The sequence below is a fragment of the Arachis hypogaea genome, chromosome 14 (assembly GCF_003086295.3).
Source record: "Arachis hypogaea cultivar Tifrunner chromosome 14, arahy.Tifrunner.gnm2.J5K5, whole genome shotgun sequence".
In the NCBI taxonomy this organism is placed as follows: Eukaryota; Viridiplantae; Streptophyta; class Magnoliopsida; order Fabales; family Fabaceae; genus Arachis; species Arachis hypogaea.
This window is the reverse complement of record NC_092049.1, coordinates 91,512,915-91,585,003: the sequence shown is the minus strand read 5'-3', so window position 1 is coordinate 91,585,003 and position 72,089 is coordinate 91,512,915. Positions and strand designations below refer to the sequence as shown.

General features: G+C 35.7%; 1 protein-coding gene, 1 long non-coding RNA gene and 2 other non-coding genes across 11 annotated transcripts; all 4 read right to left on the bottom strand.

Annotated features, from left to right (window-relative positions):
• Positions 1 to 19,223: 19,223 nt before the first annotated feature.
• LOC112743494 (uncharacterized) lies at positions 19,224 to 30,742 on the bottom strand. 8 transcript variants are annotated; one of them, XM_072214219.1, is made up of 17 exons: positions 30,353 to 30,728; positions 28,881 to 29,552; positions 26,791 to 27,200; positions 25,827 to 25,959; positions 25,633 to 25,741; positions 25,400 to 25,496; positions 23,165 to 24,117; positions 22,697 to 22,822; positions 22,333 to 22,405; positions 21,982 to 22,027; positions 21,786 to 21,858; positions 21,286 to 21,351; positions 20,729 to 20,806; positions 20,471 to 20,643; positions 20,243 to 20,289; positions 19,881 to 20,118; positions 19,224 to 19,804 (listed from the first exon to the last, which is right to left on the bottom strand). In XM_072214219.1, the coding sequence occupies exons 6-17, from the start codon at positions 25,478 to 25,480 to the stop codon at positions 19,446 to 19,448; spliced, it is 2,313 nt and encodes a 770-aa protein (XP_072070320.1). In that variant the 5' UTR covers positions 25,481 to 25,496; positions 25,633 to 25,741; positions 25,827 to 25,959; positions 26,791 to 27,200; positions 28,881 to 29,552; positions 30,353 to 30,728; the 3' UTR covers positions 19,224 to 19,445. The 8 variants fall into 8 exon arrangements, with proteins under 8 accessions (XP_072070320.1, XP_072070316.1, XP_072070319.1 ...); XM_072214215.1 differs by having other exon boundaries at positions 25,642 to 25,694; XM_072214218.1 differs by having other exon boundaries at positions 25,642 to 25,741; positions 30,353 to 30,649.
• An 8,359-nt stretch (positions 30,743 to 39,101) lies between these two features.
• Positions 39,102 to 39,209, bottom strand: LOC112746282 (small nucleolar RNA R71). Its single transcript, XR_003174174.1, has one exon. It is a non-coding gene; the product is annotated as a small nucleolar RNA R71 (small nucleolar RNA).
• A 13,679-nt stretch (positions 39,210 to 52,888) lies between these two features.
• Positions 52,889 to 52,996, bottom strand: LOC112746434 (small nucleolar RNA R71). The gene has a single exon (XR_003174319.1). It is a non-coding gene; the product is annotated as a small nucleolar RNA R71 (small nucleolar RNA).
• A 10,872-nt stretch (positions 52,997 to 63,868) lies between these two features.
• LOC112743492 (uncharacterized) lies at positions 63,869 to 67,549 on the bottom strand. Its single transcript, XR_003171965.3, has 3 exons — positions 66,782 to 67,549; positions 65,046 to 65,151; positions 63,869 to 64,124 (listed from the first exon to the last, which is right to left on the bottom strand). It is a non-coding gene; the product is annotated as an uncharacterized lncRNA (long non-coding RNA).
• Positions 67,550 to 72,089: the final 4,540 nt, after the last annotated feature.

Below are 72,089 nucleotides of genomic sequence, written 5' to 3'. Positions count from 1 at the left end.
CAATGACCATATGGTGAAGCTCTGGTAACCACAAACGGTCTTGACCACTGGGATTTCAGCTTCCCAGGAAGGAGTTTGAGCCTTGAATTATACAGAAGCACTCTCTGGCCTGGCTCAAATACTCTGATAGCAATCTTCTTGTCATGCCATAACTTGGTTCTTTCCTTATAGAGCTTGGCATTCTCATAGGCTGAATATCTGAATTCATCAAGCTCATTCAACTAAAGCATCCTCTTAATTCCAGCAGCCTGAGCATCAAGGTTCAGATACCTGATTACCCAGTAAGCTTTATGCTCTAGCTCCACTGGTAAGTGATAGGCTTTGCTGTAGACCAACTGAGAGGGGGACATGCCAATAGGAGTCTTGTAGGCTGTCCGGTAAGCCCATAGAGCATCATCAAGCTTCCTAGATCAGTCCTTTCTTGAAACACTGACGGTCTTCTCTAGAATCCTCTTGAGTTCCCTATTGGAAACCTCAACCTGTCCACTTGTCTGAGGATGATAGGGGTTGCCACTTTATGACGGACTCCATATCTCTGCAGAAGTAAGTCCAGCTATCTGTTACAGAAGTGACTTCCACCATCACTAATGAGTGTCCTTGGGACACCAAACCGGCTGAAAATATATCTTTGAAGAAAGCTCATTACCACTTTGGCATCATTAGTGGGCAGCGCCACAGCTTCCACCCACTTGGACACATAATCAACTGCCACTAGAATATAGTTGTTCGAATGTGAGGGTGGAAAAGGTCCCATGAAATTAATACCCCATACATCAAACAACTCAACCTCAAGAATCCCCTGCTGTGGCATCTCATGGTTGGTAGGGAGATTTTGAGCTCTTTCACACCTGTCACAGTGCTTCACAAATTCTCTTGCATCTCTGAAGAGAGTTGGCTAGTAAAACCCGCTCTGAAGGACTTTTGTAGCTGTCCTTTCACCACCAAAGTGGCCTCCATAATCAGAACCATGACAGTGCCAGAGAATTTGCTGTGTTTCTTCATCTGGAACACATTTCTAAATTATACCATCTGAACATCATTTAAAAAGGTACGGTTCCTCCCAAATGTAGTATTTTGTATCAGTCAATAACTTCTTTACTTGTTGCCTACTGTACTCCTTTGGAATAAAATCCATGGCCTTGTAATTTGCAATATCTACAAACCATGGAGCCTGCTGAATGAGGAACAATTGCTCATCCGAAAATGTCTCAGTCACAGCTGTGGGTGGTTGTACTCCTTTTTCAGGCTCAATTCTGGAAAGATGGTCAGCTACTTGATTTTCTGACCCTTTCTTGTTCTTTATCTCAATGTCAAACTCCTGGAGGAGCAACACCCATCTGATTAATCTTGGTTTAGAGTCCTGTTTGGTTAGAAGGTACTTCAAAGCAGCATGCTCAGTATAAACAATAACCTTAGAACCAATTAAATAGGACCTAAACTTATCAACAGCATACACAATAGCTAATAATTCTTTTTCTGTAGTTGTGTAATTTTTTTAGCATCAATTAACACACGGCTAGCATAGTAAATGACATGTACAAGCTTGCCATGCCTCTGTCCTAAAACAGCTCCTATAGCAAAATCAATAGTATCACACATCAATTCAAATGGTAAATCCCAGTTAGGAGGAGCTATAATAGGAGCAGAGGTAAGGTTTTCTTTCAGAGTTTCAAAAGCATGCAGGCATTCAGCATCAAACACAAAGGGAACATCAACAACCAATAGGTTTCTTAGTGGCTTAGCAATTTTTGAAAAATCCTTTATAAATCTTCTATAAAATCCTGCATGACCTAAGAAACTCCTGACTGCCTTAACATTAGCTGGTGGTGGTAATTTTTCAATTACCTCCACCTTTGCTCTATCAACCTCAATCCCTTTACTTAAAATCCGGTGTCCAAGAACAATACCCTCTGTAACCATAAAATGACATTTTTCCAAATTTAAAACAAGGATTGATTCTTAACACCGTTTCAAGACCAGAGATAAATGCTTAAGGCATGAATCAAAAGAATTACCAAAAACAAAAAGTCATCCATAAATACCTCAATAAACTTTTCAACCATATCAGAAGAAATTGAAAGCATACACCTCTGAAAAGTTGCTGGAGCATTACAAAGTCCGAATGGCATTCTCCTGTAAGCAAATACTCCAAAAGGGCATGTGAATGGTGACTTCTCTTGGTCTTGAGGGTCCACTGCAATTTGATTATATCCAGAATATCCATCTAGAAAATAATAAAAAGCATGACCAGCTAACCTCTCAAGTATCTGATCAATGAAAGGTAGGAAGAAGTGATCCTTCCTTGTAGCAGTGTTGAGCCTCCTATAGTCTATACACATTCTCCATCCTGTGACTGTTCTTGTAGGAATAAGCTCATTCTTTACATTCTTGACCACTATCATCCCTCCCTTCTTGGGAACTACCTGCACAGGACTTACCCAAGGACTATCAGAAATAGGTAAATAATACATGCTTCCCATAATTTCATTACCTCTTTTTGGACCACCTCTTTCATTGTTGGATTGAGTCTCCTTTGTGGTTGCACAACTAGTTTAGTATCATCTTCAAGAAGGATCTTGTGCATACACTTGGTTGGACAAATCCCCTTCAAATTACTAAAGGTCTACCCAAGAGCTGTTTTATGGCTCCTGAGCACTAAAATAAGCGCCTCTTCCTCTTCAGGCTTCAAGGAAGAGCTAATAATCACTGGATAGGAATTATTTTCACCCAAGAACACATATTTCAGAGAAGGGGGCAAAGGTTTGAGCTCAAGCTTGGGGACTTCCTCCTCCTTTATTGGCGTGTTCATCAGCTTCTTTTGGGGTGGGAAATTATCAACTTTAACTAATTCATACTCCGAAATAGGATCCAGAATGTCATCAAGTACCTCAGCTTCCAGTACCTTTTGAATAAGTGGTTCAACAACATCAATTCTCATACACACTTCAGAATCATTAGGGTGCTTCAGAGCTTCAAAAACATTAAGGACCACCTGTTCTTCATTGACCCTCAGGGTGAATATCAGAGCTCTACCTATAGCTAAAAAGGGTCTACCAAGAATAATAGAGGATTTTGCATCCTCTTCCATGTCTAAAATAACAAAATCAGCAGAAAAAATAAATGGTCCTACTTTCACAAGTAAATCCTCAACAACACCCACAGGTAATTTAATAGAAAGATCAGCAAGTTGAAGAGAAATACAAGTGGGTTTTACCTCCTCAATTTGAAGCTTTTTCATCACTGAAAGTGGCATGAGATTGATGCTAGCTCCAAGATCACATAATGCTCTCTGAATGGTGACATCTCCAATGGTGCAAGGAATCACAAAGCTCCCTGGATCTTGCATCTTCTCAGGAATGTTATGTTAAATAATGGCACTGCATTCCTTGGTTAACACCACTGTTTCTTGTTCCTTCTAATTCCTCTTGTTAGTCAACAATTCTTTCATAAATTTAGCATAGAGATGCATTTGCTCAAGAGCCTCTGCAAAAGAAATGTTGATCTGTAGCTTCTTGAAGACTTCTAAAAATTTAGAAAATTGCTTGTCTTTGGAAGCCTTCTGAAGCCTCTGAGGATATGGCAATTTTAGCTTGTATTCAGGAGCCTTTGGCAATGTAGGATATGTATCAAGAGAGTCTGGGAATGGGTTGTCTACATGCTTTGGAGGTGTGTGCTCTACTTCTTCCTTCTTCTCCTCTGAAGCTTCTTTTTTAACTAGCTCCTCATTGACCTTGGTCTCAGAACCAGCCACTTTACCACTTCTCAATTGAATAGCCTTGCAATCTTCTCTTGGATTCGCCACTGTTTCACCAGAAAATGTATTTGAAGACCTCTCAGGTATTTGCTTGCTCAATTGGCCCATTTGCACCTCTAAGTTCCTAATAGAAGCTCTGGTTTCCTGCATAAAATTCTTCATCATCTCCCAATTAGGGTCTTGTTGGGGTTAAAAATTTTCCTGCTGAGGTGATTTTTGTTGATGAGACTGAAATTGGCGGTTATTATGATTATTCTGTTGGAAACCGTCTTGAGAATTATTGTTAAAATTCTGAGATCTCTGAGGTTGGTCTCTCCACCCAAAATTTGGGTGATTTCTCCATCCTTGATTGTAGGTTTTAGAGTATGGATCATTGTTGGGATTTCTAGGACCACTCCCCATGTAATTGACCTGTTCAGAAAAGGATTGAGCATAATCATAGTTATCATTTTGCACAAAATTACCTGTCATGTCATAAGGGACTTCTTGAGGTGCATTCTGAGTGTTGACAGCCGAAATTTGCATTCCACTCAGTTGTTGAGTAATTAGATTTATTTGCTGAGACATAAGCTTGTTCTGAGCAACAAGAGCATTAACAGCTTCTACTTCCAACACGCTTCTCTTCTGAGAGGTCTCAGAGTGCCAAGGATTCCTGTTGGAGGAATATAAATATTAGTTGTTAGCAACCTACTCAATAAGCTCAATAGTCTCCTTTGGTGTCTTCTTCATGTGCAAGGAACCACCTGCAGAATTATCCAAGTGCATCTTGGACATTTCACATAAGCCCTCATAAAAGATATCCAGCTGAGTCCATCTAGAGAACATGTCTAGAGGGCACTGCCTAGTAAGTAGCATGAATCTCTCCCAAGCTTCATAAAGGGTCTCACCATCTTTTTGTCTGAAAGTCTGGTGGGAAAAATTTAGTCAGAAATCCAGTGACAACCTTGTCCCAAGTATCCAGACTCTCCTTGGGTTGAGAATCTAACCATAGTTTTGCTCTATCCTTCACAACAAATGGGAAGAGCATGAGTTTGTATACCTCAAGATTCTCTCTGTTGGTCTTCATTGTATCACAAATTTGTAGAAAATCATAGATAAATTGATTTGGGTCTTCCTGAGGGAGCCCATGATATTGGCAATTTTGTTGCATAAGAGTAACTAGTTGTGCCTTCAGCTCAAAGTTGTTTGCAGCTATAGGAGGCACCACAATACTTTTTCCATAGAGATCTGCATTAGGAGCCGTGTAAGAGCCAAATAACTCTTCTAGGTTGCTCATTCCCATTCAGATTTGCCATATCGGCATTAGCAGCAATATTATGATCCATAGTGGACTCTGCAGCCTTGTAAGGTCTTGCTTGTTGCAAACGCCGCCTAAAAGTCCTTTCAAGTTCAGGATCAAAGTCTAAAAGAGGTTCTTTGTCCCTGTTTCTTCTCATAAACAGACAGAAGACAAGAAAAGATGGCATTCTCTATGTCAGAGTGTAGAGAATTCCCAGCGAGGTAACATGTATAAAGAAATAAAATAAAAACACTAAATAATTAAAGCAAAAAGTTCAAAAATTATAAATAAATTAAAGTGAAAATTTCAATTTTTTTTAATTTGAACAAAAAAATTAAAATAAATAACTAGGTGACACCAAACTTAATTTCAGAAATTAAGAAAAAAAAATAAAATAATTGATACAAAAATCGAAAATTCAAGCTAAATATTTTTTTAATAATATTAATGAACTAGAAAAATAGAAATAAAGAAAAAATGAATCAGGAAAACGAAAATAAAATAGAATGAAATGAATAAAATATATATATATAGGAACCAAAGAAAGTAAAATAGAAAATATAAAAAAATTGACATAAAAAAAACAAAGAAAAAGAGGACGGGTGGCAAGGGACGTGTTAACGGAAAGAAAGATAAAAGGAAAAAAAAAGAAAAAAATTAAAATTAACAATAATAAAAAAACTAATTAAAAGAAAAATTATCTAATCTAAGCAATCAAATAATTAATAGTTGTCAATCACAGTCAATCTCCGGCAACGGCGCCAAAAATTTGGTGCGGAATTTATAGTCCACAAACTAACTGGCAAGTGCACCGGGTCGTACCAAGTAATACCTCAGGTGAGTGAGGGTCGATCCCACGAGGATTGATGGCTCAAGCAACAATGATTGAGTGATTGGATTAGTCAGACAAACAGAAAATAGTGTTGAGAGTTCAAATGCATTAAACAGTAAATCAGAGAATCAGAATAGCAAACAGTAAACAAGTTGTAAATTCTATATAGAGAAACAGTTAAGGCTTCAGAGATATCTATTTTCCGGATTGACTTTTCTTACTAACTATTTTAATCATACAAGATTTAATTCATGGCAAACTATACGTGACTAAACCCTAATTTCTTAGACCTTTTTAGTCTCCTCTAAAATTCATCAACCGCCAATTTCTTGGTCACTTAATTCCAATTAGAGGGTGAAGTTCAATTCTAGTTTATATGTCACAGAAATTCTAATTACCCAAATATAAGGATTATATGTCACGTATCCCGTTAAGTCCAGATAATTAGAAATTTAGGAGAATATGTTTTCAAGCTGTTGTTTAAGTAAAGAGCTTTTCCAAGTTATACAAAAACTCAATTAGAAAGAGGGTCATACTTCCGTTCCACCCAAATTCATAAGATAAAGAACGAAAACAATTCTTGAATTATAAATCACTATATGAATTAAAATAGAAAATTAATAGTATCAATCCATACAATAGATAGAGCTCCTAACCTTAACAGTGGAGATTTAGTTGCTCATGGTTCAGAGAGAAAATAAGGATTCTGAAAAACTGTAAAGTGCGGAATGAGGTTCAAGAGAAGAGATGAAGATTCCTTTTATAACTAATCCTAATTAATGTAAAATATATTTTCTAAGACTAAATAATATATTTTCCTATTTGTAATTAAAATAAAAGACTTAATCGAAATTAAATCAAAAACAATCATGCAGCATCAAGTAGATGGAAGGGGGACCACTGCTCCCTTTTTAACTGGCGCCTGTAATCATGTGCTTTTGGAGAATTTGTGGTTCTGGCACCTAACTTGAGAGATTCCAAGTTAGGCGCCACATTAACCGTACAGCTGGAAGAGAAGTGTATACTATTATATATCCTTGGAAATCTCTGGAAGCTAACTTTCCAATGCTGCTGGAATCACGTCAATCGGACCTCTGTAACTCGAGTTATTTAGGTTTGAGTGCAGAGAGATCAAGGTTGACAGCATCATTCGCCTTCTTCTCTTTTTCTGCGGAAACTCCATCAAATCCAGCCGAATGCTACCTAAAATAAACAGAATTACACACGACTCAAAGTAGCATCCATAGTGGCTAAAATATAATTAATTCTTGATTAAACTCAATAAATTGAATGCAAATTCACTAGGAAAATATAGGAAAGATGCTCACGCATTAAGCTACTCCCTGAAGTCCGAGAACGAGCCCAAATAAGAGAAGCAGCGTTAAACCAAAGAATGACAAACAGATACAACAAGAAATTCATTCGAAGAAGCTTCACCCCAAAAGACTTGGTCTTGATTAGAAATGACATCGGAGTCAACAAGTCGGGAGAAGGAAAGATTGCTGCTAATTGGAAAGGGCCATATAAGATAAGTGAAGTCTTAGGAAAGGGATACTACAAGGTAACCGACTTGAACAGTACCGAGCTACCAAGGTCGTGGCATGCTTGTAATATGAAAAGGTACTATAGTTAAAAGCAAACTCCACTCCCTGGTGTACTCTTTTTTCTGACTTCATGGTTTTTTCCTAAAAAGAGTTTTCCTGAAGGGGGTTTTAATGAGGCATCAAAGTGGAGGCTAGGAAAGAGTCTTGAAGACTCCCCTAGTAGCAAAAGAGCACCTTCACCAAATGAATAAAGATCTTTTTACCATATCTCTTTATAAATTCCATTAGTTATTATCATTATTCTACGAAACACACCGACTTAAGCTCGATAAAACGTGAAAATTCCGTGTCCGACCTACGTGGTTGGCAGGATAAAACGACCGAGGTACAAGTCGGTGTAAAGAGGTTACACGGTCGATCATAGTAACTCGGAATTCCAAAACTTAAAATGACTACTTAGTCAGAGGAACCGAGAAAATAGAAATGCATCGCAAAAATAACCTAAGTTACAGAAACTCAATAAGCGAAAATTGAGTATAAGGAATACAAAAAGAGACAAAAAAAACCCATCAAAAATCAAAGGCAAAAGCTGTCTCAAGTCTTTGAAAAATCAAGTAACTTAGATAAACCACAGCCTGCCAAGATAAAATGTTTTTTCAAAGCAAAAAGATCAAAGAGGTTTTTTCTACGAGAAACCTAGCAAAAGAAAAAATTGCAGAAAGCATGCACGCACCAAATATATTATAAAACCCTTATCCAAAAAAGGGCAAAAAGTTAAGCGCATTTTTTGTTAACGGCCTAAAGAAGCTAGAAGAGTCAAGAAACATCACCTCAAGCAACAAAAATAATAAAATTGTTCAAAAAGGGGCCACAAGTCGGGCCCCAAAATAGCTCAAATCAATTAGAAGAAGAAAAATTAAGAGTCACCAGAAGGAAGAGAGGTCGGATCAGCGGCAGGGGAGGACAGAGCAGTCTCTTCGGCAGCAGGGGTTGGAACATCTGAAAACGTCGGCTGAGATCCCTCCAGTTGATCCTCATGAGGAGGAGATTCTACAAGTCTTTACCCACGGGTCTTCAGCTCAAAATCCATCTTAGGTCGGGGAGGAGAAACAATAGCCCCATCCACAACAATCTTATCAGGATCAAGAGGGAAAAGATCCAGGCCAAGAGTAATAACTCCGATCTGCTCTTTGAAAATTCTCCAAGCCTCCTCCGAGCTCTCCGCCACGGAGTCCTCCAAATCCTGATAAGCCTCCCGACCTTTCTCCAGCTCTCGCTGGAGATTAATGTTCTCGGAAAAGACCCTGACATGATTCTACTTCGCCTTCTCCTTTAGGCCCTCTGCCATGGCACACTAGGCCATCAACTTCCTTTCCCTCTCCTGAAGTCGGGACTTGTCCTCCTTCAACCCGGCAACTTCCTCCTGGATCCTCTTCTCTTTCTCTTGATAAAGGAAAATCCTCCCCTCCAACTCTTCAACCTTTTGGGTGGAACCTAAAGAGTTAAGGGGAGTCTTCTCTAAAATATCAAGAAGTTTCGTGCATACCCCAGCGGCCCGAACACTCCCCCGAACCAAAATTTGAAGATGGTTTCGGACGGAAGCATTATCCATACTAATATGAGTATGGGGATAGATGTGATTCCAAACAAATCTGGGACCATCAAAATCAGATTCCCCAAAAGAAGAAGAGCCAGACGCTGAAGTCTTACGCTTCTTCTTCTCGGGTTCGGGAGAAGGTCAGACCGGGGGGATAGGGGGAGGAAGAGGAGTAGAAGAGGAGGTTACCATAATGGGACGATAGGAGGTCCCCAGATCATGAGGAGGAGGAGGAGGAGGAGCACCAGCAACCCTCGCAGTGTCAGCACGAGCCCGAGACCTTCTCTTGGCATCCTGAACTTTCTGGTAAGAAGATCCACTCTTCACCATCTCTGAAAAGAACAAACAAACAAATCAATCTACAGGTCGGAGAAGCATCACAAGCAAGTCAGAAACTACAGAATCCAACAACAAAACTACCTAGCTGGGTCCGCACGAAACTCGGAGAGCCTAAGAGAAACTTTTTGGTATCCAAATTGGGGGCTCTCCCCCAAGCATCTCGGAAAAACTCCACGATAGCCTCTTCTACCTCATCCAAATCCTCTAGGCCATATTTCTCTACAAGAGAGGCCTCTAACCAATAGAGAGAAAATCGAGGGCTGGAGTCTTCATCAAGAAAAAAAGGATGGTGTCCCTCTACAGCTTGGACTTTGAAAAAGAAATTTTTGAAATCGTGGAAAGAATCATCAAATATAGAAAAAACTTTCCGACCTTGAATGGTCCGGAAAGAAATCCATTGTTGCTTATTATTCTACCCACTGAAGGGCTTGGTCATATAAAAATGGTAGAAGAAGATCTTTAAAGAGATCGGAAAATCTAGCTCTTGACTGACAAGCTGGTAAATTCTCATAAAACCCCAAGAATTGGGGTGAAGCTGGGTGGGAGCAACTCGACAGTGGTGCAACACACTTATCTCAAAATCTGAAAAAGGCAAGAGAACTCCCAGGCGGATAAAAAGACAGTCATACATAAAAAAGAAATGAGGGTCAGCATCGGCAGCCTTCTCAAAACAGACCCGGACTTCAGGACCCGGGGCAATCAACTCATATTTGGGCTCGTCATCATCAGAGCCACAGATCCTATAGTGGGTGCGGAGGTCGGTAATATAGTCTGTGTCTACTAAGGGTTCCTCCCCAAGAACAGTATCATCTACCCACTCAGAAACGTGAGAAGTCATCTCTTCCAGTAAAAAAGAAACAGGAGAAAAGGCGACAAAACCTACAGAAAAAACGGAAAAGGATCAAAAACAGGGTCTCTAAAAAGCCAAAGCAGTCCCTCAAAAGAATAGAATCACTAGGCCTATCAACAGACTCACTACGAACGCACACAAACTCCTCTAAATGTGCAAAATAAGGCATTTGAATAAAGAAGAGAAAGAAAGGACTAACCTTTGAAGCAAGGACAAGCAGGCAACAGCGAACGCAGTACTCCAAAAAAGAATGCTAAAAGGCTTTTCTCTTTGAAAAAATAAGGATTGAAGGTAAGAGATTTCAAAAAATGAAAGAAGATAGAGAAAAAAGAGGGAAAAGTATTTATAAACACTCCAGGGGTAAAATGGTAAAATCGACGCAATCATTAAAGAGACGCGTCGTTACCATTGTAACTGCTCCCATGTGTAAATACAAAACCCATAACAGACGCGACGTTTGATTAGACATGACTGTTGAAGAATTTGAATCACGTCGGTTACAAAAATCACGTCGGTTCCTATAACACGTCGGCTACAAGCCCGAGTTCATATACTCAAATCCAACTCATAAAACAAAAGATTAGACTCGAGTAGGGGCACTGTTCATACCCTGACCCAACACTAAGGCCCAGGTCCAAATAAACCAAAAAGGCCCAATCCAAAGATTGGCCTTCGCTATCAACCGACCTCCTTATAAAGAGGTCGGACTGAATGCAGACTCCACTCCAAAGAAGTCGGGGTCGAAGGATAGCTGGCAGATAATACTTATTCAAATAAGTAACTGCCCCTAAAATCTCTCAACCCACTTCTAGGAGCCATATCTCAACTTTCCTAAGATAAAGGGACGGTTATCCACCTTAAAAGGTGGAATTACTCCAACGGTGGTTATTGGTTCACCACCATAAATACACTGACACCCCTCAGGTATCTCTAAATTCCAATACTCTCCAAACCTGCTTAACCCCTTGCTGACTTAGGCATCAGAATGTCTTTGCAGGTACCACCCCCCATTCCTTCATACACACAAGTCGGACGGCGGCTCCCAGACGCAAACAAGTCGGAGACCACTTCCTTCTGATGTTTGGGTTAACCTTACAAGTCCAGCCCATTAATCTCCGGTTACCCATCGTAGAGTGGTGGTGAAGAATATTAGAAATATAAAGATGGAATGGAATTAGAGTTTAAGAGTGAGTAAATTAGTTTAAAGGAATATAACTTAAAAAGTTTTTATACTATTTTAGGATTCAAATAATTTTATTTATTAGAATTTATCTTTTACTAGTGTATGTTTCCGTGTCCTGCACGGGATGATACATAAAATTATATAAAAAATATTTATTAAAAAATTAAATAAAAATTATATATAGTCATTATTATTAAAAATAATTAGTATTTGTTTCAATCAATTCGGATTGGTTGAATAGTCATCTCATTTATCCGTTTAAACAAATATTTGGAGTTCGAATCTTGCTTTGTTTGTATAACAATTCATTAGTTAACAGCAGACCCTTAATAAATAGAGCATCAATATGTGGTGGATTAGTTCTCGACTTGTCGAGTTAAGAAATCCGTAGAAAAAAAATTATATTTGTCTTTAAAATAGATTAATTTCTCATTAATAAAAATACTTATAGAATTTTGTCTTTGTTGAAATTTACCTGGGACAATTTTATTTGTTGGTATCGTATTCATTTTTTAAGTCAAAACAATATGATCAACATTATTAGTTGTTGAAACTTCACATTTTATAAAATGATCTTTAAATTTTTTAATTTATAAACTTATGTCATTACAAAAGTTATTAGATGGATTAATATTTCTTGGTAAGATGATGTACCGAAACACCATCGTTAAGTATTAATAAGTGTAAAGAGAAACCAATAACAACTTTATTATTCAATATATAATTTATTCTATTGAAAAATAAATTAATATTTCTTGAACTAGTAAATACATTTCCTTCTAATTTCTTATACTATTTTATTTGACAATATTTACCGTTAAAAAATAGCAAATAACTATACTATCCTACAATATATGATGTACAAATAATTTCTCATCTTAAAATTAATTATAGTTAGTGAAATAAAATTTAAAATATTTTTATTTTCTTACTCAAATCTAAATTTAAATTTAGAATTGATTAACAACTCGTTCTTTTTTAATTTCAATAACAAAAATAAAATTAGTTAGATACGAAATATTCAGCATTTAATTAATAATTCGAATCATTTAAATTTTAGTTACCAAAAATTGGGTTAAAAATTAATTATAAACTTAATAATCAATAATATATATTATATTAGTATGTAAATAATAATATCTAATGTATTAATTATTTTTTTTTTACAGGACTAATGTATAATCTATTGAGAACTGATTTATTATTCAAAATTTTTTTCATAAACTTTGTAATATGTGAAAATAATAATCTTATTTTTTAATTATTTAAAAAATTATTCATAATTTTTTAATTATGTAATTAACTTAATTAATAACCTTTATTGTTGCTTTTATACTAAAAAGTATCAATTTATACTATTACATATTTAAATTAGGATAAATTAGTAATTTTATATTTGCGTGTATTTAATAGGTTTCATGGGGCAGGTGCTTATGTCCGTATTTCCATTAGGGGTGGCAAACAGGAAAGCCCGCCCTACCCCGCCAAAAGCATACCATCTGGCAGATTGGACCGCCCCGCCCTGCCTAGTGAGACGGTACTGAATTTCTCCCCCGCCCCGCCTAACGGTAGGCTGGCGGGTTGACGGATCAAACCCGCCAAATTTCTCTTTTTTTTTATAAACCATTAAATATTAAACAATATATATAATTTCACAACCATTTCAATAAATTTATAATTTCTAAAGATATAAAAAGATTATAATTTCTAAATTTACAAATATTAAAGTATTTATAATTATAAATATATAATAAATATAATTATAAATCAAATTTTTTAAAACAAAATAATAAAACTAACATTGTCCAAAGCAAAACAAATATTGTCCAAAATATATAATTAAACATCTTCAAATTTATAATCAATCAAACATAAAATATAATCCAAAATATAATTTAGAATATCTTCAATTATAATTTTTATCCTCTTGGAGATCAATAACATTATTGAAATTTGTAAAAAAATGGCTCTGACAAAAAAAATACTTGGCTAGGCAAGGAAGCCTACCCCGCCTCGCCCCACCGAAACCCGCCAAAATCTATTTTTAAATTTGGCGATCTCAAATTTTCAGTCCACCCCGCCCTTTTTGGCGGATTACACGAGCTGACCCGACGGGTTTCATCCCGTTTGCCACCCCCTAGTCCCATCCATTTTCACGTGACAGGTCATGAGGATTCTATCTAACCCTAAATCCCGAGTAATTTCTGCAAATACATGTTTCCGCTATTTTTGTGATCATCCCTATTGATTGCATTCGCTGGCTCGTGACGTGGAGCTATTTCAACCACTCGGTAAATTCTTAGATAATCAAAATCTAGGATATATGATATATCTCTTTTTATAAAGTCACATGTATCCTTGTTATAACAATATTAATAGGAGATAAATGGATAAACACTAAGCTATTGTTTGGATATAAGATGGAAAATAAGAGGAAAGAAAATGAAAAGAAAGAAATGAGAGGAAAGAAAAATGAAAAGAAAAATATATTGTGTTGTTTAGATGAAGAAAAAATAAATAGAAAGAAAATAGAAGAAATTTTTTCTTTTACTTGGACGGAAGAAAAAGTAAGAAAAGAGAAAGTTATAATGGAGTAAAATTATATTAATATTTTTATATACTATATATAAATTATAATTTAAAGGGTAATTATGTACTTTTACCCTTGTTTGCACTTCTCCGTTAGTTTTTTGCAACTTTAAAAATTTACATGAGTTCCACATACACCTTTTTTGTTTTTCATTCAATTTCTTTGTTGATCCAAACAATGAAAAATTGATTTTTTCATCCATTTTCTTCTCCAGCATTTTATTTCCCTACAAATTCTTTTAATTCAAACAATACATAAATAAGTCACATTTTTTATATATATTATAACTTGTGAAATCATAATATTTTGAAAAGTGATGTATAGATAACTTAAATATTGATAAGTCTAAAAAATTTTTAAAAAAAATAAAATATAAAAAAAATTGTATGTTGATCCATAAGAATTTTTTTTTTAATTTGTCCATAGTTTACGATTAAAAATACAAAATTATATATATGTTATTTATCTTATATATTTTTTATTTTATAAGACTTATAATTTTTTTTATCAGTGATATTAGTGGTTATAGAAAAATTTTTACTTTTAAATAAACTTATAAAAAAATTAAAAACAAAATTGGTTGTAATTTTTCTGACTGTTTATTTAGTTTTTATTTTAAATTAAAATTAAATTATATATTTAATTTATATTTTTTTGTTTATCCTAATGATTATATATAATAGATAATATATTTAAGTATGTTTTGAAAGAAATTATTGAATTTTATATAATTAAATTTTTATATAATTTTATAGATAATATATTTAAATTTAAATTTTTATAAATTAATTTATTTTTGTTAAAGTGACTTATGCAATAAAAAATTCATAAAAAATTTCATATATTAAAGTAGAAAATAATCTATTTATAAATAAAAAATTAAAAAGTTATTCTTAAAAGTTGAATATGCAAATAAAAAAATAAATTATCTCTAGAATTTATTACAAAAAATAATAAAACTGTAAAAATAATGTATCTATATAAATTAAATTATATTAAATTATATATATATATTTAATCAGCCTAATTAATTAGTTATAATGAATTTGATTTAATAATTTAAAAATATTTGAATAACCCTTTTTAAAAATATGTCAATCCAAATAATATAGATTGATAAAAAAAATATAACTAAATTATATAATACAACATAATATTCCTAGAAGTTTGTTTTGTAGCAGATCTAATGCTAAGATATTTATCATTATTTATGGTATAATCTAATTTCACAATTATTCAAACCTTTTTTTTATGAAAAAATCGCATTATTTACTTTGAAAAAAAAATTAATCACTATTATAATTTAAATAAAATATATAATAGATATTAAACTAATTTATTTTTATAATTACTCAGTCACAAATATTCATCAAAGATATGAGATTTAAGAGCATACAAAATAAATATAACACCTACAACTTTTACATTATCACGATAAGATGATTATCATAAGTCTTTTTAGCATAAATTAAACAGAACAACATATAATAATAAAGAAACAATCAAATCCAAAAAAGTTATAGAACACCTATCATACACTACGACTGTTAACATTGAAGAAGTTTTAACAATTTATTCTTTTATTAGCTATCTTTTTATCTACTCTACACTTTTTCTACGAATATATTAAGGACAAAACTTATGCTTCAACCTTTTTAAATCTCATATATTCTTGCCAAACACAATATTATTATGCGTCGTCCATATTTATCAAAGAACTGAAAATAACAAAATCATCCATCTGTTCTTTATAGAAACTATTGAATAGAAGAATCGTTGGTAAAAAGATGATATTCTATTATAATATGTATAATTTTTTATGATGATAAAATAAAATTAAAAAGCATGGAATAATATAATATTGCATATATTTAAGTTAATTTTAATCTTTTTTAATAACCAGATTTGTTATAACGTAATTGATAAACAATGACAGTTAATACGGAATATATATTTTAAGTATAATATACATTTTATGATTTTGTACAAAACAATATTAGTTTTAATTTATATATTTATTATTGGTATTAAAAATAAAAAATATTTTTATTGTTAACACTTTTCAAACCTTTCTCAATTCTGACCGTGATTAGGCCTAAAAGATTACCCACCTCGTCAGAAATAAATGTAATTTAATCAATTTTCATCTAATAGTACTATAGATTGGCATAATCATAGGAGAATTAACTTTAGCGAGATAACAATATGGTATTTAGTTACCACATGAGTATTTTTATATATAGAATTATCAATCAATTATATATGACTTCTGATGAAAATAATATATTCAACATAGATATTGTTTGTTAGATAAAAGATAACAGATTGACAAAGAAAATTAATTACAATGGATATATTCATTGTAAGAAATATTTTTCTACGTAATACTATAAAAAATATCATGGTCACCCTGAATTATTACAGGTTCAACTTTCATCGACAGCGGTAAAATGCTTAAATTGAGACATTTTTTAACTATAATATTTGTCAAACAAACAATTAATGAAACACTCATCCATACCTTCTCATTTTAATTAAGTACATTTATACATAAAAAAAAAAGAAGAGTTGAAATCGCAAAAACAATAAAAATGATGGTTCTTATAATTTTGTGTGGCTATCTATGTATAGAAGATCAGAAGACCATGATTATCTAACAAAATTAATTTGTATTTATTGCATTCAATTTAAATAGGTAAAAAATCATCTTATTTTAGTTTAATCCTTAATTTACATGATTTAAATTTAGTTCAATATGTATGATTTGATTTGATTTAATTATTAGTGAAAATACTGGAGAGTCTATTTTATTCATAGATTTATTATTTTAATAATTAATAAACTAATCTAATTAATTAATTAATACAGATAATTAGTATAATTAATTTGGTTTAATAAATTAAAAAATACTAACAGAATATTAAAAGAAATAAATTAGGAAATACTACTAAATCAAATTAATATAAATTATAATAAATTGTAGGATAGTTAAATATCTAATAAAATTAATTAGTTGATATAGTTAATTTATCGCAATAAATTGTATTTAATAAGTTAAAAAAATAAATCGCTAAAAACTCTTAAAAGTATGTCACGTCAATTCCATCGTTAAGTGCAAAAACCTTATTTTTATATAATAGAATAGACAATAAATAGAAGAGATGAGAATATGATATGTGACATATTTTAATTATAAAATTGGTAATATGTAATAGATTTTTTTTATGAATCTTTATTGCTTGTTCATTGCTAGTTTTAACGTAATTACTTAATAAATTCTGCCTATAAAACTATCAACTACCTAATATTATGATTTAGTTAATAAGAACGTTGACATTAATATTTTTCATAAGTCTTGTTATTATTTATAATTAGGAAAGAGCCCTATATAAATTTATTTCTTTAAGGAATGTTAATTTATTTTGTTGCAAAATTCTATATTACCTTTAAAATTTTAGAGTAATTGAGTCTAATTTTTACATTTTGAAATGAGTTTACTCGAAAAAATTAATATGTAAATCACATTAGTATTACAAAATTACTTTATTAACATAATTAGTGGTGCTTACTTGAACCATTAAATTTAGCTTCTAATAATATTAAAGTCAACTTATTTTATTATCTTATACCTTCAAAGAATTTAACATAAAAATCTAATAATTGAGAAAAAAATTCATTACAATGAATATATTCATTTTAACAAATATTCTTTTATCTAATACTATAAAAAAATATACTGATCACTTTGAATTACGGGTCAACTTCCATCTACAGTTGTAGAATGCTGAAATTGAGATATATTCATCAAACAAACAATCAATAAAACATCATCCGTACTTTCTCATTTTGGGTACATTTATACATAAAAAAAAAATATACATAAAGGAAAAAAAAAGAAGAAGAAAAGAAGAGTCCAAATAGCATTTGCAATAAAAATCATGATTCTTATAATTTTGTGTGGCCATCTATATATAGTAGACCAGACGACTATGATTATCTAACAAAATTAATTTGTAATTTATTGCATTTGATTTGAATAGGTAAGAAATTATCTTATTTTAATTTAGTCCTTAATTCACATTATTTGAGTTTGGCTCAATATATATGATTTGATTTTATTTGATTTAATTATTAGTTAAAATTATCTCAGTTACCTATTTTATTCAAAAATTTATTATTTAATGACTAATTAAATAATTAGTACACACAATAAATTTGATTTAATAAATTTAAAAAATAAATTGAAAATACTAACAGAACATTAAAAAATAAATTAAAAAATACTATCAAACCAAATTAATATAAATTATAATAAATTGTGTGATATTTAAATATCTAATTAAATTAATTACTTGATATAATTAGTTTATCGTAATAATTTGTATTTAATGAGTTAAAACAAATAAATCGAAAAATACTGTTCTATCATTAAGTGCAGAAACCCAATTTTTATATAATAGAATAGGCAGTAAAACACACTAAGTCTTCCGAGAGTGCGAATTGCAGCTTATCAGGGCGGGTTCTTTCCTTGCCTTAGGGTCCTTTGAGAACGATTAAAGCTAAAATCCTATTCTCTGTACTTAGCTTAGTTATTCGCGATCCCATTCTCTTCGATCCTATCTCTAATGGAGTCAAAAAAATAGGGATTTGGAAGAGAATCTCTTTGTCTTTGTTTCCACGAGCGGAAAGGTAAGCAAATCAAAGCATGTTCGATAAGTACTGTCTGAATGGTAGAATTCAGCGCATTAACTTAGGTGATGACCATGTTAAATGTATGTGGGGAAACATTGGTTTATGCCCTAAACATATAATCACAAATTAGTTTTAATTTTTTTTATGATTAGAGCGTAATAATCTTTTTTATAGTCGGTTTTGGTATCATAGTCTTATTGATACCATACAAACTTTAATGCAATTAGAATAGATGGATATTGATCGGTTAAAATTCCTTGAGGCTTTCATCCCATACAATGAAGTCAATATTCAAACAACCATATAAATGACTTGGTATTTTCATTTTTCATTAGAGCATATCCAAATAGAATTAAACTCTCATGATGATCCACACAAACAAAAGAAGTAAAAGACAAATCATAATTGAAACTTAAAAAACTCATTACCATCCAAAGTATTTACTCGTGAACCAATATCTACCCGAAAGTGTGATTAGGACAAACATTTTCTACTTTACAAGAAATAATATTTCTAATTTTCTAAAATATATCAGTAAAGATGGAGAAAATAGAAACTAGAAGTATGCAAATGAAATAATTCAATATGCAGGTGGAAAAGGATACAACAAAAGTATATACTTCGTTCAATCTGGTCATAAATCATAATTAACTAAGCAGGGCAAATTCTTTATCCCGCATGGCTACCCTACTATATATTATTCCCTAATTTTCTCCTGTTAATGTATTCTAAATTTACAACTACTATTCACATTTAAATAATCAAATTTTAAGTGAAACATGCTGTCACCTCTTCAAGGCCCATCTCCGATCAATATCAGTGTAAACAAACTCCTGACAACGTACAATTCCACCGGCTCCACCAAAGCACAACCATCTCTCACTACCCTTGTTCATGTTCCATCTCACTCTATGCAAAGCTACCATTTTGGAAGGAAAGACTTCTGGTATATGACCAAAATCTGCCTTCTCAGTATCATCCCCGAGATTACTTGTCGGCGCATCATCTTTGTAAACAAGAGAATTACTTTCTGCTGGTTTTTTCTTGTCGCTACCAGTCAGTTTTCGTCTTTTGGGCTCCTTCACGGAAGACAATGCTTCCTCACATTCTGATGCCATACCCAAATCGTCATCACCACAGAGCGCTACCACAACAAATTGAAGAATTGGTAATATTCTTGAGAAATTATTGCAGATATCATCAAATTTACAAAGGCAAACCTGAAGTATGAGAATCAGGATTCGAAGCCTTCGCCATCTCACCGGTTGCACTTTTTCTCAGCAAGTCTCGAAAAGATTGAGCATGCCGAACCCTTTCGATGGACCTCTTTAATGGAAAGGGACCAGTTGAAACTGAACTATTGACCACAAGAGTTGAGTCCTCCTCAGTTACTGACCCACAGAGGAAGAATGGAACAGTATGGTGTGAATCACCTATTTCTACTGCTTTAGTCGTAAGCTGAGTACATTAAAAAACATAGGTAAGAAATGGGCAGAAGGGCAGAGAAAATCAATTTTTATAAAGCATTAGTCAAGAACTGCTACAAATTTGAGGAATATCCAACAAAATGTTTTAAACTCACCTGAAAACGGAAGACAGTACCATCTGCACCACAGTATGCAACCATGCCTGGCACAACAAAAATAAAACTCATCTTTTAGATGATTTAGATGATGATGATGATGATGATAATAATTAGAGACAACACATTATTTAAGTAGTTCATCATGATATTTAGAAACCTTAGAGAGTCACAAATTACCATTAACTGATAGCATGTTTGCAAAGAATATAACCATTAAAAAGGTACCTGTGTTACGTGACACTTGAACATTCCATATGGCAGATGATGAGACTGAATAAGTGTGCAACCACGGTTGTCTTTTCCCATTGTATGTTTTTCCATTTACAGGGAATTCATTTGCAACCTTCACCAAGCTAATGGTTTTCATTGTCCCATCTTCAAAGGACATAATGATGCAACTATAAAACATAAACAAAACAACTCTAGGTTAATCATCATGATGAGGTCATACAGCAATTCTGTCCTGTTGAAATTATGCATTACCTTGGCTTTGGCAACCAATCCAGACTATATATGTTTCTTGGCACAGGTTGCATACTCCTCAAAGGACGAAATGGATTACTACACACACATTTTTATCAATAAATCAGAACACTGAACTAGGTTTTTACGCAAATCTAGCTAAAAACCGTTTGTAGGGAGATATGCGCCTTGACATAATGAGATGTCAATATTCATCCTTTCTACCCAAGGGGAGAACTAATTACTCATGCACACGCAGATACAAAAAAAATCGCAATTAACGTGCCATTTGAAGAGTGTTCACCAGTTTGCCAATCTTAGATAAGTTTTACAACATATAATATAATTGCCACATTATTTGGAAACAATGTCCTCTATACAGAAAATTATATTCTAAGATGAAGGTGATTATAAACGATTGGAAGACAGAAATTTAGAATAAACCTAAAATTAAATAAAATCTGGTCAAGGAATCGAGAAAGGAAAATTTTCATTGAGAAAAGGTATTGTGCTTCTAGTGCAGCATCAAAAGTTACAAAGTAGACAAAAAAACAAAAAGGAAAAGAAAAAGCACTAACCGCAGGTCCCAAAACTTAAGGCCTTCATGTCCAGCAGTAACTATTATATTGAAACTCTCAGGATCACTAAAATAAAACAACAAAAAACAAGATACAATAAAATCGCTTATCCTGATCAACATTACACAGGTAAACAATGAATAAGGCAGACTTACAAACCATGTTTTTAGACTTTCATCAAGAAGAAAAGGGGACAGTTACATGAATGAAATCAGTTGTGTGCACACTAAATGAAAAAGGAAAATTCCACAACAATTTCAAAAGCCCACGAACACAATAAGTTTCATAAACTATGTAAATAACTAGATCATATTAGGTTGAAGCTGGAAATCAATTAGAATCTTTTCAGTTTAACAAAATGGGAAAATAGAGAGGTGAAAATAATATTCCATTATAGTCTTTTAATTCTTCCAAATCCTATAAAGACAAATAGCAACAGAAAAATGTTTGATGCAATTAAATAACATGTCTGTATTGAATTGGTTTCAATCATTACTAACCCTTCAAATGGTGCCCAGGCAACGGCTCTAATAGGAGCTGCATCTCCCCTGAAACAAAGCACAGGCTTTGTATCTGCATATAAAAAATTGGGTCAGTAGAATTATTGTCTAGTGAATCTGATGACTTTGTTTTTCAACACAGCTACCTTCCCTAAGAACAAATATGTAAACATGAGTATGGCAACAAAAACATTACCATCACATTTAGATGAAGTCTTTATAGAGAATTTCCACAAAGCAACCTAAATATAAAGCAAAATACATTAGCAGATATACTTTATAAAGAGTATTGAGATGACAAGATACTTATGTTTGAACTGAACAATGATGGTGAGAAACAAATTTAACAATAAATGCAGAATTACAAAAATATAAAATAAATAAGGGTAATATTATCAAAATGACTTCTCTTTATCCCTCCCAATAAAACATCATGAATGAATTTATTTCTTAGTCTTACTAACCTACTATGAAAAAGTAAAACAAAATAAAATAAAATAATGAAGCGTAGAACGGAAAATAGAAGAATAGTTAACAAAAATTATACCATTCCATCATGGCAGCCCACAAGTAAATAGTCATGAGGGGGCATGACCGACCACTCCACTGTCAACGGAATGCTGTGATATCAAACAATGGATGAAATTAAACCAGTGACTAGGCTAAAAGGAAACTTATAATTACCGGCATCAAGCAAGTTCAACTACCATAGGCAGCGCAGCATGAACGTTTTAAATTGAAGCACTTTTTTAAAATGTGCTCACTTCCAATATACTTATCCAATAATCAGCCAAGTTAAAATTAAATATGTTAATTTATTTTTCCCCTCAGTGATTGAATTCGTACAATTTTTCCCCTAGAAGGAACAAGTTAAGTAACACCATAAAAAGAGAAAGAAGAAGGAAGCATGCCTTTGTTTTCCACCACGCTTCAACATTGAGCATTTAAATACAGGTGCCAATTTTATAAAACGAGGATCAGTGCCGTCCCTATGCTTATAAATCTCCCTCAACACACGAGGAAGAGGAACCTCCCACCTGCAATTGAAACTTAGACATGTTGATAAGGCAACAATAACAAGGAGCATCCCATAAAAGAGTTGTGAAAATATCTGATACAAAGAGATTTAATGTCAAAAGCAAATAGCATAACATATGAGAAGAGAAGAATAACCATATAGAATAGAGTTGAACAACTCCAAACATAAATTACACCCCTATTTTGATATTCTGATCTAAACTAAATTTCAGGATAGGGTGCTGTGCTATTCTACAAATTGCATCTGAATTATGAAAAATATCAAAAAAATTTCAACTACCTGTAAATTTTTTAAACAAGAACAATAATATCAATAGGAGATGAGGCATCAGATATCTTACACTTCTAGAGATCCGTTGCCCAACAAGACAGCAAGATAGCCCATTCGGTGTTTGCTTACTGGGTCATACATGTTGGGCGGTTGCCATTTCACATCCCATGCCACCTTTCCATTATGAGCTAGGCAAGACACAAGTTTTGGCATAGTCACATTCCCTGAAATAGAATTAGGGGCGACTACATTACCCATTGCAGAGCTGCCATGAGGTTGACTTGAGTCATTCTCAACCTGCGTCAATAGTGCCACATCTTCGTTGCATCCCACATCCCTATGGTTAGCTTTCAACCTACTACTTTTAACATGAGTTTCTAAGACAGTACTGCATGCAGAAGCAGCTTTCTTGGTTTGTTTCTGCTTTGCAACTGAACACTGTTGCAAGGCTGATTCATTGCGATTTCCATCAGCTGCATCTGAAAAATTTATTTCTGCTGAATCTTCTGGAACCTGAACTGCATGAGCTTGCACAGCTTGATTCTCAGAATTTGAAGAACATACAGTAGCTTCTTTTGAACTCTTTTTAGGCCTTCCTCTAGGCCTCTTTATTTGTGCTGATTTTTCAGTTGAGGCCTCAATTATTTTATGTCCTCTTCTACTCATGTCAATGATAGGTAATATTTCTTCATTGTTCCAACAAACCCCATCTGAAGCAGGAAGCTCAGAAGAACTTTCTGGAAACTGAACATCTAGGGCTGGTACGTACTGCGGGGTTTCACTATTTGTGTTATCAATTACTTTTCCTTTGGGATTCTTTCTAGGTCTTCCTCTAGGCCTCGTCACCTTTGTTGACTTGTCTTTTTTAGGTCTTCTTTTCCCCTTATTTGTTGAATAACATTTTTCTTCATCCTGCTCGCGGATATTTAGAAGACACCATATTTGTATAACACCTCTACCAGTCAGTGGGGCACCCATCTTGTGGTAAGAAGAACCAGGTGGATGAGTAGCAACAGCAACAAACTAATACGGAATAAAAAAATGTCACCCAATATACAAAATGCCAAGGTTATAAAAATGTACAAAAGACAAAAGTTATATCCTAAATTCCTAATAACTTCTTAGAAGGGCAAAGCTCATGCAAATGCAGACTAACATCCGAGAAAGTAGTAACATAATAATTCCAAATACTTATCTGTATCAAATATAACAATATAACATATGATAGTGCAACGCATTAAAAAGCTCTGTCAATTGCACTGCTATGATGGAAGACATGTTACTCCTTTCATCCATCTATTTTCATAAATCTAGTTGATGGAGAACACATGGTTAGTATCGCGATAAATACAATACAAATCGCTGGGATTATCAAAATCATGCCTGAATCGCTTGAATTGCATCTGAATCACTTGAATAGCAATTAATATTGCAATTTGCAAACTGAAGATTCAGGAACTGGCTGGGTTCCGGGAGTTTTAGATCAGATCAAACGCGTCCCAGTTTGCAAAAAATTATTTCTTTCGCTCCTTTTTTTTTCAATCAAAGCCACAATTGCAGCCGACTCCTTTCCTCTTCAGTTCCAATTTTATATAAGTGTTTATAATCGAGGGAAAAAACAACTATACTTTTCTTCCTTGCGGCGTTCTGCAACTGCAAGCAGACAGGCATCATTCTTCTGCAAGTGAAGCACCATTCACTCGGCCTCAGATGCATTATTATTTATTTGTTTTATTGAATCTTTGACTTCTTTTCTTTATATTATTTAATATCTAATGACTTGTGGAATTGTTTCTTGTCATTATTTTATTGTTGGAGGGCAATGTTATGTTTGATGTTGTTTTGCCTTATGCCTAGTACTTCGCTTGCTGTGTATTGATCATTTTGAAAATTGAATTGCAAAACTTATCCATAGTTTAATTACTTTCTGGTCATTTTTATTTCTGGATATTATTATGAGACATGAATTATATGGTTATTTAGAGGTTTAATTTTATTTATTATTGTTGTTTATATCTTATGATACACAATACAATACAATATGATATGATATACGATACAGAAAATTGATGTTTTGATACACGATATGTATATCTATTTAATAGTCTGGGATGGGAAACCTCTCCCATCCCATGAGTCTTCAAATAGACAATGAACCTTGACATGTTAGATCTCAAAACCAACAAATAGACAGAGTACACCATTTAGCTCATGTTCAAACTTCAAAAACTTCCCCATACAATAGTAAGCCAATAAAAAGTAGCTAAAAAGATGGCTTGAAAGGCGGGAGAGAGAAACCAAGTACCTCACATTTAGCTGAACAATCAGGCCTTTCATCTATCTGAGGGCACCAATCTAACGCCCATACAGGGCCTCCAACACACATCACAAAGTCTCTGCATCTACAGCATTTGAAGTGTTTGGCCAAGTTAAATGATGAGCAGCGATGGAATACAATAATTTGTCAGGAACTTCAAAGTGGGCAGTAATGCCCATACTGATGTCAATGGATCAAAAGACCACCGATAGGCAACATACTAGTGATACCTGGATTCCTGCAATTTGGTATCCACAGGATGCTCTTTGCTTTGCACATCACACTAAGAACGATACACAAAAAGATAATGAATTGTTTGCAACACAACACCTGTAACATTGTTACTAATCAAGAGGAATTTTGATAAGATGAGCTCTGAAGAGGAAACAAATAAAAGGATACAAACAGCTTATACCTGGGGAACAGTGGCTGATGAGAACTGAGGCAAAGTTATGGCTCCAGCATCTTTTTCCTCAGAGCTCTGACATCTCTCAGTTATGTAACCAAACCTAATGCTTTTTGGTGGATACCTAAAATCTCTCCATTCTCTACACATTTGAAAAACAAACACGCTAGGAATTACTTATTTTCATTCAAATTAACACATCCAAACAAACTGACTATCAAGCTGTTTTCAGCATCTACATCACTATTTTCTATTCTCGGGATATCTCAATCTTAAAGTAAGTTGAAAACAATGCATTTCAAAAGGAATCTTGTATTGCCATTTGTTTCAATTTCTTCTGACTGAAAATAGTGATCACTTTTACCAAAACAAATCAAAGTTTTTTAGAAAATATTTATCTTAACCACTTAACTTCAGCTCTTGCTATTTCAAAAATTTAAAAGTTTCCAAATATTCTTTAAAGCGAAAGATGAAATAATTAACTTCTCTTAAACTGAAAAGTGATTCCTTTAGTAGTTAAAAATCACTTTGTCCAAAACAAATTTAAATAATAAAAAATAAATATAGAAGCTAAAACAAGTGCACCTAAATATTCTACAAGCACATAAAAAATTATTGTTTCCTTATAAAATGTACCCTATTATGATTATAAATACTGAGATTATGTTGTACATGTTTATAGCTAGAGTTGTAGCTGAAACATCACCAAATAACTACCTCTAATGGCTCAAGCAACTAACTCTAACAAGCACTAAGATTGGTCACTCAGCTACAAATGAGAACTCAGCTATTCACTAAGACGCTCTTAACATTAACAATGGGTATAACTTCAATCTAGAAGCAACTCAAAACAGTTTCTAACTGATTCATATGCAATTAAAATAAACACACCTCTAATAATATTATAATAATTATAAAGTTTAAACATATTACAACAAATTCTATTTATTTTTCAAGAATTGAAATTAAGTACCTTAAAAATGTGAGGGAGGAAGAGAATCTCTGAACGTCACTGTGATCAAAATCAGTATTCTGATCTTCCCCGCATAGTGCCGCAATGTCATCAATGTATCTGAAGAAATTCTCAGCAGAATAGTCAAATGAAGAAACCCTAATCCCGCTACTATTAGTAGCATTGTTACTAGCGCCAACATCGTTACCACCACCATTGTCAATGCTTACAGCTGTAGCAGTAGCACCAGAATCAGCGCCACTGTTTGCCAGTGCAGAATCTTCTGGAACATTTCCATCCTTCTTTGGTTTTGTTTTCATGTTCTTCTTAGTGTTCTTCTTTCCTTTGAGGCCAAAAAGTTCAGCGATGCAAAGCTCGTCTGCTTCCATTCCCTCAAGTTTTAGAGAGACTCGAACTCTAAACGTGTTCCCCTGTTGTTGTTAACATAGTTACTAGGTAACCCAGTCATTATTAAATAAATATACAAAAGTATAAAAATACCAAAGGCCAACATCTACTAAAATATAAAGGTATGTAATAAGGTAGGGAACAGGAGTTCAAGGAGCCATCTCAAGCAGGGAAGGGCGGGAACACCAAAACAGAGGGAATACTGTAGCAAAATAAGTAATATATAGCACACCAAAAAAATGAAAAATTAGCTAAGGCCAAGCGCCATGTGAAGGATAACAAAATAAACAGTAGTTACAACAGCAGCCCGTAGGTACGCAAAATGCAACAAGTCACTGAATTCAATGTTCACATCACACTGTGGCACGTGTCTTATGCAAAATGATTTTTCTCTAAAACAAATTTGAATGAAGGTTGAATGAAATAATGAACCTGCACATCTACATTATTACTTAATAGACCAAACATTGCAGTAGGTGGATAGCTTGTGTCATCTCTTGAGTCAAAATCCTTCACCATTTTTCCCTCCATTATATGAATAATTCCATTCATCCATGTGTTGTCTTTTCATGCTACCTATTGGCCTGTGATGTGCCTAATGCATGCTCTCATGTGCCGATAATTACTCTAGTTCATTTTTTGGGTTGAATTCAAAGTAGTAGTAAGTGCTGATCGTGCTGTTATTCATTCCACTAAACTTTAAACGAAGACTTTTCTTTAATATTTCTACCTAAAGCATTGTACAAGTCCTTTGAGAGTTAATGCATTGAACCAAAAACATGTAGTGGTAAGTGAATTGTATTTGACTATAAAATGAGTAATATTTTGGTGCTTCACGAATCACTACATCACAGAACCCTTTATTTTCCCGGAGGCAGTTCACTAGCCTGCTAAGTGAAAATGGAGATTGGAGGGAAAAAAATCCATGACAGTGCAACGTGAGCAACACAAGTCAACTCGACATTAAATTCTACTTCTATAGTTCATTAGCTTTGAATTCATACAAATTAAAGCTTTTTACTTGATGGTTCCATGGTGTTTGTGATTATAGGTTGAATGGTTGTTGATGGGAATTTAGGGAATTTGATTTTACTGGAAATAACAAATTGATAAGTGGGAAAGCATCTGTTATTGGCTTCCTGTTGTTGGATTTTAAGTCGTTAACAGGTAAGGGACTTTTTGAAAAGGGACATGCTTCTTAGACTTGTATTGAGTATCTAATGCTCTCAATTAGACATCACCATCATCACTATATATCCCTTTTTAGCATTTAGCAATAGAGTGAATAACCAACCCGGCCCCTGACAATTTATTTTGGGATTCCCTTTATCTCATAATCTATATCTCAACCTTTCTTTCTTCCTTTTCTATTATTTTTCACTCATTTTCTTCCTCGATGCCACTTAGGCAATTAGCTATCAATTCCAATTAGGCAATTAAAAATCACCCTGCAGCAACGGAGCCTATTAACAATCAACAATTAGGCAATTAACAATCAACTCTAACAGAGTCTATTAGCAATTAACAATCAAATCGAACAGAGTCTATTCTCTAAATCTAATCAAACTATCACATTGACAAAATTAACTAATTGTTTTTAACTAAATCATTCTGAACACATTAAAAACTAAATTAACCAAATCACATTTTTTTATGAACAACAGATTAAAAACGAAAAATTTAAGCAAGAAATATCAAGTAACCTTCGGTGGTCTTCCAACGAGCAGAGTATGAAGGAAGAGCAAGAATGTGACACGGAGAAGCTGGCGACACTGCAGCAGTCCTTCTCCTTATGTTTACAACGCGGAGAACTAGCAGAATATGAGGGATGGGGAGACTGCCAGCGACGAGCACGCGAGGGGCGACGAGCACGCGAGGGGCGACGAGCGCGCGAGGGGCGACGAGCACGCGAGGGGCGACAAGCACGCGAGGGGCGACGAAACTGGACCTGGCGACGCGACGGACGACGAGGCTGGACCAGGCAAAGAGGCTGGCACGCAACGAACTGGACCTGGCGACGGACGACAAAGCGTGCGGGACCAGGCAAAGAAGCTGGTGCCGCGAAGAACGGCGGGACGGCGGCGGCAATGGAGGCTAGGGTTTGTCACCTCTTTTCTTTCTGTTGAGCGAGGGAAGCAGCCGTTTCAAAGTGAGAGAGTGAGAGTGGGTTGGGAGGGGGATCCTTCGCTGGATCAGGATTTTTTTTTTTTTTACGAAAAATTAAAACGACGTCGTTTTAAGGGATTTAAAAAAATTTTGAGCTAATTTGGATCATAGTTGTAAGAACCGAACCGGTGATCAAATCGGTCAAGCTACTGGTTTATTGGTTTACTGGTTCAACCAATAAATCACTGGTTGAACCGGTAAAACCGGTCCTACATAAAAAAAATATAAAATAGTCAAAAATTTGAAAATTTTAAAATACATATCTTCAATAGTATCTTAATTTGACACAATAAAAATAATAATCTTTAAAATTAGTTGTACTACTACAATTGAATTAATGTTCTCGGACAATATTCAATCTCAAATCTAATACTCCTGAATTCACCATCATGGCATGTTCATCCAACTTATAGCAGGTAATAATAATAATAATAATAATAATCATATCCTTGTCATATAGTTATTAGTTCATATATATGGTCACATTATTCAAATTAAAGTCTTAAAAGCCTTTCAAAATCACATTATACTATTGATTCTTTTTTCTAATTTCAAAACTAACAATAAATTTTCCAACACTATGCAGCAACATTATTATTAAAGGAATCACCATCAACAAAAAAATCAACAATCTGCCATTAACTAGTTCAACAATATAACAAGTTATAACTCAACAATATATACATAATTAACAATCTGCCATTAACCTATCGGTTATTCACTCCCTTCAACAAATTAAAATCTAGTTTGCAGACCAATCTGGATGAGACAGATTCTGGCACAGCAATGTTACATCAACAAAAACAACTATACCCACTACGAATCAGAAAAAAAAATCTAACAATCTACCATTAACTAGTTCAACAATATAACAAGTATAACTCAACAATATATACATAATCAACAATCTGCCATTAACCTATCAGTTATTCACTCCCTTCATCAAATTAAAATCCAACTAAATAACTAAAAAAAAACAGAGAACATATTTCACAGTTTGGAGACCAACCTGGATGAGGCAGATTCTGGCGACGGAGAGACAACACCGCAGCAGCGACTGAGGAGACGCGGCGGAGAGGTACCACCACAGCAGCGACGCAGGAGACGCGACGACGATGACGAGAGACGCGGAGCCACGAACCCGACGTACTCGGACACAATGTGAAGCCGGCGAGACGAAGCAGAGGAAGAGAGTCTTCGAGACTGAGAGGGACTGCGAGGAAGAGAGTGTTGGTGGAGGAAGAGAGTGTTGGTGTGATGAGGGGAGGAAGAGACTCGAGAAGTTGAGACTCGAGATTGTTGGTGTGATGAGGTGAGGAAGAGAGGCTTCGAGAGCTCCAGCCTCCAGGTCCAGGGGTCAGGGGAGGGGTACTGGGGATTGGGGTAGCCGTTTAGGTAGGGTTAGGGCTTTTTCTCTCTTTTTTTTTTAAAGAAACAAAACGACTGCGTTTTTCGGTAAGAAAAGAAAAAAAAAATGATTTCCGAACCGGCCGGGTTTCACAAAATCACCGGTTTTCCGGTTTTAATCCAAAACCGAGCGGTTCAAACGGTTCTCTCCGGTTTTGTTCCTTATGCGGTCAATTTACTGACCGGACCGGTCAAATGATCGATTTACTGATTTTTTTGTCAAACCGGCCAGTTCAATCCAGTTCTTACAACTATGATTTGGATTTCTCAAATTCATCGGTTCATCGGTTTTTAGTTTTTACTAAAACCGCCTGAGTGGAATCCACTTTTACCGGTTTTTTTTTATTCGGGCCTATGTGTTTGCCAAGACTGATTCTGTGATTGGTCACTAGTTTTCTGGTCTGATCAGTTCTGTCGGGCCGATTTTATTTTATAATTATAGTTTAACAATATTCAAACTTAAAATTAAAATTAAAACTATAATCAAATATGTAAATTTAAACAAAAAAAAATTAAGAGGTTAAATTTAAATAATTTTTCTATGTCTTTATTTTTTTTAACTTAAATAATTTAAAATAATTTATATAATTTTAATAATAATTTATTTTAAAAGAATTTAAAAAATTAGAAATTAAGAGGCTTAATGTGAAGGGTTGAGAGGAGGACAATCTCATCCGAGAGGTAAACACTAAAAAATTATGGTATATATGTAGGTTTTTTTTATTGTTCTCCTACTATTTTAAAAAGTATTTATCAAAATGCCACAATTTAAAAATTATTATCTAATTGTCACCCTTTTTATTACAGTGGCAATCTTTTTTTTTCCCGCAATGTTGACGTGGATACGCTGAACTGAGTTGCATTCAAAGCATGAAAACGTTGAATCAACATACGCATGAAGATAGAGCACTTAGCCAATCCACATTTTCTACAAAGAAACATCGAACGGAGAACTAGCATGTGGACAAAAATGCCAAAGCTGAAGGTGCCTCTATATTGGAATTGACCGGTACAATAGCACTCCCTTCCATGCACCTTAGTCCAAACTCACTTGCTTTCTCCGCTCACTTTATCATTTTTACTTCTTGTTCCAGGGGTTACCTGAAACGGTAGTTTGGGCCTAAACGAGAAGTTCAGTCTCTTTCTGAGGTAGCATCCGACTTGTTCTTATGCCGAGGTGTCGCTATCTGAGTTTCTCATGAGGAGGTGTAGGGTGGTACCTGTAAGAGACTCTGATGCTTAAGTTAGCAAGGGTTTTAAGCAAGTTTTTAGTACATTAGAACGTGAATATACCTAAGGGGTGTCAGTGTATTTATAGTAGAGTCGGTAACCACCTTTTTGGAGTAGTTCCACCTTTGTTAGTGTTTATCTTAGGAGTTTGTTGGGATATATCTTTAAGTCGAGATAGAGATAGTAGGAAAGATTTGGGAAGGCAGTTACTTATTTTGGATAAGTAAAGCTGGACCTTTTTGTCGTGTCCGACCTCTTAAAAGGTCGGGTAAGTTTGGAGAAGCCATCCTTTTTTGGATGGGCCTTTTATCCTTATTAGGCCTGTCATTATTTCTTGGCCAAGGTATTAACAGTGCCCCTACTTGAATCCGGGCTTTCATGAGGTCGGGTTCAAGCATGTATAGTTCCTGTTTCCTATCTCGGGTACGTCGCCTTTATGAGGTCGAGTACTTAACGTGTTTCAAATTTTGAAACGTTGCCACTTTTATGATATGGCGAACATTACGCGATAGTTTTATAGGAATTTGCACGTGGCTTTAAAGAGGGGTGAAAAATGTCTTTTTTGCCCCTTGTTTCTTATAAAAGCTTCACGCCTTTCTTTTCCTCTTTTCCATTTTTGAAAACACTTCTTTCTGCTTCATTTCCTTTATCCAAAATCCTTTGTTATTCTTCCACTGTTCTTGCTTCACAACAACGTTCTTAGCTCAAGATTTCTCCATCTTGAATCTTTTGAAGATTTTTGTGCGCTTCGAAAAGGAACATTCAAGCTTTCTTTCTATTTGACGTGCCCTTCCATTCGTGTGTTTTTCCAAGGTTGGTGTTTTTACCCATCTTGGTTGTTGTTTTCAACTGTTCTGGGTTCTTGTATCTATTTTGAATGATACTTTGAATGATGTTTGGAAATATTTGTTGATGATGGGAGTTTTATTTTTCCCTTTAACTGCCACTACTTGTTTGTTCTTGAAAACATTTTTTTAACTTGTCTATTGTTTGAGATTGTTGCTATGGACTTTGATTGTGTTGTCCCCAAATGGTGTTGTATTTGCTTGTTCGAAAGTGACATCATTTTCTAACTGTTGAATTTGTTTATGAAAACAGTTTTTTGAAATCGCTATTCTATAAAAACCCGACTTCCTTTAGTTGGTGTTCGAGTTCATTTCGTGACAGCTTCTTTGTTTGATGTATTTGTAGGTATAACTTTATGTCTCAATCTATTATTCACGATATGTCAACAAAAGTCTCTTCTTCTCTTTTAACTTGGGTAGACACTTCTGTCCTAACTCATGTTCCTGTGATTGATAGAGAGTATGCCGAAACTTTTCGTAGGCACCATAGGTTGTGTGAGAACCAGGAAGATGAACGAAACTACGAGATAGTCTTGGCTGATCCCGAAGAGAGGGTATGCTTTCCCCTATTAGATAGGTCGGAAATCCCCTTCTTTTACTCTTATGATTGCTTTTCATCTAAGATAGACGTTAGGCTTCCATTTTCTGATTTTGAGATTAATGTCCTCTCGACTCGCAACGTTCCCCCTTCCCAACTTCACCCTAATTATTGGGCCTTTCTGAAAATATGCCAACTTCTATGTCGGAAGCTTGATGTTCGACCTTCCCTCAAAGTTTTCTTTTACCTCTTTGTTCTAGTGAAGCCATTTGGTTCAAAAAAGCTAGCTTGGATTTTCTTTCATGCCATTCAGGGTAGGAAGGTTTTCTCTATCTTTGAAGAGTACTTTCATGATTTTAAAATTTACTTCTACAAAATCCGAGCTGTTGAGGATGCCCGACCTTTCTTCTTAGATGAGAATGATGAACCCTGTTCTTGTTATACTGGAAAGAGAAACCCGTGATAGCCAATTAAATGTAGATGATTTAGATGGCCTTGAGAAGAGTTTAGTTGGCTTACTTCAAGAGTGCTTGGGTCAGGCTCCTTATTTGGACAGCAAAATATTTTTTGGGGATCCCAATCAACTTCAGTCCGAGCTAGGTAGCTTTCTTACTTTGTGCTTATAAATTTTGGTTGTAAGTTTATGTTGGCGACTAATGTGCTTTTACTTGCAAAAAGAATGGCTCTCAAGTCGGCTACCATGAAGATACTCTAGGCCACCAGAAAGAACGTCGCAGCTTCAAAGTCAGACTCGGGCGCCGCAGCTTCAAAAAAAATTATACACGTCCCAGCATCTCGACTAATTCCTTATGACCCTCCTCCGGATAGTCCGTGGTTCGTCCTCCTCCTTCTTCATCCGAACATCCTCCAAAAAGACAAAAGACTGCTGAGGGGGAAAGTATTTATGACAAGGGCTTCAACGGGCTTGCTTGGAGTGAAAAACACATTCTTCCCTACAGCCATATTAGTATGGATGATGTGACCCCCAAGAACCATCTCCAACTCCTAGCCCGAGGTGAAATTTGGACAACAGGTGTATGCGCTGCCTTGGCCAAGGAATTAGAGAAAACTCCCCTTAGCACCACCCACGGCTCCTTGGTGGCTGCTCAAGCTGAGAGGGAGAAGTTGAAAGAGATAAAGAAGGAGCTTGAGGAGGAGAGAGATAGATTGACGTCCGACTTACATAAAGCTCGGGCCAAGGCAAAAAAGGCAGAGGTGGCCTTGGCCATGTCGGAGGGATTAAAGAAGAAGGCAGAGGAGAGCTATACCCGTATTTTTGGAGAGAGGCTTGACCTTGAGGAGGAGCTGGCTTAGTCTTGGGATAAATATGCAACACTTGATGAGTCTGTGGCTAAGGGAATGGATGAGATGTTTACGAACCTGAAAGCCCAGATCCAAATTATTGCTCTCGAGGGGGATTTTTCCTTGTACAGCCAAGATAATATTGTAGTAGATAGGAAGATCGTCGTGACTTCTGAGGATGATGAGGAGGTTCCTTTGCCCGACCTGAAGGCTTCAGGTGCAGAGGTCGATTAGACACCTCAGAATCCCAAGGTTCTCCCTGAGGTTGTCAACGTCGAGCTTCTTCCTTTGCCGACTAGTCCTATTCCAGATGTGCCAGTTTCTGAGTATGGCTCAATTCCTTCTGCCCAAGTGATGAGCGGATAATTTATACGCTTTTTGGCATTGTTTTTAGTATGTTTTTAGTAGGATCTAGTTACTTTTAGGGATGTTTTCATTAGTTTTTATGTTAAATTCACATTTCTGGACTTTACTATGAGTTTGTGTCTTTTTCTGTGATTTCAGGTATTTTCTGACTGAAATCGAGGGACTTGAGCAAAAATCAGATTCAGAGGTTGAAGAAGGACTGCTGATGCTGTTGGATTCTGACCACCCTGCACTCAAAGTAGATTTTCTGGAGCTACAGAACACGAAATGGCGCGCTTCTAATTGCGTTGGAAAGTAGACATCTAGGGCTTTCCAGCAATATATAATAGTCCATACTTTGGCTAAGAATAGACGACGAAAACTGGTGTTCAACGCCAGCTCTCTGCCCAATTCTGGCGTCCAGCGCCAAAAAAGGATCCAAAACCAGAGTTGAACGCCCAAACTGGCACAAAAACTGGCGTTCAACTCCAAGAAGGACCTCTACACGTGCAACACTCAAGCTCAGCCCAAGTACACACCAAGTGGGCCCCGGAAGTGGATTTATGCATCAATTACTTACTCCTGTAAACCCTAGTGACTAGTTTATTATAAATAGAACTTTTTATCATTGTATTCAGAGTCTGGGTTACTCCGGTTCCCCTCTGGGGCCGAGACCAATGAACTCCATTATCACTTATGTATTTTCAACGGTAGAGTTTCTGCACTCCATAGATTAAGGTGTAGAGCTCTGCTGTTCCTCAAAGATTAATGCAAAGTACTACTGTTTTCTATTCAATTCATCTTATTTCGCTTCTAAGATATTCATTCGCTCTTCAACCTGAATGTGATGAACGTGACAATCATCATCATTCCCTATGAACGCGTGCCTGACAACCACTTCCGTTCTACCTTCGACTGAATGAGTATCTCTTAGATCTCTTAATTAGAATCTTCGTGGTGTAAGCTAGAATGATGGTGGCATTCAAGAGAATCCGGAAAGTCTAAACCTTGTCTGTGGTATTCTGAGTAGGATTCAATGATTGAATGACTGTGACGAGCTTCAAACTCGCGATTGCTGGGCGTAGTGACAGACGCAAAAGGATAGTAAATCCTATTCCAGCATGATCGAGAACCGACAGATGAATAGCCGTGCCGTGACAGGGTGCGTTGACCATTTTCACTGAGAGGATAGGATGAAGCCATTGACAAGGGTGATGCCTCCAGACGATTAGCCGTGCCGTGACAGGGCATTTGGATCATTTTTTCGAGAGAAGACCGAAAGTAGCCATTGACAATCGTGATGTATCACATAAAGCCAGCCATGGAAAGGAGTAAGACTGATTGGATGAAGATAGCAGGAAAGCGGAGGTTCAGAGGAACGAAAGCATCTCTATTCGCTTATCTAAAATTCTCACCAATGATTTACATAAGTATTTCTATCCCTATTTTATTAACTATTTTCGAAAACCCCATTACTATTTTATATCCGCCTGACTGAGATTTACAAGGTGACCATAGCTTGCTTCATACCAACAATCTCCGTTGGATTCGACCCTTACTCACGTGAGGTATTACTTGGACGACCCAGTGCACTTGCTGGTTAGTTGTGCGAAGTTGTGAACCAGGGTATTGGCATCATGTTTTTGGCGCCATTACCAGGGAAAGAAAGAGCGATGAATTTTACATAATCACAATTTCTGCGCACCAAGTTTTTGGCGCCGTTGCCAGGGATTGTTCGAGTTTGGACAACTGACGGTTCATCTTGTTGCTCAGATTGGGTAACTTTCTTTTCGTTTTCTTTTCAAAAAAGTTTTCAAAAATCTTTCAAAAATTTCTCCTTTGTTTTCGAAAAAAAATTTCAAAAAAAAAAATTTTTTTAAAATAAAAATGTTTTCAAAAATTTTATAATTTTGTTCAAAATTTTTAAGAATGAATTCTAGTGTTTCATAAAGCATGTTGAAGCCTGGCTGGCTGTAAAGCTACTACTGTAGGGCATGTTAGACGTATCATGTCTGAGTTACATACTAAAGCTTGGCTAGCTATTAAGCCATGCCTGACCCTTTGATTGGAGCTTTAGAGAATAAGATTCCTGGAATTCATATTAAAAATTTTGAATCCTTATTTTTCTTTTCAAAATGATTTTCGAAAAAAATTAAAGAAAATACAAAAAAAAATCATAAAATCATAAAAATCAAAAATATTTTTGTGTTTCTTGTTTGAGTCTTGAGTCATGTTATAAGTTTGGTGTCAATTGCATGTGCATCTTGCATTTTTTTCGAAAATTCATGCATTCATAGTGTTCTTCATGATCTTCAAGTTGTTCTTGGTAAGTCTTCTTGTTTGATCTTTGCATTTGCATGTTTTGTGTCTTTTCTTGTTTTTCATATGCATTCTTGAATTCTTAGTGCCTAAGCATTAAAGATTTCTAAGTTTGGTGTCTTGCATGTTTTCCTTGCATTAAAAATTTTTCAAAAATGTGTTCTTGATGTTCATCATGATCTTCATAGTGTTCTTGGTGTTCATCTTGACATTCATAGCATTCTTGCATGCATTCATTGTTTTGATCCATAACTTTCATGCATTGCATCATTTTTCTTGTTTTTTCTCTCTCATCATAAAAATTCAAAAATCAAAAAAATATCTTTCCCTTTTTCTCTCTCATAAATTCGAAAATGAGATTTGACTTTTTCAAAAATTTTTAAAATCTAGTTGTTTTCATGAGTCAAATCAAATTTTCAATTTAAAAATCTCATCTTTTTCAAAATCTTTTTCAAAAATCAAATCTTTTTCATTTTTCTGAGTTATTTTCGAAAATTTCAAAAACATTTTTCAAAAATCTTTTTCTTAATTTTACATCATAATTTTCGAAAATAACATCACCAATTAATGTTTTGATTCAAAAATTTTAAGTTTGTTACTTACTTGTTAAGAAAGATTCAAACTTTAAGTTCTAGAATCATATCTTGTGATTTCTTGTGAATCAAGTCATTAATTGAGATTTTAAAAATCAAATCTTTTTCAAAAACTAATTTCTATCATATCTTTTCAAAAATATCTTCTTATCTTATCTTTTTCAAAAATTTGATTTCAAAATATCTTTTCTAACTTCCTAACTTCTTATCTTTTCAAAATTTGTTTCAACTAACTAACTAACTTTTTGTTTGTTTCTTATCTTTTTCAAAACCACCTAACTAACTCTCTCTCTCTCTAATTTTCGAAAATATCTCCCCCGTTTTTTCAAAATTTCTTTTTAATTAATTAATTATTTTAATTCTTAATTTTCATTTTCGAAAATTACTAACCTTTTTCAAAAACTACTTTCGAAAATCACTAACTCTTTTTCAAAAATTATTTTCGAAAATCCTCTCCCTCTTTCCTCTTATTCTATTTATTTATTCATCCACTAACATCTCTTCCTCACATCACTCACCAAATTTGAACCCCCTCTTCTATCTGTGTTCGAATTTTTCTTCTTCTTCTTTTTCTACTAACAATAAGGAACCTCCTTGCTGTGACATAGAGGATTCCTCTTCTTTTCTTTTTTTCTTCTCTTTCTTATGAGCAGGGACAGAGAAAAAGGCATTCTTGTTGAAGCTGATCCAGAACCTGAAAAGACTCTGAAGAGGAAACTAAGAGAAGCTAAACTACAACAATCCAGAGACAACTTGATTGAAAATTTCGAACAAGTAAAGGAGATGGCAGCCGAACCCAACAACAATGCAAGGAGAATGCTTGGTGACTTTACTGCACCAAATTCCAATTTACATGGAAGAAGCATCTCCATTCCTACAATTGGAGCAAACAATTTTGAGCTGAAACCTCAGTTAGTTTCTCTGATGCAGCAGAACTGCAAGTTTCATGGACTTCCATCTGAAAATCCTTTTCAATTCTTAACTGAATTCTTGCAGATCTGTGATACTGTTAAGACTATTAGAGTAGATCCTGAAGTCTACAGGCTCATGCTTTTCCCATTTGCTGTAAGAGATAGAGCTAGAATATGGTTGGACTCTCAACCTAAAGATAGCCTGAACTCTTGGGATAAGCTGGTCACGGCTTTCTTAGCCAAGTTCTTTCCTCCTCAAAAGCTGAGCAAGCTTAGAGTGGATGTTCAAACCTTCAAACAAAAAGATGGTGAATCCCTCTATGAAGCTTGGAAAAGATACAAGCAGCTGACCAAAAAGTGTCCTTCTGACATGCTTTCAGAATGGACCATCCTGGATATATTCTATGATGGTTTGTCTGAGTTATCAAAGATGTCATTGGATACTTCTGCAGGTGGATCCATTCACCTAAAGAAAACGCCTGCAGAAGCTCAAGAACTCATTGACATGGTTGCTAATAACCAGTTCATATACACTTCTGAGAGGAATCCTATGAGTAATGGGATGCCTATGAAGAAGGGAGTTCTTGAAGTTGATACTCTGAATGCCATATTGGCTCAGAACAAAATATTGACTCAGCAAGTCAATATGATTTCTCAAAGTCTGAATGGAATGCAAGCTGCATCCAACAGTACTCAAGAGGCTTCTTATGCAGAAGAAGCTTATGATCCTGAAAACCCTGCAATAGCAGAGGTAAATTACATAGGTGAACCTTATGGAAACACCTATAACTCATCATGGAGAAATCATCCAAATTTCTCATGGAAGGATCAAAAGCCTCAACAAGGCTTTAATAATGGTGGAAGAAACAGGTTTAACAATAATAAACCTTTTCCATCCTCCACTCAGCAACAGACAGAGAACTCTGAACAAAATACTTCTAATTTAGCAAACTTAGTCTCTGATCTATCTAAGGCCACTGTGAGTTTCATGAATGAAACAAGGTCTTCCATTAGAAATTTGGAAGCACAAGTGGGCCAGCTGAGTAAAAGGATCACTGAAATCCCTCCTAGTACTCTCCCAAGCAATACAGAAGAGAATCCAAAAGGAGAGTGCAAGGCCATTGACATAAGCATCATGGCCGAACCTGTAAGGGAAGGAGAGGACGTGAATCCCAAGGAGGAAGACCCCCTGGGACGTCCAGTGGTCAACAAGGAGCTTCCCTCTGAGGAACCAAAGGACTCTGAGGCTCATCTAGAGACCATAGAGATTCCATTGAACCTCCTTATGCCATTCATGAGCTCTGATGAGTATTCTCTTCTGAAGAGAATGAGGATGTCACTGAAGAGCAAACTGCCAAGTTTCTTGGTGCAATCATGAAGCTGAATGCCAAATTATTTGGTATTGAAACTTGGGAAAATGAACGTCCCTTGTTCACCAATGAACTAAGTGATCTGGATCAACTGACATTGCCTCAGAAGAGACAGGATCCTGGAAAGTTCATAATACCTTGTACCATAGGCACCATGATCTTTAAGGCTTTGTGTGACCTTGGTTCAGGAATAAACCTCATGCCCCTCTCTGTAATAGAGAAACTGGGAATCTATGGGGTACAAGCTGCTAGAATCTCATTAGAGATGGCAGATAATTCAAGAAAATAGGCTTATGGACAAGTAGAGGACGTGTTAGTAAAGGTTGAAGGCCTTTACATCCCTGCTGATTTCATAGTCCTGGATACTGGAAAGGAAGAGGATGAATCCATCATCCTAGGAAGACCTTTCCTGGCCACAGCAAGAGCTGTGATTGATGTGGACAGAGGAGAATTGATCCTTCAATTAAATAAGGACAACCTTGTGTTTACAACTCAAGGATCTCTCTCTGCATCTATGGAGAGGAAGCAGAAAAAGCTTCTCTCAAAGCAGAGTCAAACAAAGCCCCCACAGTCAAACTCTAAGTTTGGTGTTGGGAGGCCATAACCAAACTCTAAGTTTGGTGTTGAACTCCCATATCCAAACTCTAAGTTTGGTGTTGGAGAGTCTCAACAAAGCTCTGCACGCTTGTGAGGCTCCATGAGAGCCCACTGTCAAGCTATTGACATTAAAGAAGCGCTTGTTGGGAGGCAACCCAATGTTTATTTATCTAATTTTGTTTTTGTTTTTCATGTTTTCTTAGGTTCATGATCATGTGGAGTCACAAAATAAACAAAAAAAATTAGAAACGGAATCAAAAACAGCAGAAGAAAAATCACACCCTGGAGGAAGCACCTGTCTGGCGTTCAACGCCAGAACAGAGCATGGTTCTGGCGCTGAACGCCCAAAATGGGCAGCATCCTGGTGCTAAATGCCCAGAACAAGCATGGTTCTGGTGTTCAACGTCAGAAATGGCAACAAATGGGCGTTGAACGCCCAAAATGGGCACCAACCTGGCGCTGAACGCCCAGAGTTGTGTGCAAAGGTATTTTACATGCCTAGTTGGTGCAGGGATGTAAATACTTGACACCTCAGGATCTGTGGACCCCACAGGATCACCTCAGGATCTGTGGACCTCACAAGATCCCTACCCACCTCACCCTCTCTCTTTCCATTCATGATCATCCCTTCTGTTTTCTATTCACCACTCACATCCATACACACATCCCTCCATCTCCTCCATATCTTCTTCTTCTTCTATTCTTTCTTCTTTTGCTCGAGGGCGAGCAACATTCTAAGTTTGGTGTGGCAAAAGCATAAGCTTTTTGTTTTTCCATTACCATTGATGGCACCTAAACCTCTAAAAGAGGGGAAGGGAAGACAAAGGCTTCCACCTCCTAGTCATGGGAGATGGAAAGATTCATCTCAAGGGTCTATAGCTCAGTGGTAGAACATGTGGCTGCAAATCAAGAGATCCCTGAGATACCTCAGGGGATGCACTTCCTTCCACATAAATATTAGGAGCAAATCAACACCTCCCTAGGAGAATTAAGTTCCAACATGGGACAATTAAGGGTGGAACATCAAGAGCACTCTATCATCCTTCATGAAATAAGAGAAGATCAAAAAGCAATGAGGGAGGAGCAACAAAGACAAGGAAGATACATAGAAGAGCTCAAGGACATCTTTGGTTCCTCAAGAAGGAAACGCCACCATCACTAAGGTGGATTCATTCCTTGTTCTTATTTCTTCTGTTTTTCATTTTCTATGTTATGTGCTTATCTATATTTGTGTCTTCATTACATGATCATTAGTAGTTAGTAACTTTGTCTTAAAGATATGAACGTCCTATGAATCCATCACCTCTCTTAAATAAAAACTGTTTTAATTCAAAAGAACAAGAAGTACATGAGTTTCGAATTTACCCTTGAACTTAGTTTAATTATATTGATGTGGTGACAATGCTTCTTGTTTTCTGAATGTATGCTTGAACAGTGCATATGTCTTTTGAAGTTGTTGTTTAAGAATGTTAAATATGTTGGCTCTTGAAAGAATAATGACAAGAAGACATGTTATTTGATAATCTGAAAAATCATAAAAATTATTCTTGAAGCAAGAAAAAGCAGCAAAGAACAAAGCTTGCAGAAAAAAAAGAGAAAAAAAAAATAGGCGAAAAAAAAAATAATAGAAAGAAAAAGAAAAAGCAAGCAGAAAAAGCCAAAAGCTCTTAAAACCAAGAGGCAAGAGCAAAAAGCCAATAACCCTTAAAACCAAAAGGCAAGGGCAAATAAAAAGGATCCCAAGGCTTTAAGCATCAGTGGATAGGAGGGCCTAAAGGAATAAAATCCTGGTCTAAGTGGCTAAACCAAGCTGTCCCTAACCATGTGCTTGTGGCGTGTAGGTGTCAAGTGAAAACTTGAGACTGAGCGGTTAAAGTCAAGGTCCAAAGCAAAAAAAGAGTGTGCTTAAGAACCCTGGACACCTCTAATTGGGGACTTTAGCAAAGCTGAGTCACAATCTGAAAAGGTTCACCCAATTATGTGTCTGTGGCATTTATGTATCCGGTGGTAATACTGGAAAACAAAGTGCTTAGGGCCACGGCCAAGACTCATAAAGAAGCTGTGTTCAAGAATCATCATACTGAACTAGGAGAATCAATAACACTATCTGAACTCTGAGTTCCTATAGAATCCAATCATTCTGGACTTCAATGGATAAAGTGAGATGCCAAAACTATTCAAGAGGCAAAAAGCTATAAGTCCCGCTCATCTTATTGGAGCTATGTTTCATTGATAGTTTGGAATTTATAGTATATTTTCTTCTTTTTATCCTATTTGATTTTCAGTTGCTTGGGACAAGCAACAATTTAAGTTTGGTGTTGTGATGAGCGGATAATTTATACGCTTTTTGGCATTGTTTTTAGTATGTTTTTAGTAGGATCTAGTTACTTTTAGGGATGTTTTTATTAGTTTTTATGTTAAATTCACATTTCTGGACTTTACTATGAGTTTGTGTGTTTTTCTGTGATTTCAGGTATTTTCTGACTGAAATTGAGGGACTTGAGCAAAAATCAGATTCAGAGGTTGAAGAAGGACTGCTGATGCTGTTGGATTCTGACCTCCCTGCACTCAAAGTGGATTTTCTGGAGCTACAAAACTCAAAATGGCGCGCTTCTAATTGCGTTGGAAAGTAGACATCCAGGGCTTTCCAGCAATATGTAATAGTCCATACTTTGGCCAAGAATAGACGACACCAACTGGCATTCAACGCCATCTCTCTGCCTAGTTCTGGCGTCCAGCGCCAGAAAAGGATCCAAAACCAGAGTTGAACGCCCAAACTGGCACAAAAACTGGCGTTCAACTCCAAGAAGGACCTCTACACGTGCAACACTCAAGCTCAGCCCAAGCACACACCAAGTGGGCCCCGAAAGTGGATTTATGCATCAATTACTTACTCCTGTAAACCCTAGTGACTAGTTTATTATAAATAGAACTTTTTATCATTGTATTCAGAGTCTGGGTTACTCCGGTTCCCCTCTGGGGCCGAGACCAATGAACTCCATTATCACTTATGTATTTTCAAGGGTAGAGTTTCTGCACTCCATAGATTAAGGTGTAGAGCTCTGCTGTTCCTCAAAGATTAATGCAAAGTACTACTGTTTTCTATTCAATTCATCTTATTTCGCTTCTAAGATATTCATTCGCTCTTCAACATGAAGTTGATGAACGTGACAATCATCATCATTCCCTATGAACGCGTGCCTGACAACCACTTCCGTTCTACCTTCGACTGAATGAGTATCTCTTAGATCTCTTAATTAGAATCTTCGTGGTGTAAGCTAGAATGATGGCGGCATTTAAGAGAATCCGAAAAGTCTAAACCTTGTCTGTGATATTCTGAGTAGGATTCAATGATTGAATGACTGTGACGAGCTTCAAACTCGCGATTGCTGGGCGTAGTGACAGACGCAAAAGGATAGTAAATCCTATTCCAGCATGATCGAGAACCGACAGATGAATAGCCGTGCCGTGACAGGGTGCGTTGACCATTTTCACTGAGAGGATAGGATGAAGCCATTGACAAGGGTGATGCCTCCAGACGATTAGCCGTGCCATGACAGGGCATTTGGATCATTTTCCTGAGAGAAGACCGAAAGTAGCCATTGACAATGGTGATGTATCACATAAAGCCAGCCATGGAAAGGAGTAAGACTGATTGGATGAAGATAGCAGGAAAGCAGAGGTTCAGAGGAACAAAAGCATCTCTATTTTCTTATCTGAAATTCTCACCAATGATTTACATAAGTATTTCTATCCCTATTTTATTAATTATTTTTGAAAACCTCATTACTATTTTATATCCGCCTGACTGAGATTTACAAGGTGACCATAGCTTGCTTCATACCAACAATCTCCGTGGGATTCGACCCTTACTCACGTAAGGTATTACTTGGACGACCCAGTGCACTTGCTGGTTAGTTGTGCGAAGTTGTGAACCAGGGTATTGGCATCATGTTTTTGGCGCCATTACCAGGGAAAGAAAGAGCGACGAATTTTACATAATCACAATTTCTGCGCACCACCAAGCCAAGGACGCTGTTACTAGGGATGATCTTAATCCTTTGTAGTTTCTTTTCATAGTTTTTAAATGGCCCGATGTGTGGGTCCTTTATGAACAATCTTTTTTTTGTAATAGCTTGTAGCTTCTTGAACAATTTATTTTGTTTTAGTTGTAGTTTAAACAACTTTATAAAACTGTGATAAAGAATCTTTCTTCATTTCAATAATAAATTTAGATCTTCGAATTAGTTCTTAGCCTCTTCAGCCATTTAATTGAAGATCGTGTCTTAGCAACTTTTAATGATGTTTCTTTGCTAAGTTAAAAGGTAATGTCAGCGAGTAGATCAGTATATTGATTTCCTTTGTAAGTTCTGACTTCGTGTAGTTGGACTTTATCAAGTTACTTTTATATTTTGTTTTTGTCCTGCCTTGATTTTGAGGTCAGTTTCACGAGTTGTTTACATAACTTCTTACATTAATTTGTAGCTCGTCCCTTTATCTTGCCGACCATTCCAGGTCAAACAATCATTTTTATGGTTTATCGAGCTTAAATTAATACATTTTTATAGGAAACTTATAAAGAAAAGATGAATTATCATTAATGAAAAATGATTTACATAAGTTTGTTACCGATGGCTCTTTATTGCCCTTAGCTATTGTTATGGTACCTTGTTAAAACTCCCCTCAAAGAAAACCCTTTTTGGAAAAAAAATCTTAAGGTCGAGAAAAATAGTACGCCAGGAAAAAAGATGCGCTACCTAACTGTAGTACTTCTTCAGGTTATACATATGCCACGACTTCAGGAGTTCCCTTCCTTGTAGGTCGGTCACTTTATGGTAACCTTTTTTCTAAGACTTCAGCAATCTTGTAGGGTTCTTTCCAGTTTTTAACTAGCTTACTTTCGACCAACTTCTGGATCCCAATGTCATTTCCGATCAGTATTAGGTTGTTTGTGGTAAAAGCTTCTTTTGATCACCTTTTGGTTATACCTTGATAAACCACTATTTTATGGTTTATCTTGTGCTCAATTGAGTGGATTTTATCAATCTTTCATACACTTATTAACATGATTTGCATGAGTTTATGTTTTCCTTCCTGATTTTGTGCTATGATTGAAAACATGCTTCTTTGGTCTTAATTTTGATATGTTTAATCTTCTCTTATTACCACTCGATGCCTTGATATGTGCGTTAAGTAATTTTAGGATTTACAGGGCAGGAATGGCTTGGAGGATGGAAAGGAAGCATGCAAAAGTGGAAGGAATACAAGAAGTTGAAGGAACTGCAAAGCTGTCAACCTGACCCTCTCGCACTAAAACTGTCATAACTTGAGCTACAGAGGTCCAAATGATGCGGTTCTAGTTGCATTGGAAAGCTAACGTCCGGGCCTTCGATTTGATATATAATATGCCATAGTTGCCCTGACTCTAGGCGACGCGAACGCGTGATCCATGCGGACGTATCGCAGTGACAAAAATCAGCATGGCAGATTTCTTCTCCAGCGATTTCTGGGCTGTTTTCGACCCAGTTTGCGGCCCAGAAAACACAGATTAGAGGCTATAAAGTGGGAGAATCCATTCATTCATGAGGAGGTCTTCAATAATTCACTTTTCATAAGTTTAGATGTAATTTTTAGAGAGAGAGAGGTTCTCTCCTCTCTCTTAGGTTTTAGGATTAGGATTCCTCTTAAAGGATTTAGGATTTCAACTCTTCATCAGGTTCAATATTTCTTTTACTTTATATTTCTCTTCTACTTTCAGATACTTCAATGCTCTCATTTAATTACTTATGTTACAAAATTGGCTTATGAACTCTTTATATTTTTGGATTAATTTCCTTTTATTAAATGCAATTGAGGTATTTCAGATTTATGATTCTTATTTAGCCTTTTTATATTCTTAGCTTTAATTGATTAACTGGAGGCTCTTGAGTTATCAACTTATCGTGATTGATTGTTATGTCGGCTAATTGACTGGAATTCCACTAACTCTAGTCTTTCCTTAGGAGTTGGCTAGGACTTGGGAATCTAACTAATTAGTTCACTTGACTTTCCCTTGCTTTCGTAAAGTTAACTAAGTGGGATTAACTTCAATTCTCATAGGAGTAACTAGGATAGGACTTCCGAATTTTCATACCTTGCTAAGAGTTTATTTCACAGTTATTTATTTATTTTACTTGTCATTTAAATTACTTGTTCCTTACTTTCAAAACCCCCAATTTACAAAACTCATAACCAATAATAAGAACATACCTCCCTGCAATTCCTTGAGAAGACAACCCGAGGTCTGAATACTTCGGTAATCAATTTTAAAGGGGTTTGTTACTTGTGACAACCAAAACTTTTGTAAGAAAGGACTTTTGTTGGTTTAGAAGCTATACCTGCAACATCATTTTAAAATTTAAATTTCAATAACCTTTTGATTTAAAATTGTTTTTATTTTTGTTTTTAATTTTTATTTGTTACTATGAACTCTCACCCCTTTGGCTATGAGTCTGGTTATAATTATGTTGCAGGAAGAGGAAATTACAATGAAAATAGGCATCAAGGTTGGAAGAATCAAAGATGGAAGGAGCCACAAGGATTTGATCAACCCTCTTGGCAGCAACCCCCTCCAATGCACTATGACCAACAACCATTCTGTGATGCATACCAAGATGATGACTATGGTGGACCCCCTTGTAGTTACCAACAAGTCCCGCCATATGGTTATGAACCATCTCCTCAACACAACTTTGAACCACCATACTCACAAGCCCCTTACCACCAAACACCACCATATGACCCTAACCTATATCCACCACACCAACCACCATATGAACCATACCTAGAACCACCACCTCAATGTTCACCATCTCCATATCCTTATCAAGAAGAACCACCTTCCTATTATGAACCCTTTCTCCAAAATAATGAACCCTCATATCCACCCCAATCTCCAATGGATGACAAACTTCGTGGTCTTCTTCAAGGACAAGCGAAGATGCAAAGGGCCGTACTGGAACTCACTACTGCCTTAACCGAGGTAGTAAATATAATAGCCTCCCGACATCTGAGAACTCAAAGTACTCCCATGGCTACATGTGGAGAATCTAAAGAAGAGCGTAGCATGAAGGAGACACTAGAAACTTCAGTGGACAATGAGGAGCATGGCTTTGTATTGGAACAAGTGGAGGAAGCCATGATAGTTGTAGAGGAAGAAGTGGTTGAAGACCTAGGAGATGCAGAACCTCCATGGAAAAGTCCAGTCATAGAACCTCCTTTCAAGACATTTGAATTTGATGCCAAAGAGGGTGTACAACCTCCAAGGCATATCATAGCTAAAGACTTTGAAGATGTTGATCAAGAGATGGAAATTAAAGAAGAAGTTTGCAAAGAGGTGGAAGTTGTCAAAGAGCGCAAGGGAGTGGAGCTTGAAATCACCTTGCCAAAGTTATTGGAGACCTCTCCGCCTAAGTCACCATCATCCTTCACAACATTCAAGTGGGTAAAATTCATATCCCTTAGCTTTCTCATCCCACTTGAATATGGTTTACTTGAGACAGATGGTCAACTTAGAGCTCTTTGTGGCTATAAGAGTAAGAGGGAGATGGTTAGTGGTAAGAATTGTCATGCAAGGTTCAATATGGTTGCATGCTCCAAACTGAAGTATCATGGTTGGAAGAATACTAAATTGTATGGGTCTAGGAAGCTGTTTGAATGCCTCAGTGAGAATTCAGATTGCTTACCACCCGGTTGGAACACTAATGATCAACAAGAAGACGGGTGCAAAAGCAAGATTTGGGACCCCGGAATTCATTCTGGCAATCAACACTCTTGGGGCTTTGTCACTTGTTTTAACCTGCTTGAAGGCTCTCTGCGCCTAGTTTGGGACCCCGGAGGCCATTGGAATCACAAACATTGGTAGAGATTCCTGGATGAGTTCAAGCACAAGTGATGAGCGGATAATTTATACGCTTTTCTGGCATTATTTTTAGTATATTTTTAGTAGGATCTAGTTACTTTTAGGGATGTTTTTATTAGTTTTTATGTTAAATTCACATTTCTAGACTTTACTATGAGTTTGTGTATTTTTCTGTGATTTCAGGTATTTTCTGGCTGAAATTGAGGGACTTGAGCAAAAATCAGATTCAGAGGTTGAAGAAGGACTGCTGATGCTGTTGGATTATGACCTTCCTACACTCAAAGTGGATTTTCTGGAGCTACAGAACTTAAAATGGCGCGCTTCCAATTGCGTTGGAAAGTAGACATCCAGGTCTTTCCAGCAATCTATAATAATTCATACTTTGGCCGCGTTTAGATGACGAAAAAGGGCGTTGAACGCCAGTTCTACGCTGCAGTCTGGAGTTAAACGCCAGAAACACGTCACGAACCAGAGTTGAACGCCAGAAACACATTACAACTTGGCGTTCAACTCCAGAAAGAGCCTCTGCACGTGTAACATTCAAGCTCAGCCCAAGCACACACCAAGTGGGCCCCTATAAGTGGATTTATGTATCAATTACTTACTTCTGTAAACCTTAGTAACTAGTTTAGTATAAATAGGACCTTTTACTATTGTATTAGGCATCTTGGGACGTCTGGTTCTTAGATCATGGGGGCTGGCCATTCGGCCATGCCTGAACCTTTCACTTATGTATCTTCAAACGGTAGAGTTTCTACACTCCATAGATTAAGGTGTGGAGCTCTGCTGTTCCTCATGAATTAATGCAAAGTACTACTGTTTTTCTATTCAATTCAACTTATTCCGCTTCTAAGATATTCATTCGCACTTCAATATGAATGTGATGAACGTGACAATCATCATTATTCCCCCACGAACGCGTGCCTGACAACCACTTCTGTTCCACCTTAGATTGGATGAGTATCTCTTGGATCTCTTAATCAGGATCTTCGTGGTATAAGCTAGATTGATGGCGGCATTCATGAGAATCCGGAAAGTCTAAACCTTATCTGTGGTATTTCGAGTAGGATTCTGGGATTGAATGACTGTGACGAACTTCAAACTCGCGAGTGTTGGGCATAGTGACAGACTCAAAAGGAGGGTGAATCCTATTCCAATATGATCGAGAACCTCTAGATGATTAGCCATGCAGTGATAGCGCATAGGACCATTTTCACAGAGAGGATGGGATGCAGCCATTGACAACGGTGATGCCTCCAGATGATTAGCCATGCAGTGACAGCGCATCGGACCATTTTCACAGAGAGGATGAAAAGTAGCCATTGACAACGGTGATGTCCTTACATAAAGCCAGCCATAGAAAGGAGTAGGATTGATTGGATGAAGACAGCAGGAAAGCAGAAGTTCAGAGGAACGAACGCATCTCTATACATTTATCTGAAATTCTCACCAATGATCTACATAAGTGTTTCTATCTTTATTTTCTAATTATTTATTATTTATTTTCGAAACCTCCACAATCAATTATTATCCGCCTGACTGAGATTTACAAGGTGACCATAGCTTGCTTCATACCAACAATCTCCGTGGGATCGACCCTTACTCATGTAAGGTTTTATTACTTAGACGACCCAGTGCACTTGCTGGTTAGTTGTGCGAAGTTGTGAAGTTATGCTTGGACCATGGTATTGTGCACCAGTTTGTTGGCGCCATTACCAGGGAGAGAACGAACAAATAATTTTACAAATCTAAATATGAGTGATCACGATTTCGCATACCAAGTTTTTGGTGCCGTTGCCGGGGATTGTTTGAGTTTGGACAACTGACGGTTCATCGTGTTGCTCAGATTGGGTAATTTTCTTCTTTTTTTATTTTCAAAAAGTTTTCAAAAATTTTTCAAAAAAAAAAATTCTTTCAAAAATTTCTCATCTGTTTTTGAAAATTATTTCAGAATTTTTAAGAATGAATTCTAGAGTTTCATGAAAATTGTTGGAGCCTGGCTGGCTGTAAAGCCATGTCTAACTCTTTTGGATAGGGGCTTCCAACCATCAGCATAGAGGCAAGTTAATTTGAATATCAGCTGTTGTATGCCTGATTTATATCCTAAAGCTGGCTGGCTATTAAGCCATGTCTTACCCTCAGATTGGAGCTTTAGACTAAGAGCACAAGATTCCTGGAATTCATATTAAAAACTTTGAAATCCTTATTTCTTTTTTTCCTAGATGTTTTTCGAAAAAAAAAATTTACAAAAATCCAAAAAAAAAAATCATAAAATCATAAAAATCAAAATTATTTTGTGTTTCTTGTTTGAGTTTTGAGTCAATTTTTAAGTTTGGTGTCAATTGCATACTCATATTGCATTTTTCGAAAATTGCATTCATGCATTGCATTCATCATGATCTTCAAGTTGTTCTTGGTAAACCTTCTTGATTGATCTTCATATTATATTGTTTTGTGTTGTATGGAGTTTTTCATATGCATTCTTGAATTCTTAGTGCCTAAGCATTAAAGATTTCTAAGTTTGGTGTCTTGCATGTTTTCTTTGCATAAAAAATTTTTCAAAAATAAGTTCTTGGTGTTCATCTTGACATTCAAAGTGTTCTTGGTGTTCATCTTGACATTCATAGCATTCTTGCATGCGTTCATTGTTTTGATCCAAAAATTTTCATGCATTGAGTATTTTTGTTGTTTTTCTCTCTCATCATAAAAATTCAAAAATAAAAAAAATATCTTTCCCTCTTTTCTCTCATAAATTCGAAAATTTGAGTTGATTTTTTCAAAATTTTTAAAATCTAGTTGTTTCTTATGAGTCAAATCAAATTTTCAATTTAAAAATCTTATCCTTTTCAAAATCTTTTTCAAAAATCATATCTTTTTCATTTTTCTTATTTATTTTCGAAAATTTTAAAAATATTTTTCAAAAATCTTTTTCTTAATTTTATCTCATAATTTTCGAAAATATCATCAACAATTAATGTTTTGATTCAAAAATTTCAAGTTTGTTACTTGCTTGTTAAGAAAGATTCAAACTTTAAGTTCTAGAATCATATCTTGTGATTTCTTATGAATCAAGTCATTAATTGTGATTTTAAAAATCAAATCTTTTTCAAAACTAATTTCAATCATATCTTTTCAAAAATATCTTTTTATCTTATCTTTTTCAAAAATTTGATTTTAAAAATATCTTTTCTAACTTCTTATCTTCTTATCTTTTCAAAATTGATTTTCAAAATTTGTTTCAACTAACTAACTAACTTTTTGTTTGTTTCTTATCTTTTTCAAAACTACCTAACTAACTCCCCCTCTCTAATTTTCGAAAATCTCTTCCCACTTTTTCAAAAATTCTTTTTATTTAATTAATTGTTTAATTGTTTAATTTTAATTTTATTTCATTCCTTATTTTTCGAAAATCACTAACTCTTTTTCAAAAATTATTTTCGAAAACTTCCCCCTCTCATCTTCTTCTATTTATTTATTTATTTACTAACATCTCTTCCTCACTCACCAAAAATCCGAACCCCCTCTCTATCTCTGAGTTCAGATTTTCTCTTCTTCTTTTCTTCTACTCTTCTTTTCTTCCACTCACCTAAGGGAACCTCTATACCTGGGCAAAAAGGATCCCTATTATTATTTTTCTATTCCCTCCTTTTTCATATGAGCAGGAGCAAGGACAAGAATATTCTTGTTAAAGCAGAACCAGAACCTGAAAGGACTCTCAAGAGAAAACTAAGAGAAGCTAAATTACAACAATCCAGAGATAACCTTACAGAAATTTTCGAACAGGAAGAGGAGATGGTAGCCGAAAATAATAATAATGCAAGGAGGATGCTTGGTGACTTTACTGCACCTAACTCCAATTTACATGGAAGAAGCATCTCCATCCCTACCATTGGAGCAAACAATTTTGAGCTTAAGCCTCAACTAGTTTCTCTGATGCAACAAAATTGTAAGTTTCATGGACTTCCATCTGAAGATCCTTTTCAGTTCTTAACTGAATTCTTGCAGATATGTGATACTGTTAAGACTAATGGAGTAGATCCTGAAGTCTACAGGCTCATGATTTTCCCATTTGCTGTAAGAGACAGAGCTAGAATCTGGTTGGACTCTCAACCTAAGGATAGCCTGAACTCTTGGGATAAGCTGGTCACGGCTTTCTTAGCCAAGTTCTTTCCTCCTCAAAAGCTTAGTAAGCTTAGAGTGGATGTTCAAACCTTCAAACAGAAAGAAGGTGAATCCCTCTATGAAGCTTGGGAGAGATACAAAGAACTAACCAAAAAGTGTCCTTCTGACATGCTTTCAGAATGGACCATCCTGGACATATTCTATGATGGTCTGTCTGAATTAGCTAAGATGTCATTGGATACCTCTGCAGGTGGATCCATTCACCTAAAGAAAATGCCTGCAGAAGCTCAAGAACTCATTGACATGGTTGCTAACAACCAGTTCATGTACACTTCTGAGAGGGATCCTGTGAATAATGGGACGCCTCAGAAGAAGGGAGTTCTTCAAATTGATACTCTGAATGCCATATTGGCTCAGAACAAAATATTGACTCAGCAAGTCAATATGATTTCTCAGAGTCTGAATGGAATGCAAGCTGCATCCAATAGTACTCAAGAGGCATCTTCTGAAGAAGAAGCTTATGATCCTGAGAACCCTGCAATAGCAGAGGTAAATTATATGGGTAAACCTTATGGGAACACCTATAACCCCTCATGGAGAAATCACCCAAATTTCTCATAGAAGGATCAACAAAAGCCTCAACAAGGCTTTAATAATGGTGGAAGAAACAGGTTTAACAGTAGTAAACCTTTTTCATCATCTTCTCAGCAACAGACAGAGAACTCTGAACAAAATACCTCTAATTTAGCAAACTTAGTCTCTGATATGTCCAAGGCCACTATGAGTTTCATGAATGAAACAAGGTCCTCCATTAGAAATTTGGAAGCACAAGTGGGCCAACTGAGTAAAAGAATCACTGAAACCCCTCCTAGTACTCTCCCAAGCAATACAGAAGAGAATCCAAAAGGAGAATGCAAGGCCATTGAATTGATTACCATGGCCGAACTTGGGAGGAAGGTTGAAGACGTAAATCCCAGTGAGGAAGACCTCCTGGGATGTCCAATGTTCAATAAGGAGTTTCCCTCTGAGGAACCAAAGGACTCTGAGGCTCATCTAGAGACCATAGAGATTCCATTGAACCTCCTTATGCCCTTCATGAGCTCTGATGAGTATTCTTCTTCTGAAAAGAATGAGGATATTACTGAAGAGCAAGTTGCCAAGTTTCTTGGTGCAATCATGAAGCTGAATGCCAATTTATTTGGTAGTGAGACTTGGGGAGATGAACCTCCCCTGTTCACCAATGAACTAAATGCATTGGATCAACTGAGACTGCCTCAGAAGAAACAGGATCCTGGAAAGTTCCTAATACCTTGTACCATAGGCACCATGACCTTTGAGAAGGCTCTATGTGACCTTGGGTCAGGGATAAACCTCATGCCCCTCTCTGTAATGGAGAAACTGGGAATCTTTGAGGTGCAAGCTGCTAAAATCTCATTAGAGATGGCAGACAACTCTAGAAAACAGGCTTATGGACAAGTAGAGGACATGCTAGTAAAGGTTGAAGGCCTTTACATCCCTGCTGATTTCATAATCCTAGACACTGGGAAGGATGAGGATGAATCCATCATCCTTGGAAGACCCTTCCTAGCCACAGCAAGAGCTGTGATTGATGTTGTCAGAGGTGAACTAGTCCTTCAATTGAATGAGGACTCCCTTGTGTTTAAAACTCAAGGACATCCTTCTGTAAACATGGAAAAGAGGCACAGTAAGCTTCTCTCAAAACAGAGTCAACCAGAGCCCCCACAGTCAAACTCTAAGTTTGGTGTTGGGAGACCACAACCAAACTCTAAGTTTGGTGTTGGGAAGTCTCAACAATGCTCTGAACATCTGTGAGGCTCCATGAGAGCCCACTGTCAAGCTATTGACATTAAAGAAGCGCTTGTTGGAAGGCAACCAAATTTTTATTTAATTATATTTTTTATTAGTTATATGTCTTCATAGGTTCATGATCATGTGGAGTCACAAAAATAACTGGAAAAATTGAAGAAAAATAAAAAACAGCATTAAAAACAGCACACCCTGGAGGAGTTCACTGGCGTTCAAACGCCAGTAAGGAGCATCTGGCTGGCGTTTAACGCCAGAACAGAGCATGGATCTGGCGCTGAACGCCAGAAACAAGCATAGAACTGGCGTTCAACGCCAGAATTGCATGCAAAGGCATTTTACATGCCTAATTGGTGCAAGGATGTAAATCTTTGACACCTCAAGATCTGTGGACCTCACAGGATCATCTCAGGATCTATGGACCCACAGAATCCCCACCTTCCCTCCTTATAATCCTAGATTCTTCCACATTTTCTTCTTCATCTATTCTTTCTTCTCTTGCTCGAGGACGAGCAAAATTCTAAGTTTGGTGTGGTAAAAGCATTGCTTATTTTTCTTTTCCATAACCATTGATGGCACCTAAGGCCAGAGAAATCTCAAAAAAAAAAAAAAGAGAGAAGAGAAAAGGGAAGACAAAAGCTTCCACCTCCAAGTCATGGGAGATGGAGAGATTCATGTAAAGGATTTATAGCTCAGTGGTAGAACATTTGACTGCAAATCAAGAGATCCCTGAGATACCTCAGGGGATACATTTTTCTCCACACAATTATTGGGAGCAACTAAGGGTGAAACATCAAGAGCACTCCATCATCCTTCATGAAATTAGAGAAGATCAAAAAGCAATGAAGGAGGAGCAACAAAGACAAGGAAGAGACATAGAAGAGCTCAAGGACATCATTGGTTCCTCAAGAAGAAAACGCCATCATCACTAAGGTGGACTCATTCCTTGTTCTTAAATTTTCTGTTTTTCGTTTTCTATGTTAAATGTTTATCCATGTTTGTGTCTTCATTACATGATCATTTGTGTCTAAGTGTCTATGCCTTAAAGTAGTGAATATGAATCCATCACATCTCTTAAATGAAAAATGTTTTAATTCAAAAGAACAAGAAGTACATGAGTTTCGAATTTATCCTTGAACTTAGTTTAATTATATTGATGTGGTGACAATGCTTCTTGTTTTCTGAATGAATGCTTGAACAGTGCATATGTCTTTTGAAGTTGTTGTTTAAGAATGTTAAATATGTTGGCTCTTGAATGAATGATGTCAAGGAGACATATTATTTGATAATCTAAAAAATCATAAAAATTATTCTTGAAGCAAGAAAAAGCAGTGAATACAAAGGTTTGCAAAAAAAAAAAAAAGAAAAAAATAGCGAAAAAAATAGAAAGAAAAGAGAGAAAAAGCAAGCAGAAAAAGCCAAAGCTCTTAAAACCAAAAGGCAAGAGCAAAAAGCCAATAACCCTTAAAACCAAAAGGCAAGGGTAAATAAAAAGGATCCCAAGGCTTTGAGCATCAGTGAATAGGAGGGCCTAAAGGAATAAAATCTTGGCCTAAGCGGCTAAACCAAGCTGTCCCTAACCATGTGCTTGTGGCGTGAAGGTGTCAAGTGAAAACTTGAGACTGAGCGGTTAAAGTCAAGGTCCAAAGAAAAAAAAGAGTGTGCTTAAGAACCCTGGACACCTCTAATTGGGGACTTTAGCAAAGCTAAGTCACAATCTGAAAAGGTTCACCCAGTTATGTGTCTGTGGCATTTATGTATCCGGTGGTAATATTGGAAAACAAAGTGCTTAGGGCCACGGCCAAGACTCATAAAGTAGCTGTGTTCAAGAATCAACATACTGAACTAGGAGAATCAATAACACTATCTGAAACTCTGAGTTCCTATAGATGCCAATCATTCTGGACTTCAATGGATAAAGTGAGATGCCAAAACTATTCAAGAGGCAAAAAGCTACAAGTCCCGCTCATCTAATTGGAGCTATGTTTCATTGATAGTTTGGAATTTATAGTATATTCTCTTCTTTTTATCCTATTTGATTTTCAGTTGCTTGGGGACAAGCAACAATTTAAGTTTGGTGTTGTGATGAGCGGATAATTTATACGCTTTCTGGCATTGTTTTTAGTATGTTTTTAGTAGGATCTAGTTACTTTTAGGGATGTTTTTATTAGTTTTTATGTTAAATTTACATTTCTAGACTTTACTATGAGTTTGTGTATTTTTCTGTGATTTCAGGTATTTTCTGGCTGAAATTGAGGGACTTGAGCAAAAATCAGATTCAGAGGTTGAAGAAGGACTGCTGATGCTGTTGGATTCTGACCTCCCTGCACTCAAAGTAGATTATCTGGAGCTACAGAACTCAAAATGGCGCGCTTCTAATTGCGTTGGAAAGTAGACATCCAGGGCTTTCCAGAATTATATAATAGTCCATACTTTGGCCGAGTTTAGATGACACGAAAGGGCGTTGAACGCCAGTTCTCTGCTGCAGTCTGGAGTTAAACGCCAAAAACACGTCACGAACCAGAGTTGAACGCCAGAAACACGTTACAACTTGGCGTTCAACTCCAGAAAGAGCCTTTTCATGTGTAACATTCAAGCTCAGCCCAAGCACATACCAAGTGGGCCCCAGAAGTGGATTTATGCATCAATTACTTACTTCTGTAAACTCTAGTAACTAGTTTAGTATAAATAGGACCTTTTACTATTGTATTAGGCATCTTGGGACGTCTGGTTCTTAGATCATGGGGGCTGGCCATTCAGCCATGCCTGAACCTTTCACTTATGTACCTTCAAACGGTAGAGTTTCTGCACTCCATAGATTAAGGTGTGGAGCTCTGCTGTTCCTCATGAATTAATGTAAAGTACTACTGTTTTTCTATTCAATTCAACTTATTCCGCTTCTAAGATATTCATTCACACTTCAATATGAATGTGATGAACGTGACAATCATCATTATTCCCCCACGAACGCGTGCCTGACAACCACTTCCGTTCCACCTTAGATTGGATGAGTATCTCTTGGATCTCTTAATCAGGATCTTCGTGGTATAAGCTAGATTGATGGCGGCATTCATGAGAATCCGGAAAGTCTAAACCTTGTCTGTGGTATTCCGAGTAGGATTCTGGGATTGAATGACTGTGACGAACTTCAAACTCGCGAGTGCTGGGCGTAGTGACAGATGCAAAAGGAGGGTGAATCCTATTCCAGTATGATCGAGAACCTCTATATGATTAGCCATGCAGTGACAGCGCATAGGACCATTTTCACAGAGAGGATGGGATGCAGCCATTGACAACAGTGATGCCTCCAGATGATTAGCCATGCAGTGACAGTGCATCGGACCATTTTCACAGAGAGGATGAAAAGTAGCCATTGACAACGGTGATATCCTTACATAAAGCCAGTCATAGAAAGGAGTAGGATTGATTGGATGAAGACAGCAGGAAAGCAGAAGTTCAGAGGAATGAACGCATCTCTATACATTTATCTGAAATTCTCACCAATGATCTACATAAGTGTTTCTATCTTTATTTTTTAATTATTTATTATTTATTTTTGAAACCTCCACAATCAATTATTATCCGCCTGACTGAGATTTACAAGGTGACCATAGCTTGCTTCATACCAATAATCTCCGTGGGATCGACCCTTACTCACGTAAGGTTTTATTACTTGGACGACCCAGTGCACTTGCTGGTTAGTTGTGCGAAGTTGTGAAGTTATGCTTGGACCATGGTATTGTGCACCAGTTTGTTGGCGCCATTACTAGGGAGAGAACGAACAACAAATTTTACAACCTCAGGGATCACAATTTCGCGCATGTATCAACAAGCCACCATAACAAGGGACTCTCCAGATGTCCAACTTAAGGACAATAACTAAAAGTGCTAGGTGGGAGACAACCCACCATGGTATGATCGTTCCTTTTTCATTTTTTATTTAGTTTTATTTGTTTTCGAGTTTTATTTTATTTTATTGTATTGAACCTGGAGTTTTGCATAACATTTATATTAGCATTGCATTCTGCATACTGCATTATTAAAAAAAAAAAACGTGCACGCGACGCGGCAGCATTGCTGACGCGTCCGCGTTACCAGTGCATTGTGAAGAAAAGAAAGTAAACAGAAAGTTACGCGAAAGCATGGCTGGAGGCGCGATTTAGGCACAAACGTGCCCACGCATCTGCGTGACCCACGCGACCGCGTCATTTGGAAAAATAGCCTCCCACACGTCCGTGTCACCCACGCGAACGCGTGCTCCAACAAATCGACGTAAAAGGGGTGCATGGCCGAAAGTTGTGTTGGAGTAGGGCTGGACTGGCGCTAAACGCACAAGCCTTACCACGCGAACGCGTGCCCCACGCGTCCGCGTCATCCTCCAATCTTGGCCATTCATGCGATCGCGTCTACCATGCGAACGCGTCACCTTGAAAATTGGCAACAATGAGTTTTGAACAGAGAGTTGTGCGGGCGCGAGAATGCCCTCACGCCAGTAGCACAGAACGAGTCACGCGTCCGCGTGACCGACGCGTCCGCGTGACCGATGCGTCCGCGTCGATTCCTATAAGCGCAATTCACGTGAACGCGTACCTCGCGCGTCCGCGTCGCTAGCGTCGCACAACCTATCCAGATTAGTGCCAATTATCTTATCTTTTCTTCTCTAATCCTAATTTCTTCTATCTTCTCTTCTTTCTTCTTTCTTTCCTACTTTCTTTTTCTTCATCATCCTTCTTCACTTCCATTCTATTTTGTTTAATTTATTTGCCTACTTTCACTCATTGCATTTTACTTTTGCGCATATTTTTATTTTCTTTTCTAAATTTATTTTTCCATTGGTGTTAAATGTTCTTATTCAGCTGTTATATCTTTTCTGGTATTATTTGGTGCTTAGTGATTTGTTTTACACTGTTGGATGATATTTATCTGTCAACGCCAATCTTTTATGATATCTGTGTTCCTTTTTATATTGACATGCATTTATATTTATATTGTCCTTCATTATCTGCTGTCTCTTCCCCTTTGTTGCAATGTTTGCACTATTGATATGCCACGTACTTCTATTATTTTCTCATTTGCATGTTGTAGCTACTATGTAATTGAGACCCTTATCATTTGGCATTAACCCACCCATACTTCATTTATTTTCTTATCTTTATTTCTGGGTTACTCTTCTTCCCTTTTTCTTTCAGGATGGCCACCCGAAAGGGAACCAGAAGACGTTTACATGGGGAGACAGACAAGTCTATCTGCAAAATCTTCAGAGAAAAGCATCAGTTGGAGCCACCTATCCACTTGTACATCTTAGTATGCACCGAGGACGGTGCAATCTTTAAGTGTGGGGAGGTCGATATCGATCTCCATGGGTTAGTTACTCTTCTATCTCAATACTAATGGTTTATTTTCCTTGTTAGTTGTTGCAATTACATGTTTAATTGCATATTTGTTTGATTTTGTGCATATTTTACCACTTGGTTGAAGAAATATTTTCTTTTCAAGAAACTTTTTAAAGTATTTTACTAATTTGAATAAAATTTAATGTTAAACTTGTTTGAAGAAATATTATACTGGAACATGGTTTAGAGCTCGAACATACAAAAACCAGTGAGATTTTTGAGCCTATTTGATTGGTTGCATTTTATCAACCAAAATTCTGTTTTAGTGTGTATTTTCTCTCTAAAATTGTGATCTTTGTCTTGCTTAATTCTATATTTCCATTATTTGATGTATGCATACACTTACATGATTGAGGCATTTGTTTCACTGAATTTACATACCCATATGGCCTTACCCTTTTATTATTCTTTGCAAACCAATGTTGAGCCTATTATACCCCTTTGTTCTTTACTTTAGCACAACATTAACTCTAAGCGAAAGACAATAATGCCCTTAATTTGAATCATTGGTTAGCTTAGACTAGTGAGAGTGCTTATGATTTAAGTGTGGAGAAATTGAATTTGGAAACATTTGGTTTGAGAATTGAGTATGTTAGAATTTTCTGAAAATGTGAAAAAAATGTTTAGGACATGATTCATGCATCCAATAATTTAATCATATGCATTGAGAAAAATAAAAGAAAAGAAAAGAAATATATATATATATAAAAAGAAGTGAGAAAAAGAAAAGAAAAAAAGAGCAATTAAGCAAAAAGGGGACAAAATGCCCCAAAGTAAGTGGTGAAAGCAATGCATATGTACTGTACTTGAAATTAGAATGCATGAATATGTTGAAAACATGGTTAATGGATAGTTAGATGTGGTATTATGATTACATGAATTGTCTAAAGTTAGGTGGAAAGTTTAAGTTAATTAAGGATTCAGATTTTAGTCCACTTGGCCAAATACAATCCTACCTTGACCCTAACCCCATTACAACCCTTAAAAGACATCTTGATATGTGTATTTATGCATCAAATTAGTGTTGATTGTTAGATGAAGAGCAAGCCTTAGAAAGCAAGATTAGCAGAGAACTGAGAGATCGAACCTTAAACACCTGAGCGATTAGAGTGCATACACTTCCAGTGAGGGTTCGATACTCGATTCTTTGTTCCCGGCTTTCACGAGCTATTTTCTTTTGCAAGTTTACTTGTACTTCATTTTTGTGATTTGAATTAGTGAAATCCAGTTCATATTTGTTCTTGAAAGATTTATTTACTTTTAACCAAGTAGGTAGAAGCATTTCACATTTAGTTGCATTCATATAGATAGGATTGCATTTCATACATTTTACCATTCCTCTTCACTCCTTTATAGCTTCTCTTGAGCTTAGCATGAGGACATGCTAATATTTAAGTGTAGAGAGGTTGATAAACCACTATTTTATGATTTATCTTGTGCTCAATTGAGTGGATTTTATCAATCTTTCATACACTTATTCATATGATTTGTATGAGTTTACGTTTTCCTTCCTGATTTTGTGCTATGATTGAAAACATGCTTCTTTGGTCTTAATTTTGATATGTTTAATCTTCTCTTATTATCATTTGATGCCTTGATATGTGCGTTAAGTGATTTCAGGATTTACAGGGTAGGAATGGCTTGGAGGATGGAAAGGAAGCATGCAAAAGTGGAAGGAATACAAGAAGTTAAAGGAACTGCAAAGCTATCAGCCTGACCCTCTCGCACTAAAACTGTCATAACTTGAGCTACAAAGGTCCAAATGATGCGGTTTCAGTTGCGTTGGAAAGCTAACGTCCGGAGCTTCGATTTGATATATAATATACCATAGTTACTCTGACTCTAGGCGATGCGAACGCGTGATCCACGCGGATGCATCGCAGTGACAAAAATCAGCGTGACAGATTTCTTCTCCAGCGATTTCTGGGCTGTTTTTGACCCAGTTTGCGGCCCAGAAAACACAGATTAGAGGCTATAAAGTGGGAGAATCCATTCATTCATGAGGAGGTCTTCAATAATTCACTTTTCATAAGTTTAGATGTAGTTTTTAGAGAGAGAGGTTCTCTCCTCTCTCTTAGGTTTTAGGATTAGGATTCCTCTTAAAGGATTTAGGATTTCAACTCTTCATCAGGTTCAATATTTCTTTTACTTTATATTTCTCTTCTACTTTCAGATACTTCAATGCTCTCATTTAATTATTTATGTTGCCAAATTGGCTTATGAACTCTTTATATTTTTGGATTAATTTCCTTTTATTAAATGCAATTGAGGTATTTCAGATTTATGATTCTTATTTAGCCTTTTTATATTCTTGGCTTTAATTGAATAACTGGAGGCTCTTGAGTTATCAACTTATCATGATTGATTATTATGTCAGCTAATTGACTGGAATTCCACTAACTCTAGTCTTTCCTTAGGAGTTGGCTAGGACGGGAATCTAACTAATTAGTTCACTTGACTTTCCCTTGCTTTTGTAAAGGTTAACTAAGTGGGATTAACTTTAATTCTCATAGGAGTAACTAGGATAGGACTTCTGAATTTTCATACCTTACTAATAGTTTATTTTACAGTTATTTATTTATTTTACTTGTCATTTAAATTACTTGTTCCTTACTTTCAAAACCCCCCAATTTACAAAACTCATAACCAATAATAAGAACATACCTCCCTGCAATTCCTTGAGAAGACGACCCGAGATTTGAATACTTCGGTTATCAATTTTAAAGGGGTTTGTTACTTGTGACAACCAAAACTTTTGTAAGAAAGGACTTTTGTTGGTTTAGAAGCTATACCTGCAATGAGGATTTATCTACGAATTTCTAGACCACGCAAAAATTCTCTCTTCGTACCTCAAGGCCATCCTTTACTTTAGTGCTTCCTCTTTTCTCCGAGCTCATTTTTGGACTTCTGGAAAGAGATCGAGCTCTTCCTTTTATGCTTCGATATTGGCCCTTCATTGTAGAATATAACCCTAGGTGACTCTTGTAAATCCCGAGTAATTAGTAAATAATTAACCAATAAATTAATTATTATTTAAAGAAATTAGAAAACTAAGTTTTATAGTTTAAAGAAGTAGAAATAATTAAAATGGGTATTTTAACACTAACTTTAAAGATTTTAATCCAAAATTGGACCATCGGACCAAATAGATTGGACCGATTCCAAACCGGATCCAAGGCCCAATATATAAACCCAACTTTAGCCACCCTTCTCCTACATTTTTCCCCATCCACGTTCACTACAAAAAAAAAGGTTAAAATGGCAGTTTTTTAAGGTAATTACGGCGGTTACAACCGCCATTATTACCGAAAATGGCACCCCCAAGAAACGCCGGAATTCTGGGCGTCATTCTGGTTATTACGGCGGTTTTTTGGCGGTTAAAACGGCGGTTAATATTTTAACCAAATAAAATGGCGGTTTTGTTGTTGTTTATAATGGCGGTTTGTAATCGCCGTTTTTACCTGGATTTAATGGCATCTTCTCGTTTAAAATGGCATTTATAACCGCCGTTTTTACCTGGGTTTATTGGCATCCTTCTCGTTTAAAATGTCGTTTATAACCGCCGTTTTTACCTGTATTTAATGGCATCCTTTTCGTTTAAAATGGCATTTTTTAACTGCCGTTTTTACCAGGATATAATGGCACCATTTTCGTTTAAAATGGCATTTTTTAACTGCCATTTTTACCAAGATATAATGGCACCATTTCCGTTTAAATGGCATTTTTAGCCGTCGTTTTTACCTAATTGCAATTTTATACTTTTTAAAATGAGATTGAAACTATGTATTTAAAGTGACATTTTTAGAACTCAAACTTTAAAATCTCATAATAACCAAAAAGCATAACCTTAAATCAAACATCATAACAAGATTTTTAATTCATACACAGTCTCCAAAAATAAAAAATCATAATCCAAAAACAAAGTATCAAAGATAACATTTTTCAATAATTTGTCTTAACATATATCTATAATACTTAATACATAAAATCTTTATCATACAAGATCATGCTTCCTTGTTGCTCGCTCCAGAAGACCTACTTTCTAACTCTCTTGGTGATAGAATCTCACTCTCTTGATCCAATCCCTACAACAAAAATATAATTATGAGCACAATAAAAAAGGATATAAAACTGAATTTGAAACTATTAATATAAAATTATTCAATCAAAAAAGAAAAGAGGATCAAATTTCTGGTCAACAAGGTCCCTCATCATCTTCAAAATTAGACCTTGAACTAAGATTAGGGCTTGAGCCTCCACAAGGATCTAATTCATCATCAGCTAGCTACTACTTCAATCTAATTCTGATTATTATAATATTAACTTAGCTTCTTTAAAATGTTTTTTAACTTTGTGCACCCTTCATACAATTGTTCATTGCCATCTTCTAACAACTTGTAAAATTAATCATTTTCTCCATTGTGCTCTTCATTTGCTGCATTGTTTCCATCTCCATCTTTTATGTTGTCTTCATCTCCATCTCCATCTTCATTCAAGTCAGGTCCAGCAACTCCAAACGCGTCATTGAGCATTGTTGCCATTGGATGCTGAGATGTCGAATCATCTTGTACAATATGACTAGTTTGATGAACTTGTGACCCAACTCCAACTACCTCTTCACCATGCCAATACCAAACTTTGTAGTTTTCTGGAAATGGCTTGACTATTAAATGTTCAAAAACTTTCTCTCTTGTTTGCCACTTGCCAAAACCACACACTGGACAAGGGCATTTAATCTGACGACCCGCGAGAGATCGATGCTCAAAAGCAAAATCCAAAAACTTGTTTAAACCATCTTTATACTCATGCGTGGTTTGTGGTTTTCCAATCCATGACTTATCGATTGACATGACTAAGAGGGACTACAAATAGGGATTTTAAAAAATCTATTCATTAAAATTCTATATATATTCTAAAGGCAAGAAATTTATTCTTTTATATGCAAATTAGATATTAAAAACTTGCTTAAATAGTATTTAAAAAAAATATAAAAAAATTATAATAACCTCTTTCAAATGATAATTCCCTTCTTTTTTCTTTTTCAGCAAATATTAAAACTTGAAGCTTTCAAAGTAAAGTAGCTAGCAGCAAGAGTTGAAGAAGATCTAAAACCTGTTTCAAATAATCAGCATGCATGTGGTCAACTAGAATGACATATTGATATATAATCTTTTTATATATTTATATAAAAAAATAGACCAAAATTTTCAACTCAAAATAATAAGAAATGTATAAACTCATAACAGTGTGCAGCCTACAATAGAAATGGAAAAACTACTTGCAGGTCTGACATCTATGAGGTAAAGAAGAAATTTTAGAAGTGTAGATGAAAGTTGCAAATGATTTAATTTTGCCTTGTTCATACTATTTTAAACAAAGACTAACAAAATTATAAATAAAAAAAATTTGTTAATGCAGTGACCAAAATATCTTCTTGTATATTATGTCTTGATTAACTCTTAATTAATAGCAGCTTATATAATAGTAATAGAGTTAGTGAGAAAGAAGAACTTTGAAAGAAATCTGAATTGTGTGTTTGTATTGCACTCCCTTCACAAAATATATTTATAAAAATTCACTCACAGAATATAGTGGAGCCCAAAAATCTTTGACAGGATAATGATTTGGGATTTGTATGTATATATTTGGCCTTATGCATTAGTCCTGTAGCATTATTGTCCACGTTTTTTAAATTCAATTGAATGATCCCTCTATATATATAGTTATATACTATATATAGTCTATGCCAATTGCTGGACCCAATTATGTCCTTTCAATTATTTGAAAAGATTAATATAGAACAGGAATAACAACAATAAGAAAAGCAAACACACTACAAATTAGGATCAAATTACATATACTTAGAGATGACAAAAAAAATTCGAACTGCGGGTACTTGTAAAAATTACTCGCGATAGAAAAAAAATTAGAGATCCATTAAATATTTACAAAGATGGAAGATTTATCACTACGAATAAATAGAAATGGTGGCAGAAATTAAAGTATCTATCTTATGAAAATTCGTTAAATTCTACTAAAGTGAAATTATTTAAATACTTCTTATATATACGATGTAAGTATATGTTTAACTCTTTTTTTTCAGTTTTATTTAAAAACAAATTAAATTAAAAATGATGTATATAATATCTAAATATGCACTAATTAACTATTTAAATTTATATCATTATATAAAGGGAGATTTGAAATTCCAAGGACTCTTGTGAATGAGGAGTATGCTGACAGTTACTTTACAGAAGAGAAAGGCAAGAGGAATCTGCTTCTTCAAAGTTCATTGACTTGTGCAATCTTAAACAATTATTTCATTCTATTAATCTGTTTGACAAGTTTAATCTTTTCATCAATTAATATATTTAAATATAGCTTATTTTTAAAAATCTTAAAGAAATTGGTGATTGGAACCAGCAAGTATAATTAAAGGTACAAATACAAATTATTACAATATCCTATCTTTGCAATATATGAAATTAAATTAATTTTTATAACACTAGTTTGTTTTTTTCTGAGAAGCCAAGTTATTTGTATTATTTGAATGAGTAGGAAAAAATCTGTCTAGAAAGGAGACAAGGCATGGCAAACAAGATACTGAAGAATTTATAGCAGAGACATGTGATGTTAAAATCATAAGAGAAGGAGAGGAAGTAATTGATCAGAAATATAATCATGTGAATTGCATAGTAAATGAACAATTTACTATGATAGAAATATAATCATAAATAATTACCTTATTGTTTTGTTGCTCTAGACCATATACTAACAAGGTGTTAACAAGGTGTCTCCCTCTCAGCATTACCAAATTTGATTCAGTGATTTTGATATCACTATCCTTTTTACTCAAATATATTTGAAAGCTTTCTACTTACAGCATTAAATTCCTGAAACTAAAGCCACACAACACAACACAACACAACAACAGCAACTAAGAAATAATACATTAAAAAGACTCAGACAACCAGTAGAATTTATTGCTTTTTACCAACACTTTTAGTTATTAATCAAATTTCTTTAGTACTGAGAATTCCTTTTTTTTTTCGTCTTTCATTTCCCTTGATAAATATATCTACTAGAATAACACATTTACACATTTATTATTCATGATCTTAAGAACACATTTGCCAAATTTGCATTATTGACCGCTGAGGCTGACCAATGGCGAAGTAATTCAATAGGATCATATAAATTCATGTATTTATATCATAAGAAAAAGCATCTATTGCAAGTTCATCAAAGTCAAACATTCTAGCATGAAAAAAAAAATCAATTTTACCAATTTTCATAGATAAAAAAAGAAAGAAAGAATCTTCAAAGTTATACTACTCCCAACATGTTAATGTATGGACAAAGAGCCTATAAAAATTTGGTTACTGAAAGATGGCCTGCATTTATCTGCTAGTATGCACCTTCAATAAAGTAATTTCATTGTCGCATAAGTTTTTTATTTTATTTTATCTTTAAGATAGTGAATTTAAAATTTAATTAATTTTGTCTATGCAACAACTAATGATTAGATATGAATGTTTTAAGTTGCATAAAAACTAACTATATTGTATACAACAAATACAGATTAAGGCATCTACTATGATGGATTTGCATGATACTGACATCATGTCTATAAAGCATATCAAAGGGGTGAAAGGACATCTACTGATCGATGGAGACATCTTCAATTCTTGTATTTTTATTTGATTTGATATAATTTTAACCTTTCTGTCTTCAAAATCTATACAAGATTATGGTTTGGAGAATGAAGAGAACTTAGATTCCTATGGCTACAAATGAAATCCGACACCATTTTATTCCCTAATCCTTTTAAAAAGCAGAATTAATTAACTCTTCTAAACAGCAATCAGCAGGGATTTGAAGGACAGTTCACACACATGGGACCAAAAGAAAATTTGCTAATGTGTCTAAGTGCAAGGGTTCAGTTAATGCAAAAAACATTGAACAAAGTAAGGGCAGCAGAGCTAAACAACTACAGAGATAAACAGCATAGCTTTGCTTAAAAGAACCAAAAAAGAACCAAAGAGGCAAATAGAGAAATTGAAATTGGAGCAGTTTTTTCTGAGATCTAAGATCTGAGATCGGAGATCAGAGAAACATCTTAATAGAAGTAAGCAATAGAAGATCTGAGTTCAGAGAGAGAGAGGAGGGAGTAAAGTTAAGAAAGAAGACATGAGATCGTCGTCAATCACCCCCGCACCAACGTTAATCCAATGCTTCAAGGAAGACCCAAAAATCCCTAACAGAGCTGCAGAGAAACAAAAACCCCCCAAAAATCAGCACCAAAAGCTTTGAAACCCTAACCCAAACAAAAACAAATAAATTGGTGCCTTCTGAAATCGAAATGCTAAGATCAGTAGCCACCAGAACCTTGCCTCTCGCCGGAATCTTCGTCTCCACAGCACAAAAGAAAAAACAAAATAAAACAGCATCTCAATTTAACTTGAGAGGGAGAGGTACTTGGAGAGATCGTAACCGGCGGAGAGAGGAGAAACCCTAGAAGGAAGAACGGCGTTGTTGGAGAGCTTCTTTACACGGAGGACATGATGAACGTTGTTTGTTCAGAGAGGATATCGTAACCAGAGCGTTGTTCAGAGAGGAGATGATGAACGTTATTTCTTACCTTTACGTTGTTTGTTGGTGTAATCAGATCGTAACCAGAGAGGAGAAGCCCTAGCTAGAACGAAGAACGGCGTTGAATGAGCCAGGATTACAATTTTTTTCATTTTATATGCGTGTGAAAACGGCGGTTCAAACCGCCATAATCACCATAACCGCCAAAATATATAAAGCCAATTACAGCAGCAGCAACAATTGCCATAATGTCTCGATATTATGGCGGTTCTTTAAAACCGCCTTAATATCAATGCCATTTTAACTCTTTTTTTTGTAGTGGTTGAAGAGGAGAGATTGAAGCTTCAAGAACACCAAACCCTTGCTCCAAAAATTCAATTCCACGTAACTTTCAATCTAGAGCTCCGATTAACGAGCCATCAGCGGCCACGCATTCGTCTTGAAATTCTCTACAAAATTCACTAAAAATTTTGGTAAGAACCTAGCAATATTTTACTCAGCCACTCTCTCCTAAATTTTGAATTTGAGATTTTGGAATTTGAGAGATTTTGTGATTTTGATGGTTTAGGGAAACCTTAGCAGTGGATAATCACTTGGTTATATCCACTTGACCCATGGGTAATGGTAAAAAAAATCCTAATCCTTGTGAATTGGTGATTTAGTAAGCTCTATGTTGATTATTGTGATACTGTCTGAGTTAGATTGTACCTCTTGTTATTTTTGAGTTCAATTTGGCGGTTTGGAATAAAGTTCAGGTGATTGTGCATATGGAATTGGAAATTGTGACTTGGAGCTAGTGAAGGAGAGGAAATTTGAGATGTTTTTGGCTAGGGAGGAATCGATCAAGGTATGGTTTTGGTTTCTCATAATTAATGTTTAATGTCACGTGAAAACTTAGGCTAGTTGACTATAGGATAAGTTGAATTATATGAATAATTGAGGATTAGTGATTTTGTTGCAAATTATTAAATGAATTGGTTGTTTTGATTGAGTATGTGTGGTGTATGTATATAATATGAAAGTGTTAAGTTATTATGAAAATGTGATGATTATTGATGTTGTTGATGACTTAGAATGATTATGAGTTATGATGATGATATATTGAAGAATAATGATTGTGTTGTTTTGATCATGGCTTATCTGGAATGAAATTTATAAAAATGGGATGTTGGTATATTGTGGAAGGGATGGAAAGTGTAGGAATGTGGTTTGAATGTAGTTGGTGTTGTTTTGGGGTATGAACCTTGGTTTTGAATTTGAGAATTTGGAAAGGATAGACGTTTTGTGCTTTTTGGTAAAACTTAACTTTTAACCAATTTTGGAAAACCATAACTTGTTTTCCGGACCCTCAATTTGAGTAAAACTTATTTCAAATAAAAATTGGGTCTGTGAAGTTTATTTTGTTCGAAGAACGGATGAAAAATCATTTAAACGAAAAAGTTATGTACGTCTGAAGTTTGGTGCAAAAATCTGATTTTTCTGCAACTTAGTCATTTTGATGAAAAAGAGAGGATTGCGTATGCGAGAACCTGCACGCGACGCATAGAACTATTGCTGTTTTCATGACTTGCGTATGCGGACCAGGGGTCGCGTACGCAAGATGCCATTTTTCATACTCCCGCGTACGCAGTCTTAGTCTCGCATATGCGGAATCCCTGTTTTGGCCAAATGTGATGTTTTGAATATTTAATCAAACCTCTAGGTTTTCAAACTTCTTTTATACTTGTTTAAGGTCTGTTAGTGAGTCTTTAAATCTTAGAAAGAGGATGGGTCTATTAAATAAGTTGAAGAGATATTTGTAAGGGTTTTGCGAAGTGTTAATTGAATTAATGAGGCATTGGTACTATTGAATAAGAAGTAAATAATGAAGATAATGATAATAGTAAAGAAATGCGGCTGAGTTGAGATGTATTTGATGATGAGGTTGGTTATGAGAAAGAGGAATAATGAGAACTGAGTTAATTATGAACTTTGAATGTGTATGAATAAATTATAATGATAAAGAGAATGAATTTTTGAATGAGACTCCGGATAAGATGCAGTGGTGCTATGCAATTGCTTTGGGTAAGAGTTGAAAAGTCGGGTAAGATGCAGTGGCATTGTCCACTTGCTCCGGGTATAAGTCTGATTAAGTTATCATGAGAATGATTATGATTATGAGAAGTGAGGATGATTTATGATGAGTATGTTTATGTTTTCTCTCTGGTTGTGAGGGTGACAAGGTACCTATTCCCTCTAATGGTGACAGGGCACATATTCCCTCTAATGGTGATAGGGCACTCTCCCTTTAACGGTCAGCTGGTGTGCTGAGATATTTGTGCACAACAGAGAGACAATGCCCGGGTTAGCTGTCGAACATGCCGGGTTGGCTGTATAATCGATAAATGACCTCATTAGCCATAGGATAGACATGTATCATTTGCATTTGTGTGATTTGTTTGAGTATGCTTTGTTTTGACTTGCCTAATTGTTTAACTGTAATTAATTGCTACTTGCCATATCTATTGTAACTGCTATCTATACTTGTGCTTTCCTTGCCTATTTTGTTTGTGTTTGCAACTAAGAGTTCCCTCATACTGGCAGGGGTGACGATGAGGGTAGTTCCACCTATGATTCGGAGGTCTGAGAAGACAGGAAGTTAAGTGTTAGTTTAGAAAGAGACAAGGGGAGAAGAGTTAAATTAGAAATGGGAATTGTAACACTCTAATTACCCTAAGCCTTACCTCTAGCCGTAAAGGAAAGGTTAATCAAAGGTTACGACAACTCTAAGGCTCATACATATTTATATATAGAAGGAAATAATATATTCTAGAAGCCCGATGAATGATTAAGTTCAAAGACAGATTTACAAAAGTGCAAAACGTTCACACGAAGCTACGCATAAGATACAAGGTATAGATGCAAAAGAATAGAACATATATATAGATATAAGAATATAGTAATCATATGGAACTAGCCTAAGCTTGCGAAGTTTAAGCCGACTAGTTACACACAGAAAAATACAGAGTTTTGGAGTTAAAACAACTTATACAACTTATCTCTCAAGTAAGCCTCTAAGGCCATAAAGATAAATATACAAAGAGATGTGAGAGTAACTATAACAAAGTAAAATAGAAATAAACCACGGAGGAACTATACTCCGCTCTGTCACCATATCCGCAATCTCAACGAAGTGGATGTGCAACCTGCGTCTGAAAAATAACAACAACATATGGTATGAGAACCGGAGGTTCTCAGTATGGTAACAGTGCCCAATATGTAAGACCCGGTTAATTAACGGATAATTAACCCATAAATGAGAATTTATTCTAGAAAGCTAAAAATGTTATTTTTATGGCTAAATGTGATAGAGGAGATTGAGACGAGAATTTCGGTACCAATTTTATAGAAATCGGACCAAGATTGGACCGAACGGGCCAAACCGGGCCAACCGGACCCAAAGTGGGCCCTTGGCCCAA

What these genes read in the sequence shown, in the direction of transcription:
- LOC112743494 (XM_025792708.2), bottom strand. Translation starts at nt 27,158, where the DNA reads ATGGAAGCAGACGAGCTTTGCATCGCTGAACTTTTTGGCCTCAAAGGA. An exon ending in CATCAGCCACTGTTCCCCAG is followed by an intron (nt 25,695 to 25,826) that starts GTATAAGCTGTT and finishes TATCGTTCTTAG; the next exon opens with TGTGATGTGCAAAGCAAAGA. An exon ending in GACTTCATCTAAATGTGATG is followed by an intron (nt 21,859 to 21,981) that starts GTAATGTTTTTG and finishes TTTTATATGCAG; the next exon opens with ATACAAAGCCTGTGCTTTGT.